Source organism: Orussus abietinus, unplaced genomic scaffold (genome assembly GCF_000612105.2).
Source record: "Orussus abietinus isolate OABI.00-Male unplaced genomic scaffold, Oabi_2.0 scaffold184, whole genome shotgun sequence".
NCBI lineage: Eukaryota > Metazoa > Arthropoda > Insecta > Hymenoptera > Orussidae > Orussus > Orussus abietinus.
The window spans coordinates 1-72,089 of record NW_019394346.1 but is presented as its reverse complement, the minus strand read 5'-3'; the positions used below and the strand labels follow the sequence as shown (position 1 = coordinate 72,089).

General features: G+C 41.3%; 3 protein-coding genes across 5 annotated transcripts in view; all 3 read left to right on the top strand.

The window, feature by feature from the left end:
- The window catches only part of LOC105702333 (RNA polymerase II elongation factor ELL), a gene marked incomplete at its 5' end in the record, with an annotated part of 104,771 nt that extends 70,320 nt beyond the window's left edge, over positions 1–34,451 (top strand). Inside the window, 8 exons of the mRNA XM_023431869.1 lie at positions 22,500–22,624; positions 22,721–22,837; positions 26,387–26,620; positions 27,922–27,992; positions 28,085–28,294; positions 28,424–29,345; positions 29,510–29,687; positions 29,771–34,451. Coding sequence (XP_023287637.1) covers positions 22,500–22,624; positions 22,721–22,837; positions 26,387–26,620; positions 27,922–27,992; positions 28,085–28,294; positions 28,424–29,345; positions 29,510–29,687; positions 29,771–29,998 — 2,085 coding nt within the window. The remainder of the gene's footprint in view (positions 1–22,499; positions 22,625–22,720; positions 22,838–26,386; positions 26,621–27,921; positions 27,993–28,084; positions 28,295–28,423; positions 29,346–29,509; positions 29,688–29,770) is intronic.
- A 21,585-nt stretch (positions 34,452–56,036) lies between these two features.
- LOC111673893 lies at positions 56,037–57,767 on the top strand. The gene is given in 5 exon segments (XM_023431871.1): positions 56,037–56,061; positions 56,223–56,392; positions 56,605–56,755; positions 56,871–56,971; positions 57,188–57,767. Coding segments are annotated over 5 exon segments (702 nt in total). The 3' UTR covers positions 57,443–57,767.
- Positions 57,768–64,590: 6,823 nt separating this feature from the next.
- Positions 64,591–71,784, top strand: LOC105702334 (integrator complex subunit 3). Of its 3 annotated transcripts, none has more exons than XM_012429832.2 (10): positions 64,591–64,869; positions 65,188–65,786; positions 65,896–66,457; positions 66,553–66,748; positions 67,138–67,276; positions 67,416–67,967; positions 68,388–68,481; positions 68,557–68,924; positions 69,003–69,579; positions 69,921–71,784. In XM_012429832.2, exons 1-10 carry the CDS (start codon positions 64,795–64,797, stop codon positions 69,993–69,995), a joined length of 3,237 nt encoding a protein of 1,078 aa, XP_012285255.1. In that variant the 5' UTR covers positions 64,591–64,794; the 3' UTR covers positions 69,996–71,784. The 3 variants fall into 3 exon arrangements, with proteins under 3 accessions (XP_012285255.1, XP_012285254.1, XP_023287638.1); XM_012429831.2 differs by having other exon boundaries at positions 67,114–67,276; XM_023431870.1 differs by having other exon boundaries at positions 67,111–67,276.
- Positions 71,785–72,089: the final 305 nt, after the last annotated feature.

Below are 72,089 nucleotides of genomic sequence, written 5' to 3'. Positions count from 1 at the left end.
GCCACCGAAACGGTCGACGGAAAAATTCAAGCGGCCCAAGCGAAGTGAAATATTAAGAAATGCACACATCTCTGTATTAAATGAACCAATCGGTTTCGTTCATAGCTTAGAAAATGCAGAAAAATCGCCCACTCTCGATGGCCTCGTTAAAGTTGACTTTACTCATTCAAGAGGTTCAAAAAACAACATTCATTGTCCAATTTGACACGCCAGGCTGAACATCGCAGATAATGACTAGGTCTGAGTTTCGTGCCTCTGTATATATATTTGGCGCGAAACTCTACCGAGTTTCTTAATCGGTACGATGCAAAGTCACTTATCCTTCCCTGGAAAGGGAAGCAGATCGCAAGGAACGCCAAAGTAGGGTAACTACTCGTGAAATTCGCCCTACGTCGAGAAAGAGCCTGTAAAAATAGTTTTCTGCCTCCGTGGCGATAAGGGTCAGATACGATGTTCTAACAAAGTAGGTTGCACGGTTCATAAATCCTTCCTCTAATTCGTACGTGTCCTCGTCGAGTCGAAAACGTCTAACCCCTTTCGCGGCCGTTTTCTTAGCGAGCCGGAAGATTCGGCGGCCCCGACCAGAGGACCGGATTTTAATTGGTTCCGAGAACGGATCTAACGGCCGAACGCTGCTCCTTTCTACTTATTACAGAGTTCTGGTAATAAGTCATGCCGCGAGAAGAATAAAACGAGAGGAGAAAGGAGGAACGATCCAGAGGCTCGTCGCCGACCCTCGTAACGGCATGTCCCGCTGGCTGCGTAATCGTAATCCAACGGCGACCTAATTGTAACCTAATGCTAACCTAACCTAACCTAACCTAACCTAACCTAACCTAATGGTAACCTAATCGCGAGCCGGTCGGAGTCGCGCGGAGCGAACGCGGAAGCGGATCGGGAAGAGCGGAGGAGTCCGAAAGTCGACTTTCGTAAGGAAAAAGCGGAGGCGGCGCCGAAGGTTGCCACGAGGTATCCGGCCACTTTCTAACCTAATTCATCGGTGCAGCTATTAGGCAATCTCGCGCCCGATTACTGGGTCTAGGTCCTTTCCAGTCTGGGAATACTAATTCGTCTCTGGTCCGCGCTCGTAAAGACACCTCGCATGCAACGCGCGTGCAAAACCCTCTCTGGATTCACACCGTGACCCGGTACACTACCACCGGCTCGGTACTTTACTTATCTTGGGAAGTTTGCCGACTTACCCGGTAACTTATGTGTAAACTCTCGGTGAGAAACGACGCACTCGCGACTCTTATTTCTCGTTCGGCCGCCCCACTGGCAGGCGGATGCCAAAATACGTGAAATTTTACTTCTGGTAGATGTCCCTTGAGGAAAGGCTCCTTTCCAGGTGGAATCCATGTGAACGTTAGCGCGACACTCCGAGATTAGGTAATCGAAAAAAAAGGGGAAAAAGAGAAAAGTATCGTTCCGCTCGCTCGAGCCTCTCTCCACTTTTACAGAGCCTCTAACAGATACTTTGGGGGTCATTTAGCATTTCGTCACTTTTCGACGTTAGGCCGTTTTTTATTCGACCTGGGTGATAACGGCGAAACTCGTTCCCCTGCTGGTTGCCTATCCCGAGGGTACAGAAATGTTAACTTTCGGATTGGGCAACGAGGAAGGAAAAAAAAGGAATTATTAATCACCGCGCATCAAATTACGTGACCGCGGACAAGATCCTAATCAAAGGTTTGAAAGCTGTTTGAAATCTCGTGATTTTCAATTCAATGCTTTTTTTTATGTGAATTTCTTTATGGCACGGCAGTATTTGTTCACGTGCTGCGAAAGGAATCCTCTGTTTTGGAAAGTGAAACCCTTTCTTAACAGCTAATTACTACTTACGTTCATCATCGTGTCCTAGGGTCAGAACCGTTTGCTCAAGTTATCATTTCTCATCAATTATTGTATACTACACTGATAAGAAAAATTTGTTGACTCAAAGAAATATGCATTGCGACAACAAACCTGCGGTCAAATATGTCCAAAGAAATATGAAATTGAGTAATCGATATTGTTTTATTGAATCAAACAAAGGTGGAATGGTATGTGATATTAGATATTTTGTTCGACTTTTAAGTTGAATTTATGGACCATCATTACTCCTTGCTTAAAGTGGTTTTTCGGTGATCCCTTAAAATATACTTATTCGGTTAAACTATTTTTCTTTGTCAGGGCAAATAGCATATTCTTTTATTCAACCCTACGAACGTTTCATTTACTCCCTCATTTTGTATAATTGATGACATCGACGGATCATGTCTATCAAAAATGTAGGTTATTGAGCCAACCTTTTCTTATTTAAGGCAATCACCCAATGGATTGATCGAACTGCATATTCTAATCAACTACATTAATAAAGTTTAAATCAACTACATAAATTTTCCTTCTCAACAAAACAATTGTTTCTTGCAGTCATCAATGATTCAGGCAACAATACATGCCAACAACATATATTTGTTTCAGGCAACTAATCTTTTTTCTCAGTGTTCGTATGTTATGTGTAGTTGAATCAACCTTTTCTTATTTAAGGCCATCACCCAATGGATTGATCGAACTGCACATTCGAATCCAATCATTAGTTTAAATCAACTACATAAATTTTCCTTCTCAACAAAACAATTGGTTCTTGCAGTCATAAACAATTCAGGCAACAATACATGCCAACAACAAATATTTGTTTCAGTCAACTAAACTTTTTTCTCAGTGTTCGTGTGTTATGTGCAGTGCGTACTGCGTACGGTTAATTATCAAGAGTCACTGTCATATCGCGAGAATTTCCAGGAAATCGCTTCTGTCGACCAAGTACGCTTGTCCGGCATTCCTTAAAGGATCTTTTTGCAAACTGGCGTGCGATTAGCGACGCGAGCCAATCCAGGAATTCTCGCGGTAATTTAACCGCGACGTATCCTTGTTGCATTCTGACAAGTACGAAGAGATATCTACGAAGAGGGGTACCGCGAAAGTTTCGCTTTTGCGACCGATTTCGTCGCTCTCGTTAATTACCACGGTCCGAATAAATGGACTTCTTTGGCCGTCGAGATTCGCATTCGATTTTAATCCTAAGTAATGGACATCCTCAGTGACTTTTAATGCATCCACGACGGCGAGTTCTTCCTCTCGGTGAGAAGCAACCTCGAGCTCTTTTTCCTTGCCCCCACCTTGGGTTCCTTTTCCGGCGACTTTCGAAATAAGACAGTGGCGTCGCAATCCGCCGAATTTCGTGAACCGTGATAAGCCGTCCTCGGCGATATCGAGGCTCGATGCAACGACCACGAAGCTCTCGATAATTGGGTACCCAATTACTCGTTGCCTGGGTAACTCGCCTATTGTTCGGATTCATCGACCGATACCCCTTTCACATTTCGCAGACATATGTCCGCAGACTGGGTACGAGATCGGCAAATCTCGAATGATAAGGGACTCCAATTCCTATGACATTTTTCAACATTACTTCCTACTTATTTTTATTCTTCCCAGGGCAGACACAAGATCGGTGGATTGCAAACGAAAGTGGATTCCAAGTTTTCTGACTCATATATTTTCTTTTTTTTTTTTTTTCTTTTCTTTCTTTACGAAACTTCTTATCCGTTCGTTCGTTGGATGAGCGTGTATGCCTCAAGGTGAAGGCAAAATCAACGCAACTGATAATCTTTCATAGCCTTCAGCAAGTCGAAGAACAGGTGCCGATGTGCAATGTGTCTTCTTGTGAATGGGAATACGTAATTGTCCACTTAACTGTTTAACGACCGTGATAGTGATTGAACGTTATTATACAAATCGTATCATATATTTCTCAAAGTTATGTGACAATATGCAAAGCGGATCAGCCATGTTTCAATATGTTATTAACCCTTTACGAAGGAGGGTCGGCAAATGGCGGGTCAAAAGCCTTTAGAAAGGAAAAGTCTCGTCGGCAAAGGTTTAATTAAAGATCTAATACATTGCGACTCGATTACTTTTGATCCGTATAGAAAATGTTACGGGGTGCAAAAACCGGATCGAAGTATTTAATTTATTCTCTCGACTCGTGATTCTAATATTTTATCTAACGATTCGTATATGGAAGCGTTACATAAAATCATTCAACCGAACGGTAAGTGATTCAAGTTCTGCAGACTTAGCGAATGCTCGCCCTGATTGAATCTACGATTAAGGTCTTCGCCATTAATCGGTTAATCCGACGGATATATTTGGCTCATCCCTGATATCGGTCGGTATTATTTATCCAGTTCGCCTCGAAAAGGCTTCCTGATATACGATCTTCTTATCATCGGACAAAGGGCGTGGACCTCCAGTCTTTACGAACTTTCTTCTTCTCCCTCGTTCTCGATTTCTCGTTATACCACCCAGTGTCTGTCAATCGTTAATTCACTCGTTAATTCAGTTAATTTATTAATCAGAGTCTTTACTTTCCCCCGTAAACGGAATCGCGATCTGTTCGCGAATCGGTAATAAAATAATCGGCTGTGTGAACCTGGAATCCAGTTTGAGGCACAAACGAAATTAACGGGCTTATTGGAATATTCCTGTGACGCAGACGTTTCTGTCATGTTGAGTTTTGTTTCTGGCATTTTTTACAAAACGGTTCAAAAAGCTAAACGAATTTCGAAATCCTGGAAATTTGGATTTTTCGACTCTAATGGGTTCTCTGACGTTAGAACGATTCAGAACCTCTCAGAACGTCAAAAACGTTAAAATGGTCTTTTTAGAAATTTGTTTATCTTTTTTATTAACCCTTTGGCTACTAAGAGCGCCTAAAGGCGCCCGACGTTCGGTCCAATATTGCCTGCACGGTCAGGCGAATTTCGCCCATATGTCGAAATGGCCCCGTGATCAAAGGGTTAACAGTTCTGGTTTTTGTAAAAAAAGAAAATGGCACAAATATCTACATGAGAGAAACATTCAAATAAGCCTGTTAATTTTGTTTGTACCTCAAACTGGATTTCAGGTTCACACAGCCAAAATAATCACGTGGGTATGTATTGAGGGAAATCAACGAGTTTACGGTTATATTGGATGCATGCTATTTGTTTTTTTTTTTATGGTATAAAGTATATGATTATTCATGGACATTAGTTTCCTCATTCACTTTACTCTTTAATGAAATTATCGGAAATTATGGATTACCACGTGTTACTAATCGTCAAACCTTGAACCGTTATCTACGTAAGTAAAGGTCAGAAATGACTTTCGTTGTAAATGATATTTTTAAATATAGGGATATGTGCATTTTGAGTATCACACTTCATACAACTTTTCCTCGTAGAATTATTCAAAAGGACATTAACGCAGTCATGAATAAAGAAACATGGCATATAAGAGAATATTAAGAAAAATACCGCGTTTCGCGATTCTGAGACTTCTTGCCTCGTTTTCATTTAATTCCTGATATTTGCAACCAATGAGTACAGGAGCACTCGAGGATGACGAATTAATTGTATTTTCGAAATAGGAAGATACCTGGAAGTTCGATAAAAACGTGAAGAAATTTGACGAACAGGTTGCTATTTACACGTTGGTTTACTTTATCTCGTTTCAATCTATTTCGTATTTTCATTGGTTGGTTAACAAACATGGTAACGCGTTGGAAGTGTTTTGATTGGTCCGTCAAAAGAGCTGCACGGTAGCACATCTCGTCTTTGCATCATGCTGGCGATACCGCGCACGGTCGGTAAGGCAGAACTCCCCGTTACCTTCGAGAATCGAGTGAGTAGCTCGTTCGCTCGTTAGTTCCAATGGAACCATGACCCGTTTTTATTTGGCGCTCGACATTTTTCTTGCGTCACGCCTGCCGTTCTAGAGTGCCTCTCGCGACGGCCTTTCGAGTCCGACATCTTTGTCTTTCTCTTCTGAATTTTTCCTTTCTCTTTTGAGAAAAACGAAGACAGAACCGATCAGGGCCTCGAGCGCGTTCGGTCAAACGAACTCTTCGATTCTGTCTTTTTAACTAGGCGTGCTCGCACTGACCAACTGATATCGTAAATGCAGTTTCCTGCAGGATAAGATAATACGCGCTTAAGGGGACTCGAAGCTAATTTCCTTACGAGTTTATCGACGCCTTAATTTCTCCTTATTTTTGGACATTAATTGACGGATGTAGATATCAGAAATATGATAAATGCATCCGAGGTTTCAATGTACGTTTATTTGTCAGATACGTAAAGCGTCGTTGCGATTCGAGTACACTAATCTGACAAATGAGAATGCCACCTTGTTTTTCCAGATGATAAATAGAAACGAGGAAAAGTACATCAGGGATCAAATTGATTATATCGTGATTAAATTGAATAACTCTCTCGATATGTTACTCCTCCAATCTACATATTTCTTGGTAAGAAACATTTTCTTACACTAACTAAAAAAAGAAAAGTATCGCGAAACTAAGTTATAAANCAAAAAGTCAAAATATTTATAAAGCTTTTCTCCAAACTGGGTGCACCGAATTATCTGAAACTTTAACACGTGATTATAGAGGCCCCAAGGAAGAACGCGCTGCTTGTGAAATTTCATTTTTTACAAAAATGATTTTTATTTAGCCTAGACTAAAACCAAAATCACTTTTTTTTTTTTTCATGAATAATGAAATTTCACGAGCATCGCGTTCTTCCTTAAGTCCTCCATAATCACGTGTTAAATCTTCCAACAATTCGGTGGACCGAATTTGGAGAAAAGTTCTCTAAATATTTTTACGTTTGATATATGTAGAATGACCCTTTCATATCACTTCAAGCTCCTGTACGGTTTCATAGACTCTGAGTATATTTCGGTGAAGGAAAAAAATCAGATAAGCAATTCCGCTCGTGGATCGTCCGAAGGTTAGACCGCATAAAAAAGGCGATCGAAACATCGAGGATTCCTGTGCAACATTAGCGTTGCATTAGTGTGGTAAAATCGGCTCTCGCATTAAACTGCCTCGAGATGTGTCGGTGGAAGGCAAACGAGACGGGACACTGTCGGTGTGCAGGTAAATGACGTAACTCGGTACGTACGGGTTTTGACAATTTTCCAAATAACTCCGCCGCGTTAGGCCTGATGACTTTCACAGATTAAGACATTCCTTGACGTAATCTCGACGACCCGAATGTACCGCCTCGGCGGACTCCCTTTCCAACGTATCTCGACGGCGATTGGTCGATACCGAGGCGCTGCACCCAATCGCACGCGATACGCACTGCAGAAAGGAATGCATCGCCAGTCATCGCGTATCGTGGAAATACATCCAACACCGAGAAAGAGATCTCGTTTATTCGTTCAGCGAACGACCGCGTTGTCCATTTATTTTACGGCGCACAATTCCGTCCACCGCGACGTGGTTTTAGTACGTATTTCTTTTTTTTTTCCCCATTGAGATTTTAGTCCTTCTTTTGCCTAGAGATAGAAATTCACTAGAGGCGTGAAGGTTGCACGAAATACACCCGACTAATTCTCAAGTTTATGCAATTGAAGCGGAGTTTAAGTATTTCGTTCGAATGAAGTCTGAAGAGATTTCATTCGTTCGGGCGAAGTATTTCTTTTTTTTTTGTTTTTTTCCCTCATTGAGATTTTAGTCCTTCTTTTGCCTAGAGATAGAAATTCACTAGAGGCGTGAAGGTTGTACGAAATAAACCCGACTAATTCTCAAGTTTATGCGATTATAGCGGAGTTTAGGTTTTTCGTTTGAATGAAGTCTGAAGAGATTTCATTCGTTCGGGCGAAGTATTTCTTTTTTTTTTGTTTTTTTCCCCCATTGAGATTTTAGTCCTTCTTTTCCCTAGAGATAGAAATTCACTAGAGGCGTGAAGGTTGCACGAAATACACCCGACTAATTCTCAAGTTTATGCGATTGGAGCGGAGTTTAGGTATTTCGTTCGAATGAAGTCTGAAAAGATTTCATTCGTTCGGGCGAATGGCATTTGAATTAATTATCCGGTACTGTCATAAATTATTTAATTGGTAGACCATGACAGCGCCATTATGGCGATTTAAATATCATCCCGGTGGATGGACGTCATTTCGTTAGATGGCATTTGAATTAAGAGAAGGTCGTTCGAATCGAGGAAAGTTCCTAGAAGAACTTGTCAGGTCTAAGTGACTAATCCAAAATTACAACAGTTGTACTAAATTGTGGGAGCTGTCGATTCGATTGAACGATTAACTCCCGATGTTCCGATGCCCTGTACCGAGTTAATGCGTAAATTAGTATTTCATTCGGGTGAAATTCTTCATTCCGATTGTATAAACCTAAAAATATCTACACTTTGTTCCTAGATTTGATATTGGCAGGGGTAAAATAGAAAAAAAACGTGTAAAAACTAGCATCAAATCAAGAAACGCGGTAGCGCCTTAGACAATTTCATAGAAACTGTCAGGATACTAGGAGCCTTCGGATTCAATTTTTATGACTAATTTAAAGTTAGAACCTGTACACAAACCGAGTATTAACCAGGTGCGTATAGATAACTTTTCACCTATTATTGATTATTTAAACACTTAATTTTTTGTGGTGGAGGTGCTACCTTCTTGAGTGCCTAGCAACCCCACAGGAAAATTCAATTTTTTTTTTTCTAAAAACCGAGCTAGCACAAAATTTGCGAATGCAGCACATAATTGGCACATAAAGAGCACAAAATGTTAAGATATAGAAATTTGAATTTTGTAAAGGTGGGGGTGTCAGCTATACGCACCTATACTAACCCCTACACGAGTCAACGATGCATTTCGAGTACATTGAGCCCATGAACGTATGATGTATAAGCCTCGCACCCTGATTTAACTTCTAGACATCAGTGCTTAAACAAAGGGACTCTATTCTCGCTCTTTCTTTCCCTTTTTACCTCGAAAGATTGCGAAGCACAGGATGGCGACAGTCTGTCCAATGGCAAATGAGAAAGAATGAAAAAGGAAGGATAGCCCCTTTCGTTCCTTTTTGCTACCTTTAAAAGACATCAATTAAATGATGCTATATGTGCCCATAATTATGAAAGTGGTCTAAGTCATATATTTTTTGTTTCGAAATTACATTTAATTAATTTCGTTTGAAATAATATGGCGTGAAATAACTGATAAACTCATTTTTTTTTTTAATTTTGACTTAGACCACTTTCATAATTATGGGCACATATATCCTAAATTCATGATCACCTACGAATTACGAGAATTCAATGATAAATGCGCGGTCACGCGGGCATCTACGCATGCAAGTACGCATGTACTCCCTAGGAGACACGTGTAACATAAAACAGGTACATCCATACACGATGTTAAATACCCATGCGGGTGACCTTGTGCCAAATGCCATTTCATCCTTATAGCCAGGGACGCCCAGGGTACTCTCGATTCGCAAGACCTATCGGCACGATCATCCTCGAACGAATTACAGGTCCAGGGAAACGGCGCACCTGCCACTTTTCGAGCCGTTCCCTTTCTTCGTCCATTTATCGAGAGGTATCAATACCCACGGGCGGCTATTTCACCTCCTCGGTAATTATTATTCTCTCCTTTCTCCGAGAGAATTCCCCAGGAAGAACGCACAATGGCGGACATGAATGCCTCCCCTGCAGATACGGCATCGCCTGTGCAGGATGGGAGGGCATTGATGTCTCCCAGTGTACAATGGCGGACATAAATGCCTCCCCTGCAGATACGGCATCGCCTGTGCAGGATGGGAGGGCATTGATGTCTCCCAGTGCACATCCTCATCCAAGATCCCGTAGAGAGAAGGTTGACTCATCGATCGGCCTGCATTCACCTGATCGCCCTATCGGAGCCTATCTAAACCGTCGTTACTCGCTCCATTTTTATTCCCACATATTTTTGCCCATTTCCCTGCGTTCTCTTAAAGCGCGCTCGGATCCTGGTAGGTCGCCGCCATGACGTCCCGACCACCTTTCACTACTTCGCTTTTTTTCATTTTTCCTACGTGTATCCAGATATATACGCGACGCCGTTTATTCCCCCGTCCGACCATTCATTTCTCAAGTACTTTTCTGTTACGTTCCCTTTGATCCGTAGATCCTGATCCCACGCGTATCCCACCCAGGTCCGACCAGGATGCACCGGATAACGCCTCGGGGAAGTCGTCCGGATCCCATCGCCCTCGCTAGATAAAGACGGCCATCATTTTTCCCGAGGATTCTCCTTAGTTTCGCCTTTCGCCTCGCTTCTTTCCCATTCGGCTCGTCCTCTTGGGGCACATTCGGAGTCCTGGCAAATCGGAGACCGGAGGTCCTCGTTAAATCCCGTCCTCTCGTGCGCCCGGGAGATCCGCGGCTCTGGGGACGGCCTAGGAGGAGGTCCTCTATCGACTTTCGAGCCCTCTCGCGGTCTCGAAGGGAAAAGAGAAAAGGGAAGGAGAGGGCCCGCGGTGAAAGGATTCTCATTTCTCTCTCGGGCGGTGATTTCGTGAGATCGGTATCCGAGTACCCGAGTACGTCCGAGTACATCGACGAGGCGCGCTTACGCGATGCTCGGCTTCGAGGCGGACAGTGAAAGCTGGCCTCTCTCGAGTCCGGCTTGGACTCCTTCGTGGATCAAGATTAACGATTCCCGCGGCAGAAGCCTGCCTTACCGATCCCTCGCTACCATAAACCATAAACCACCTGGAATCGAGATGGACGCGGAGGCGGACGCGGCCCGCAATGGGTCTCGGGTCGCGGGCTACTTGAACTTCGACACTCGCTTAATTCGACTCGTTGGCCCTTACATGGCGAGACGATCAAGTACCTAACTATAAATGGACCTGAGCTCGAAATATCGTTTTAAAAAATATTCCCATTAATACGCAACCGTCCGTTCCATTCGATTAAATCATTTTCTTCCACTGCGTATTACACATTTTTTCAATGAATTAAAAAATGTCCAATGGCTGTAAATTGAAGGGTCATGGGGATTATTTTCTGTTATCGGCCCGCAAATATTGTTTATAGTTTCTGTCTATTTTTAACTCGGTTTTGGGAGTCTCGAAGGCGGGAAATTCGATTTTCACGTTACTTCTGTTGCTCAATAATGTTAAACGATTAGGAAAGAAACTAACGGAACGAAATTTAAAAAAGTCTGGGAAACACGAAGAGGAACCGAAGCGTCTAATAAGAATGTCTCGTACAATGAATATTCTAAATTGCAACGTGTCGCATACATTTTTTCACTAACTTATTTCTCCCTTGTATTTAGAGGAAGATAAGACACAAACTGCTGACTCGAAATCGTATTAATGAGCGCTTAATTTAATGAGGCTGACGGTGCCCCTAACTCTTTGAGGCACGGTGGTATTAAAGGTGTTCCATCTTTTTAATGCGTGAATATGCACGGCGGTTTAAAAAGAAATAAAATTTCTGTGCAACATGAGCCTCTTTATTTTCTATAATTCAGTGCCTCAAAGGGTTAATACGTGTTTCATTGCAATGAGAGATTAAAAGACCTCGTTTAACGTCGTCACTCCGGAGGGAAAACATCCCTGACTGCGGACGGATAAGTATCGAAGGAAGGAACAAACGAGCGCCATGTAAAGGGGAAGGTAGAGATTACTTCTGTTGCCCAACAATGTTCAACAATTATGAAAGAAACTAACGAAACGAAATCAAAAAAAGTCTAGACCACGCGAAAGGGAACCGAAGCATCATCTCTTGAGAGTGTCTCGTGCAATGAACATCCTACTTTGCGACGTATCGCATAAACTTTTTTCCTAACTTATTTCTCCCTTGTACTTAGAGGGGGATAAGACTCAATTTGCTGACTCGAAATCTTATTAATGAGCGCTTAACTTAATGAGGCTAACGGTGCCCTTAATACGTGTTTCAATTCAATGAGAGATTAAAAGACCTCGTTTAACGTCATCACTCCGGAGGGAAAACATCCCTGACTGCGGACGGATAAGTATCGAAGGAAGGAACAAACGAGCGTCATGTAAAGGGAAAGGTTTAAATCCCATGGCCCGTGAGAAGCGGCCCGCTTCCGACGACCTTACCGTGGCCCTAAAATCGAAACCTGAAAAGAAAAGATTCGCCATTGTGCGTTTACCAAGGTGCAGCCGGCGTGGCGGTTCTGGCCTCTAGGAATGCGCCCTCGTAAGCGGGTGCGCGTCCGTGTGCACACTCGCTCGCGTTTCCGTGCACCGGATACCTGTGTGCACGCGTGCACACACCTGCGCCGCGGATGCGTGCTCGTCGAGCGACCAGAAGCTCAGCTGTTCCGAGCACAGTGGATCGAAATAATGCCCGACCAATAAGGATGGGTCGGGGACGTAAAAGCCGGGTGGCGAGACGAGTCAGGTTAGGTTATGTTAGGTTAGGTTAGGTTAGGTTGGGTTAGGTTAGGTTAGGTTAGGTTACCCCGGGTTAGGTCGGGCCAGGATGAAGCTGCGACGAGGACGCTACGAGAGATCGATATAACCGAGCTTTGTTGCGCGGAATCCTGCACCGTTTCCAGATTTCGACCCCTCTTTCATATTTAGGATGCGATTTCGCCGCATCCCTTGCCCGCGTGATTTATCTGGGAAATGGAACCGTTAAATGCCTCGAACACAAGGCCGTTGGTTTTTTGCCTGGGACCTCGACGAGCTCTTGTTGAGGAGTAATAGTCGGAGAACGTGATTTCAATGAGAAATAAAAGAAAAAAATGGACTATTTCAATCGGATGGGGTTTTTATTCCCCGCTTGTGCCGCGTTTCCTATCATTTTTCGAAAGGGTAATGTAATTACGGCCAATCGCTTTCCATTCTGGGAGAGATACGAGACAGGGAATTAAATCCCCGAAGAGAAATGGCGCTCGCGGTATTTCACATTTTAAGGTGATATGAAAGTGTGATATATATACGCAGCCAAAGAGTCAACATATTTATACAACTTTTCTCCAAGCTGGGTGCACCGACTTATCTGAAACTTTAACACGTGATTACGGAGGCTCTAAGGAAGAACGCGCTGCCCGTGAAATTTCATTTTTCGAAAGAAATTTTGCATTTATCTCGGACAAGAACGAGAAAAAGATCTCTTTTTTTTTTTCTTTCGAGAAATCAAATTTCACGGTCAGCGCGTTCTTCCTCGAAGCCTCCGTAATCACGTGTCAAAGTTTCAGATTATTCGGTGCACCCAGTTTGGAGGAAAGCTTGATAAATATTTGGACTTTTTGCTACGTATATATCACGCTTTCATATCACCTTAACTCTCGGTTTATATTGGATTTATGCTCGTTTTCGAAAAAGAAAACAGAGTACCTGGAATGGAAAGTGAGTAAACGCTCGCGGATGCCGATCCCGGGCGTTTATATCCCTGTGAAAGGAAATATTTAATTGTACGAAACAAACGAGCCCCGAAGTGAATCATTTAAAATCATCCGTCCCCCGCCCAACGATCCATAATACTCGTTCGACCTTATTTCGCAATTTTACCGCAGTTTGCGCAAAGCCCTACCCTGGAAACCGACCATTTACATTACTTGACAATCTGGATTCAATTTCACGGCCTACAAACAACGAATTCCTTTCCTAAACATCCTTCTTATCGCGTTCGATAAATGCACTATAAATAATTCCTCTAGAATGTATTTCGTCTCTGCGAAGTAGGTATTTTCGGCACACGAGTCGCGTCAATTAATTCGGCTTACTCGGTTAGGCAACTTTTCGGGTGGACATCGAGATGTTACAAGTGTCTCTCTCATTGCGAAATAATGAGACATTCGAAAGAGTCGGGGGATGTCAGCTGGGTCGACGACCCGCGAGAGCACCTCTCTCGAGGAAAGAGCTCAGGAAAAGTGCGGGAAAACTGGGGATATCTCCTCGCGCTTGGGGAAAGGCATCCGCGGTCATTCCAGCCTCCTATCGATCTCACGGATCGCTCCTAGATCGCTCCTAGATCGCTCGGAGATCGCCTCCTGGATCGTCCGTTCTCGATTCGAGAAACTCGCCATTACGTCATGGGACCGCCACGTATATCGGAATTAATCGAACGGTGTAATGCGCGGCCGTAGGGCAAAACGCGTTTCACAATGTCTCGCGGATACGCAAACGTCCTTCCGCGGTGAAATTTCAATGATCGACTCCAATCATCCCTTCGCGAAACTTTCATATCGATTTTCCTCAAGACCTGAAGGAAATCATTCGAAGACAAAATGATCGGAGGTCGATGGACCTGTTCCAAGGATCACGGCGAGAAGACGCGAGCATTGTTTAACCCTTTCGTTACCTTGGACGAGATATCTCGCGAACCGATACTGGCCGATCAACGCTTTTGACGAGATATCTCGCGACCCGATACTGGCCGATTAACGCTTTTGACGAGATATCTCGCGACCCGGTAGTAGCCGATCAACGCTTTTGACGAGATATCTCGCGACCCGGTAGTAGCCAGTCAACGCTTTTGACGAGATATCTCGCGATCCGGTAGTAGCGGATTAACGCTTTTGACGATAATCTAGCTTCCTAGCACTAATATTTTGACATTCTAGACAAATTATTTTGGGTTCTGAAACGTAGAAAGTAAATCAAAATAATTTCATTAAATTAATAAAAACTGTATTTATTTCTTCCGTTTAGCTATACAAATAGAATTAGTTATAAAATATATTCATCTAGAATGTCAAAATATTGGTGCTAGAAAGCTAGATTATCGTCAAAAACGTTAATCCGCTACTACCGGGTCGCGAGATATCTCGTCAAAAGCGTTGATCGGCTACTACCGGGTCGCGAGATATCTCGTCAAAAGCGTTAATCGGCCAGTATTTGGTCGCGAGATATCTCGTCCAAGGTAACGAAAGGGTTAAAAGGCGTGATAATTGCCTAAACAACTGATACAGCTAGACCAAGACTGTCCCTGCGAACAGTGGATGCATATAAAGCTGGAATTGCCACTTTAGCACAATTCAATAAAATTTGTTGCAAAATTTATTGCTAATTCATTGCCATTTTATTGCACGAGAAAATAATTCTTTGCTCTTATACTTCTCCGAAAAATGGTGGCGGTGTCAGCTTTATATAAAGCTAGCACTGCCATAATAAAAAATAATTATTAAGTAGATGTTCATCGATGAATTATATATCAGAATTTATTGCTAATTAATTGCTCGCAGAGAAACTAAATTTCAATTTTTTTTGCTCACCTCTAAAGGGGTGAATCGCCACCCCTAGTGATGATCGCAGGACAGAAACATGAAAAACATGGGAGAATCGAACTATTTGTTCGCGTGGGAATTAATCGCTAATTAATGTAGGTTTGAAAATTTTCAATCAATTTTCATTGATCGGCGGAAGAGCCTGTACCGAAATTGGTCACGTTGTCTTCCCACGTGTCATTTTTCTTTAAATGATTATTGACAATGAGCTTTGCTACCATATGCGGTAATATACCGCTCGCCGATGAAAAGTATGACCCCTAAAAGTCACAGTTATGCACTTCTTATAATCATATATATCATTAGCATAACGAGCGGAACCTATTACCACGTCTCGGGGGGTTTTAAATATTTTTAAAAATTGAAAATGGATCATTGTCTCTTTACATTGCTCTAAATAATATACATTCCTGATTTGCAGGATTTTTATTTTTAGATGTAGCGATTTTTTTTTTTTTGCAGAGTAGGACATTCGCATTTTGTCTACGAGCTTGAAAACCAATTTGTGTGGTCATTTAATCCAAACAAATATATTTTTCGTGAAATATTTAACATTTTATTGTCAGGAAATATTTTGCTAATTTCATATTCGGAAAAAAAAGGTCTCCCAGTTTTTTGGGCTAATCAATTGAACTTGTTTCTACGTCGAATGAGGATCTCCTTCATTCGAATAATTAAAAGAAGGATTGAAGAGAGGATTCTCTGAGAGGCATAGAGGACCTTTCCAGGTCGACAACAAGCCTATAAGCCTATATAATCCTATATACGTAGACAACAATTCTATATACGTAGACAATCCTATAATACAGTTTGGGTTGCAGGATTCATTTCTTCTTACCCTTAGTCATCGCATTTCCATGGGGATTACTCATCTCTGGCGGTGGTCTTTCTTTTCCTCCTGGTTGACAGCGTCGTCTTTTAACGTCGTGATTAAAAAAAGGAAAAAAAAATAACCACTTCCTGACGAATGACTCACGTGGGAACGGAACCTTGATCCGCTCAAAACTACCGTCAACTTGTATATACAATTTTCTTTTAGAAACATTCAGAAATAATTCCGTCGAAAATGTCAACGTCTCGCTTCGAAACAATGACCGCACTCTAATTTAATGTACATATTAAACGTATTATGTTAATGCACGTTGAAAATTAAAATATTAAATGAATACGTTAAACGTATATCCATATTGTACCTATAGACGAACTAATTACGTGCCTCCGTGTCTACTTTATCTCTGTTTAATTGCAACTTCAAAGGTCAACCGGGAATTAATTATTTCATTTAAACAATTTGCATCTCCGCGACTGATAGAGGATTAGTAGAAAGAAATAAAAATTTCTCGTTAAGGAGACATTTTACGTGCGTCTTTGTTATATTCCTTTTTGTTCGAGTTCGCCCTAGGAAGCGACAATATAACCCGTCCATTTATCGCCTTCGCAGTAAGTGTAAAGGTAACGAGGCAAAGCGCTTCCATTAAGTATTTTTGGAACAGAAGACAGTTGTGAGGCTCACATGTCTAATGTGGGTTTTCTCGCTTCGTGAAGCTACTCTGTCTCTAGCTTGCTCGCCTTCAGCGAGAAGGATATCATTGTGTCAACCACGTGGAGAGTTTAGATCACGCCATTAAAGTAGCTCGTAAAGAGATTTCATATTCACTCCGGCAAATGCTGAAAATGTGTGATCATAGGAAGAAATTTTGATGATAAAGTGCCTTAAAATGACCATTTCAATCTTAACCTCTGCGTAAGGCTCATTGCCGGGTTCTTAAGGTGATGTGAAAGTGGCGTCGAAGAGGTTATGTTTATAACACTTTTCTCCCAACTCGGTTTACCAAATAGTTTGAAACGTTACAACGTAAATAGGGAGACTATAAGGAAGGTCTTGAAACTCATGAAATTTCAATTCTTTTAAAATTTCTTTATAGGTATTTTAAAAATAGTTTATAAAAAATGAAATTTCGCGAGTTTCAGGACCTACCTTAGGGTCTCCAGATTCACGATTTAAAGTATGAAACGATTTGAGACACCTAGTTCTATGAAAAGTTTTATGAACGATTGAGCTTTCGGATGCCACTTTCACATCCCCTTAATACCTCCGTGTAGTCTTTCACTTTTTTAACGTAACTTAAATCGCTTCGTAAGTCACCCCAAGAGTCAACCTGCCTTATTTGCACGAGAACATTTTCACGGCGAAATAAATTCATTATGCGAATTGGAGATTTAAGGGGGGCTTAAGAAGATTTGCACATCTCGTGTCCCGAAAGGAGATAATTTAACGATTTCGTTAAATCGCATTTCGTAATTGGTACAGTTGTCGCGGATCCGAGCCAGAAGGCGACCTAAGTGGCTTAACTAACTGCATTTATCAAGGTTTACGTGTGTTGCTCCGTAAGAGATTATTCGAGGCTCGAGCACGGAGTATTCCCTAGTAGTCATTGAGTACAAATCTCGATACTAGAGAGTACTCACTCTCGAGTAGGGTGAAGGATTCATTCAGCCGTATTTATCGTGAGCGACTCTCGCTGATTATTCGACGTTTCGAACACTGTGTGCTCACCTTACACTCGGCATCGACTGTCTGCTACTTGTTCGACAGTAAAAATACTTTCAAGGCGATTTGGACGGCTCGGTCGACCGTGCATTTGTCAACGTCGAAAGCCAACCACTGATTACGCTCGTTGTTCGACTGTTTAATTCATCTCCAGCTTCGTTTACCGACTTCTTAACTAGACGGGTCTCCGTTAATGAACGGCTGCGAAATCTTATCCTTTCGGACGAGTTCCAAACAACTTTGTTAATACGCTGTTAAAAATATCTGTTCGACATATGGTATACATATAGTCGAAGTTCTCTACAAGGTATAGTATTTCAAAATTATGTATTCAATTGTGCTCGGGATTTTATTATACAAATATAGGAATTTCTGGTGGCATATATGTTAACTTTCGATCACGTGCAGGTACTCAAGTGTACATATTTTGAAAAAAGCGTGATGTACATTTAATAACATTTCTATCGATCTTTTCCTCGGCTTGCCGTTTCGTTCAAAATTTCGAATACTCTTGTACTGATTCTCACATAAAAGTAGTATTCCCCGAAATATAGAGTGCATTTGTATTCGGAGGTGTCGAAATATCGAAACCTTTCCGACAAAATCATACATTTTATTCCCATCCAAAACCCGAGAATATAATCAGGTAATTAATTCTCCCCCGGGACGTTTTAATCGCAGATGTTTAATTTTAAAAATTCTTTCATTATCCCGAAGTCCACTCCTGAGTTGATAATCAAAAGATGAACCACCCCGCGTAATCGCATCAGAAAAGCAAGCGCAACTTTTGGGCTGTGTTAACCTGGAATCCAGTTTGAGGCACAAACAAAACAAATAGGCTTATTTGAATGTGTTTGCCATGTTGAGTTTTGTTTGTGCCATTTCATTTTACAAAAACCAGAGCTGTTAACCCTATGAACAGGGAGCCATTTCGACATATGGGCGAAATTCGCCTGACCGTGCAGGCAATATTGGACCAAACGTAAGGCGCCTTTAGGCGCTCTTAATAGCCAGAGTTAAAAAAAAAAGATAAACAAATTCCGAAAATGACCATTTTAACGTTTTCGACGTTCTGAGAGGTTCTGAATTGTTCTAACGTCAGAGAACCCATTACAGTCGAAAAATCCAAATTTCCACGATTTCGGAATTTGTTTATCTCTTTAAACCGCTTTGATTTTTATCAAACAAAATTCCACAAACAAAACTCAACATGACACAAACATCTACATCACAGGAACATTCCAATAAGCCTGTTCATTTCATTTGTGCCTCAAACTGGATTCCAGGTTCACACAGCCCAACTTTTGAGGGAGTTTCGTGTCTGGATATCTCGAGGTCTATCGTCCGCAGGACTCTTCGCGAACGTAGTTATCATCTTTATTTTTATTTCCAAAGACGAGAGGCAGAATTCGAGAATTCCGAATCGGCCTGCATCTCGTCTCGAGCCGACTTATTATTCTTCGCGCGCATTTATCGCCGACCGAACGCAGAAACGACGATAACACCTCGTTATAAATACCCTGTATCCGTCGTATCCCCGACTTGAGTACACGGATACGTGGACATTCGCGGGAATTATCATAGTAATCATTCGGTGCACCGAGGAAGCGCATTATCGTTACTCGTTATCGCAAGCGCGACGTCGGGCTCTCACTGGAAGTGCATCGCGCATCCCGTAGGTGCATTACGAGAGGTGCACAGGTCGCGACACCCGAGATATCAGACTGCACCCACACCGTGCTCATGTACGGATTTATGTACCCTGTATATAAAACCCACAAGTGCACTCAATGCGCGTAAAAGCTCACCTTTTCTTCTTGCTTCGGCCACGAATGTTATCGGAGTCGCGTACGTAGGTTATTAATCGTGAGTTTATCACGCCTCGTCGTTACCGACATTAACCGAGGTTACGCCGGATCATCTTTTCGATACATTTCATTCGATCACCCGAATATGTTGTTGCATGTGCAAGATGAAATGTTAACTCTTTAAAAGCGTAAAAGCTCACCTTGTCTTCTTACTTCGGCCACGAATGTTATCGGAGTCGCGTACGTAGGTTATTAATCGTGAGTTTATCACGCCTCGTCATTACCGACATTAACCGAGGTTACGCCGGATAATCTTTTCGATACATTTCATTCGATCACCCGTATATGTTGTTGCATGTGCAAGATGAAATGTTAACTCTTTAAAAGCGTAAAAGCTCACATTTTCTTCTTGTTTCGGCCACGAATGTTATCGGAGTCGCGTACGTAGGTTATTAATCGTGAGTTTATCACGCCTCGTCGTTACCGACATTAACCGAGGTTACGCCGGATCATCTTTTCGATACATTTCATTCGATCACCCGAATATGTTGTTGCATGTGCAAGATGAAATGTTAACTCTTTAAAAGCGTAAAAGCTCACCTTCTCTTCTTGCTTTGGCGACGAATGTTATCGGAGTCGCGTATGTAGGTTATTAATCGCGAATTTATCACGCCTCGTCATTACCAACATTAACCAAGGTTACGCCGGATCATCTTTTCGATACATTTCATTCGATCACTCTTATATGTTGTTGCATGTGCAAGATGAAATGTTAACTCTTTTGCCTGTGTCATTCAAGAAATTACATAGGAAAGAAAGAATATCAAGACCGAGAGAACACTTTTTCAAGGTTGCGCTTTAACCCTTTCATTACCTTGGTCGAGATATCTCGCGACCAAATACTGGCCGATCAACGCTTTTGACGAGATATCTCGCGACCCNACTATCGGGTCGCGAGATATCTCGTCCAAGGTAACGAAATGGTTAAAATCCCGAGATTGCCGATGAATCTTTTAATAAGACGCTAATTGTCTTCATAATGCATAAGATGACGAGTTCAATTACTTGCCACGGAATATCTTTTCAATGAATTGTTAACGGGATATCGTGATTGCACATCCATGAGTGAGTCGTGCTACGCAAAGTTATGTTGCCCAATTTATTGCGATATTTCTTTCCATCGGGGAAGTATTATGTAGCAAGTTATTAAATGCCTTTCTTTATCAATAAGAGGAGTGATGAAATGATGTAAAAAAATGCCAATAGGGTAGGGTAGGGCTTACGACTTGCAAACGTGAAAATTTTAATAAAATAGACAGATATTTTCAAACTTACTTGGACGCTTTGTTCTCACTTGTATTTCAACCATCTTTCGGAACTAAGCACAATACCGGCCAGCGATCAAAACACGACTGAAGTTAACTACTAATCTCAGATGGTTTGTTTTGAAAATACGTATGGGCGCTTTTCCGGGCCACTCACCCCACCCTACCGTACCCTTAACCTCTTGCCTTACGATTTAAATTCCAATAGCGCGTGCCATAAACAACAAAAGTGTCGGTCATACATCGGGCCATTTCACGGTTTGGCCGAACGTTCAAAGTGTCACGTGTCTCTCGTACGTTTTGTTTACGTTCGGCCCGATTGACATACCACGTCTCTCACACGTTTTGTTCACGTTTGACCCAATTGACATACCACGTCCCTCACACGATATTGTAAGTAAAAGGGTTAAGGGGATGTGAAAGTGGCATCCGAAAGCTCAATCGTTCATAAAACTTTTCTCCGAACTGGGTGTCTCAACTCGTTTCATACTTTGAAACGTAAATATGGATACCCTAAGGTAGATCCTGAAACTCGCGAAATTTCATTTTTTATAAACAATTTTTACAATACTTATAAACAAATCTAAAAGGAATTGAAATTTCATGAGTTTCAGGACCTTCTTTATAGCCTCCCTATTCACGTTGTAACGTTTCAAACTATTCGGTAAACCAAGTTGGGAGAAAAGTTTTATAAACAAATCCTCTTCGACGTCACTTTCGCATCACCTTAAAAGTTTGAAAAACATCTTCAGAATAATTGTTCTTTAAATCAGGTCTCTTATGATAAAATAATATTCTTTCTAAACATTTTTCTATAATTAAAAGTAAGAAATACATTTTCAGTGATCAAATTGAACGAAACACTTTGTACGTGTGTCTGAAGAAAACACGCCTAGGTATAAGGGCATGAGTACGCGTATTTTGCATTTCTTACATTTTATGGGTTTGAGATTCATGACGAAAGAAAGGAACCATCATTTATAACGTGAAGTTACGACAATTATTTAAGCTATCTCGTTCCATATGGTGACGAAGAGGTGGAGCAAAAATTAATATAAACTTTGGTAATCGCGCATGCAGCCTTATGTGCATTACAACGATAAGTGATTAGTTTCTGACACTCGAGATATGATACTATATCGATAGCATTGTACACGTGAACATTGAGATACGAGGTACGGACGTCAGCACGTATCCGCCTATTCTCACCTGATCCCACGTTGTCACCCACAAAGAAATCCATGCAACACGCATGTGCACCCTGATAAGCAATTTGTCTTCTTTTAATCACGAAAATAATTCCCTTTCACGGGCATAGAGATCTAAGTTGGAGAATTATTATTAATTATTCTTAGTAATTTTTTTGCGAAATGCTTATATGCGTTTGGTAATGTTTTCTGGCATGACAATACTAACATACAAACATGAATATAAACAGTCATTGACTGTAAAATTAATTGAGAAAATAACCCATAATGACAAAAACGTTTAGGTAAGCTGTGTTAATTCTAAAATATAAACATGAACGTCCATAGCAATTAGCCATAAGAAAAAAAGTACTACCATGTATATGAAAATATCTCTATATATGAGACAGATAATTTCGTGTTAATAATATAGAAATGATGGATAATGTCGTCGTTGTGATACTGGAAATACCAATAAAATGTAACAATACTACAGCTAATAGATGTTTTCTGGTGAGTTTGCCTAACACCGTAATTTTTTTCGTTTCAGCAACTGTCCTTTCCATCCACCCAGTCCAGCCATGGATCCGCAGGATTCACCTTTAGTCTCTCGGGAAACCAGGATGTCGAGGGTCCTCAGGGTGCCTTCGAATGCGTGCAACAAACCGGGCCTAAGTACGTCTCTAAAGCATTTTTATACTCTTCAAAGTGCTACTCCCCACAGTACTCGTTTTTTAACGAGGCTTTATCATTCCACTTCTTTCAATGTAGGAGTCTCGAAAGCCTGGGGACGTTGCCGTGCAAAATGCGGATTCGTGCCAACGACGACGTCTACGAGACGACCAGGCATCGGATGGCGGTCGCCGAAGAGAACAACAAGAACAAATGGTAAGAATCTTTCCAATCCTTCATTTCCATAAAAAATCATTGGGTTTTACATTTTTGAAAAGCAGGTTCTTTACCCACGGTAGTATCAGCTCGCTGCTTGGAAATTTAAGGTGAAGCGAAACCCCCTTCAAATCAGTCGATTCGTATACAACACTTTTTTTTAAGGGTAAAAGACCAAACTGTCCGAAAGTTTGACACGTCACTCCTGATCATCTAAGAATTGTTCTGACACATTGAAAATTTGGATTTTTGAAAAAAATGTTATAACTTAGCCCAGACAAGAACCAAAATGGCGTCGAGCTCTCATATTTCGATCAATATACAATTATTGAAGGCTCTGATATGAGAATCGAAAGGGTCAGGACAATTTTACGACAATTTAGAACACTCTGGTAATCCATAAACTCGCATTTGAACGGAATAAAGGCAAAAAAAGTGTTGTATGCGCTTCTATGCTAAAACGATGGGAATACGAGGTCTCGGAGTGAAAATTGAATTGACCTGGAAATCACAGATGGCGCAGGGGGTCCCTCTGCAGTCAATTAGGGCCCCAGAAAGCACGAATCCAGAGGATTTCTGGAGTTTTACTTCGATTTCTTTATATTTATTGTACTAAAACGACAGGTGGAGTATGCCATTTGGTACAATACCCAATACAATTCGACCCAGCTGTCAATATAAAAACGAACATCGGCAACGTAGGCGTTTAGAAAAATCTTCTTTATCGAGGTCGATCAAGTTCCTCGACGTGTTTCACTTCACCTTAAAGCAAACGAAAACGTGAAACGCTGTAGAGGGATGTCACGTTATGGCGTCCGACGCTGCCAATATTGAGTCGAAGTGGGGAGGGAGGGGGTACGAACCGCTATGGTCTCCCCCCTCCTCGCAAACTGTGAGGGAAGCAGGGTTGAGGTGTTTCACGTTTTCGTTTCCTCTTCAGTTCGTTTCTACTCGTGGAGGGAGGTTAACAGCAAAGTGAGACTGGCGGGTTTCGTATTCTCGTTTTTCTCATTGCCACTACAGTTACTCCTACTAGTACATCCTGATCCATTTACTGGTATGTTGTATACATTCGTCGCGTTTGGCAGCTGAAATTACGCTGCTGTAATGGCGTAAAGCGCTGCAATCACGCCGACAAAAATGTGTCGCCGCTCCTGGCGTTGAAAGTGAAAATTCTACCGGTTAGGGTAGGAAAGGAAATACTACTATGATTTAACGGATAGAGAATTAAGACTGCAGTAATTACAACGATTTATTTAAGTGCGCAACGGAAGTATAACGTTATGCTATACTTTCAAATTTTTCAAATCCTTAAAATTTATTACATGAAGCTAATCACTCGCTTCATTTTACGTGCTTAATATAATACATATTTACGGTATAATGAAATAGGTTATGAGTAGTATGGTACAAGTATACTACATGCACTACATATTCTCTTTTTGTCCTACATTTATATTATACTACTGGAGGCGGGGATAGATATTAACCTCTTAAGGTGATACGAAAGTGTGATATATACATACCAAAAGTGAAAATATTTACAAAACTTTTCTCAAAATTACGTGCACCGAATTATCTAAAACTTTAACACGTGATTATGGAGGCTCTAAGGAAGAACGCGCTGCTCGTGAAATTTCATTTTTTCGGAAGAAATTTTGCATTTATCTCGAATGAGAACCAAGACAATATCTTTTTTCAAAAAATGAAATTTCACGGACAGCGCGTTCTTCGTTAGAGCCTCCATAATCACGAGTTAAAGTTTAAGATAATTCGGTGCACCCAGTTTGGAGAAAAGTTTTATAAACGTTTCGACTTTTTGGTACGTGTATGTCACACTTTCATGTCACCTTAAGGTACAAATTAGCTCGGAAAAATCCAGGCCAAATCAGTAGGGGACGCTCGTCGAACGCGTCAAAGTGATTCGCGGAGATTTTCGGAAAATGAGTCGAAATGGTAGAAAAAGATGCTCGCAGAACGGGAACATTTGTTTCATTCGAAATTTTGAGTCTACGAGGAGAACTCGTGATATTCATGTCAAACGATGGACGAATCTAAATCGCCGGCTTATTGAGGAACAGGTGGCAAAAATGGCCGCGTGTGTTTCGGCGTGCGGAAGACTCAGCGCGTGGACGCCATTCCTGTCCCTTGCTCAGTGCGCCGCCTATACAGCTTTTCCGACACTAAACTACTCGTAACCTATTTCATGATGCCGTAAATATGTATTAACGCATTCGCGACCGGCACATTTTTTTCGTTTCAAATACTGAGTACCGGCGAAAATAATGAAATTCTGAAACTGGTTGCCGCAAANATCGAGGTCAAATGTAATACGGGGCAATTGTAACAGACGTTATAAATTATTATCTTTACACTTGGAAAAATGTCTCACGAGAATGGAAGCTATCAGTTAACGCTATGAATGTCTCACAGTAATTACATGTCTGTTAGACCAATTGTTCCGTTGTTATCGACACGGTAAAACGGTATAGGTGAATAATATTTTCATGGATTTTATATTTTTGGTCCGTACTACATTGAAAGGGGTTGAAACTGATTTACACATGCCACGGCATTACATCTATAGTATGTTTAGTGCATTTAAAGTTACAAATAACTCCAAGTAGTTATAATTGTATCAGCCATTAGTCAAAATACATAGGGAACAGTTCTAATCAGTTAAATTGACTTCAATCATCTACATTGTCACAAAAACATTCGAAATAATTTATTAATAATTTATTTTCGACATACCTTCTCAACGGAACATGCTCTGTACATGTAATAAATCTATAAACAGAATGGAAAATGAAATAGAATAGATGTAAAAATCGCGTACAAGTTATTAACTAATGAATTCCATCATGTCGACCAAAGTTGTGCTTCTCCATATAGTAATCATATTCTATCTAGGAAACAACAAAAACCGTATTGATCCGACAAAATCATTTTCCGCGTGTTGTCTTATCCATTCGTGCTCTCACTCGACAAACATTTAAACCTCTCTTACATCGTGTCTCTAATTACCGAACGTCCGCAATGCGCATTAAACTTGAACGATATTTACAAGCGCGTCTCTTACGACCGCCGTCGTACAAGGAGGGCAAATTCAAAGTCATTAAGAGCATCGAAATTAACATCAGCTCGTTCTCGAGGAACAAACTTGCACGATTAACCGCGTTCAATTAAGAAAAAGTGGTCCCATTCTCGGCGAGAGGCCATACCTAGTTCAGTCATTAATGCCCCATTCCCTGGTCTCTAATAAAAAATAAATCGTTACTCCTGGAATGCAAGAAATTCCGCTCCAATTGACCCGGTATTCAGGAAACACCGTTCTCCTCGCGAATCCGCGAATTCCAAGCGTTACGCTCAGTCTTGACTGATATTTACATGCACCAAAGTGGCGTTATCACCCTTTTGCCCTCCGGATAGTCTTGGCTCGACCTTCTCGAGGAACGCAAACATTTAATGAAAACAAGTCTCCCTCGTTTGAGCAGATTAGCTCCCCTTGCGGATAATTAAGTTTACCTTACCTTATTGCTCTTACAGTACGAGGGTGATCAAGGCGAACGGGCCGGATATCGGTCGCAAGGTCAAGGTGAAAGGAACCGGAAGAACGATACCGCCCCCGGCGAACAACAGGCACCGGGAGTCGGCCGTCATCCCTGTGACCGGAAGCCAGTCCTCCAGGCTGTCGTCTTACAAGCCCATCTCCGGAAGTTCGACGGCAAGTCGGCCCCAACCGGAGAAAAAGATGTCGGACATCATGCGTAGGCCGCTTAAGTAAGTTTTCTTCGAAGCAGGTACAGAGGATAAATACAAGGGTTAGAACTTGCCGGAGAAGATTTTTCTGGGCTACATTAACACATTCGCGAACGCGAATTCGCGTCTTTTCAAGTTCTATTCCTGGTTGCCGCTGACGTGAATTCACGTCATTTTAAAGTCTATTCCTGATTGCCGCTTACGTGAATCACGTCCATGACGATACACGATGCAAGTTTGCGGCAACCAGTTTCAGAATTTCATTATTTTCGCCGGTACTCAGTATTTGAAACGGAAAAAAATGTGCAGGTCGCGAATGTGTTAAGGTGATATGAGAGAGTCAGCCTATATATTTCTGGGAAGTCAAATCGTCGGGGAAAGTACTCTCCGAATTGGGTGTACCGATTCGTTTGAAATTTTACCACTGGAATATGGAAGCGCTAAAGTAGATTCTGAAACTCATGAAATTTCATTTTTCACCAAAAATTAATTTTTTTTATCATGGATTAGAACTAATGTGGCGTGGCCCGTGCACGTTTTCGATGTTTTACACTTTTTGGAGGCTTAGAATAGAAAATAAAAATGTTCAGGACGAATGTCGGCAACGTAGGTATTTAGAAAATTCTTCTTTAAACTTGCCGCGGCTACGGTCACTAGTAGCGTACCTCATTACGGGAGCTCTCGTGTTTCGATCAGTATACAATTATTGAAGGCTCTAATACGAGAAATGAAAGTGTCAGGACAATTGTACGACAACTTAGAACACTTTGGTAATCGAGAAACTCCCATTTGAACGGGATAAAGGCAAAAAAAGTGTCTATACGTTACTATGCAAAAGCGATGGTAATACGAGGTCTCGAATTGAAAATTTAGTTGACACGGAATCACAGATGGCGCAGGGGGGTCCCTCCGCAGTCAATTAGGTCCTGAGAAAGCATGAATCCAGGTGATTTCTGGAGTCTTACTTCGATTTCTTTATAATTATTGTACGAAAACGACAGGTGGAGTATGCCATTTGGTGCAATAGCCAATATAATTCTACACGGCTGTCAATATAAAAACGAACGTCGGCAACGTAGATATTTAGAGAATTCTTTTTTACCGACGTCGATCGACTGTGTTTCACTTCACCTTAACGGTGCTCGTCGTAATGCAGGATATTTGCTATCGAAAGGAATATATCATCGACCTCGGCCTTGAGTTTGCTAAAGGAAGTCCTTACAAAACTTCTTTCGCGTGCACAGGCTTCGGAGCCTTCCGTGAGGCCTCGAGTCGAATCGCCGGAACAAAGTGGTAACATGTTTCCTTTATTTGTACAACAGAGAGCGGCTTATACATTTACTCGCCTTGAGGCCATACAAGAAGCCTGAGCTGTACGATCGCATCAACAGAGGTAAGACGGAACGATATCCTGTCCTCGAAGGTTTACCCTCAACAGCTTCCGGATGCATTACGCGAGCTTGACCCTTCCTCCTTGACTTTCAGAGGGTATTAAGGAACGCGAGCGCAGCATCATGACGACGATGCTGAAGCAGGTGGCCTTTATGCGCGACAACACCTATCACCTTCATCGGCACGTGTGGAACGACGTGCAGGAGGATTGGCCCTTCTACACGGAGCAGGAGAAGGCTATGTTGAAGAGGCGGAAACCGCAAAACTTAACTCCTCCTGGATCCAGCGACGGAGGCTCCAGCGGTACGTAGGAGTTAAAGCGTTATCAAAAGAAAGTTAAATACACCCTACAGGGGTGTATAGCGATTCGGTACCAACCTGTACGAGCACCGATGGTCGGGGAATTAACGAAAACCCGATGTTACGCTTTAGGTAGCGGACAGTCGCCGAATTCGACCCACCCGGGATCACCACCGGCAATTACGGCTCCTCCACCGAGTCTGATGAGTTCGAAGAGACCGGGATACTACCAGGGCAACGACGGCCTGCCAACGAAGAGACCCAGGATATCCCACTACCGAAAACCCGAGCCCAGCTCGCTGGCAAACACGGCGACAGCGGTCGTTGATAGCGGAAGGACGGCCGGTGGTGGTGTCGGTGGGGGCGGTGGTGGTGGCGGTGGTGGCGGTGGTGGCGGAGGCCATGGTGGTACGCACGCCACCAGTGCCGGTGGTGGCGGTGGTGCCGTAGCCGGTGTAGGTGGTGTAGGTGGTGGTGGTGGGAGCGGTGGTGGGGACAACAACGGCTGGGACCAAAGGCAACAACAACGCGAGCGCGGCGAGTACCGGGCCGAAAGAACAACGAACAGTGACGTGCTGCGCACCGGGTACGGTGGATTCGGGCCCAGCAAGTGTCCCACCTCTAACAGTGACAGTGAGGAGAACAACGTTAACTCGCTTCACGGGAACCCGGCCAATGCCAGCTACCACTCGCACGGTAGCCTTAGCTCCCATAGTAACTCCGGTGCCGGGTACCACGGTCACGGGGCTGTCAATAATAACAAGGTGATCGGTGGTGAGGCCAGTGGCAGTGCCCTAGTGAACTTCGTCAGGTCGGGATGCACGACCAACTCGACCGGATTCAACGGCAGCCCTAACAGGAGGGATCGCGACGACCGACCGAGAACCGACTCCAGAGACCATCGGACCCCCTCCCGGACGAACTCCTACAACGACCTGCCGACCATTGGATCCTCCTCCGGATACGGCACCTCTAACTCCTACGAACGCACCTCGCCCATCAACGAGGAGGCCTGCTCCAAGGCCTCGGAAACGGAATACCCCGACTACCTCACGTTAGTCACCATACCATTGTCTTTCGTCCGCCGTATACCGTCTCTTAGTTTTCAGGCCGATCGGTGGAAAGGTCGTCGCGAGTATTGTTTCCGTGCACTCGGTTCGGTCGCATCGTTCTCCTAACCGTTCGCCGATTAATGAATTCGTCCATCCTTGACCGTAGGTACTACACGACGATAAGCAGCTCGGAACAGAGGAGGCGTTACAAGGCTGAGTTCAACGCGGACTACGAGGAGTACCGAAGGTTGCACACCGAGGTGGCCAGGGTGTCCAAGCACTTCGCGCAGCTGGAGGAGTTGAGGAAACACGAGCTGAATAATGGACACTTCGAGGAGTCGGAGGTAAGCAGATCGTTCCGAAGGGAACCTTCCTAGCTCGTTCGAGAGCATCGAGTTAAACCTTGACCTCTCTCCTTCGTTTCCAGGCAATATCGCAGCAAATTATCAAAGAGTACAAACAGACGAAAAGCGATCCAGTTCACCAGGAGACGAAGAAGAGGTTTCACTATCTTCACGAGAAGCTGAGCCATATAAAGCGATTGGTCCTAGAATACGACACCCAGAACGGCATCGTGAGCGGCAGCTCGAGCAATATCAACGTCAACATCGGCGCCGGCGCTGGCGCCGACGACGGTGACAACCTGCGGTACTGACACAAGCCCAAACAGCCGCCTCTCGTCCTTTGCCTCTTCACGGTTGTCAATACGCTGCTCTCGGCGTTGCTGCAGAATCTGCATTTCCTCGGGAAACTCCAATGTTAACTTTTGATGGTTGAAATCGTTCCTGGATCGGCATCGCCCAGATTAGCCGGCGCCAAGGGCGGCAACGGTCTGCAGTTCCGACTCGAGCCCGAACAGCCGTCTCTCGTCATTTGTCCTCTGCAGGTCATGGATACGCTGCTCCTCCCGACGTAGTCACGGAATCTACCCCTCTTGAAGAATTTCAACTTCCTGGGAAACTGCACCGTTAACTTCGATGGCTGAATTCGTTCCCGGTTTGAAATCGTCCGATTTAACGTCATCAACGACGCCGGCAGGTCCGAAGTATCGACGAAAGCCAGAAAGTCTCTCTTCCATTGACAGTCTCCTCGCCGTTGTCAATACGGTCTCGTCGATGCTGCAGAGTCCGCGGTTTCTTGGATAACGGCTAATGGTAATTTCGGATTTTGAAATCGTTCCCGAGACGGCAATGTTAGCGGTGGTTCGAGCACCAAGTACACCCAGCACTGGCGACGAGGAATGGTCTTCCGGTACCCGACCTCAAGACTTAACAGCCCCTCCTTGTGGTTGTCACCGCGCTAAGGTACCTGCGTTTCTTCAGGAGACTTCAACGTTCGCTTTGACCGTTCTTCCGTGGCGGGAAGATAAACGAGTATCCATGGCAGGTGGAATTGGTGAAAGACATCGGTGAAGACGAAGAAAACCAGGCATCGAAACGAGGCCGCCGGTGCTCCGTTCTCCAACCTGGAAGACAAGGAGAGACCTAGAGAACGGACCACTAGGTTGTCGGATGCTCCGTCATTTAGAAAAGCCCAAGGGAACGTTGGCTAGGTATACAATAAACGCGAGGATGACGCAGGTTACCCAAACTACCGAAAATGGAAATCGGCTAGAGAAGTAGATCGGAGACTCGTCGATCGATTTCGAAACCTGGGATGGAGCGTGAAATAAGTTAATAGGGTAAACCTGGGGCGAACGTTGCGTGAATCGCCGGCGAAGTGCTCGATCTTGGCGAACTTGCTGATGACAATCGGAGAATGTACCGGAGACGTTTGGGGAACGCGCGGAGGAGGTCTGGGGAACGCCAAGAGGGAGACACTCCACTTCACGGAGACACGGTTACGAGGGAAGCGGAACCGAAAGCTAAGTAGCGTCCAAGACTGTCCAGTGAAGCAAACAAGTAGCGAACTAGATAAGTAAAATAGAGGAAGCACGCACGTCCAAGTGTTGTCCAAGTTAAGTAGTTAACGCGCAAGAGCGAGAGGGTCCAAGATAACAAACCGTAGGGTTATACCACGCAAGTCCTGGGGCATTTTCGTCGTGTCGAACTTAACGGGCACTTAATCGGCGTAGACTTTGAGGGACGTAGGCCCGAGGTTCGACGGGACGTCGCAGTCCTTTCCGAGGCCAAGAGTCCAGGAAGAGATCGTCCGTGTCATATCAGAGGAGAAGTCCAATCGAGGCCGGAAGTCCGCGGAAGAGACCGGCACTGGTACTTCATTGGCGTACACGAGGTCAACTCGTTGCTTCGTCATTTTGATTTCGTTCGAGACCCTCGCCCTGGAGGAAACCTTCCCGTTGGTCCTGGTGTCGAAATTGGTCAAACCGATGATCGAGTCCAGGTGAGCCGAGCAAAGGCGAGATGAACGACCTTCGTCTTGGCGAAATCCATCGAAAGATATTCACTTAGCGGGAACTTTGTTTACGTTTTGTTTTGTTTTCTTTCTTTTTTTATTTACCCAGTCAAACGCAATTCCTGTTGAATTAAAATGAAAAAATAGGAATCACGTCGAGGCGCGGAATATTCATGAATCACGAAACAAGTTTCGGGTAAACCACGAAAAAAAACTTATTTAGAGAAGGCTGCTTTCGGGCACCTCTCATAGAAGTGGGTTGCCATGGGAAAAAAAAAACAAAAACAGTGGTTTCGGGGGGGAAATTCGTAGCCGGAGTTTATTAGTTGCTTTAATTTTGAGGAAAAAAGAAAAGTAACCACTATTCGTTTCATGGGGATTGTCCTAGCGTAATTCGTTAATGTACTCTTTTAATCTCATATGACAACCTGCTCCAATTTCGAGAGTAACTTTCTATGGATTTTTATAGGAGTCTTTTTTCTTTTTCTTTTTTTGAAGAATATGTATGACAACCTAAGAGAATCATAAGAGAACACAGGAAAGAATATTTTGGAAGGCAGCTCGTAGTACTCTCGCGATACGACATTGCCTGTGAATTGCTAAATGACGATAAACGAGGAACGAACTAAAAAATGGAGCTCTCGTGCGCGAAGGTCTCGAACTCGTCTCGGGGTTGGTGACGATCATGCGAGTTCGGCCGAGTTACGAATAAACAATGTGATCGTGTCCAGATTGTGTATATCGAGTAATATAAATATTTTAATAATTTTAACGACATAGCTAGTAACGAAACAATATTATTAACTATAGTAACCAGTTCGTCGTGAACTCGTGGTGGTTTTTACGAGAACCCGTAGAAAGAGAAAAAGGAGGGTACCAGGCATATTGGTTTTTAACGAGAGTGATATATCGGTCGTTGGACAAGGCGATGACGTTGACGTTGACGACGACGACGGCGAACCGCGACGTTCCGCGACATTATTACCGATACTACTACAGTTTTTATTATTATTCTATCACTATTAATAATATTATTATTATCGTACTGCTATTATAGCTGTTCGGGTAACGGATGATTCGATGTAGCGGAAGGACCTGACCTGCCCCACGGAACGTCCCAGAATTTCCGGAGGACCTTGAAAAATGTCCTCCGCCGTATTTACGTTTTTTAGAGTCGAAGAATATATCACGAATCTCTTAATGAGATACAACATTGAAGAAGTATCCCGGCTAATTTCGTATTCATAATTGGAAGTTAATTTCAAGGAATTCCTGGTTATGGACGCTCCGTGGCGATTGCCTTGGGACGAGGAAGTACGACTAAATTGAATAAGATATTTTGAGGCGGGAGGTGGCAAAAAGGTCGATGTAAAGAACATGAACTTGTTTCGGTCTCTCGTTAAATTTGAGTACTCGTTCCTACGTCGAATCAGTGCGCAATTACGCTGCATGCAATGCCGCGATGCGAAAACGGACCCCGCGGAGGAAGGAGATTTTGTACTCGTTGCGCACAATTCGATTCCCTGTCATGAGCGTAATCAACGTTGTTTATCGTAGGGAATTAGCACCCATGACGATGTATTGTTAAGGATTCACAACGAACTACCATCCGGAGCGTGTTGTATTTTTAGGGGTCGAATAGAAGTATGTAGTTACTCGCATCGTCTGCAGGGTAATTGCGCCATCACGCATTGCCTGTAATTACGTTAAAAAAGAATTCGCCGAAAGCGTCCAATTTATCAATAAAGGTTCGATCGGGTCCAGTCGGCCCCGAGTTTCCGTGGGCCGAGACAATGGACCTCTTTGGACCCCCACGAGAGCTAATTACTATCACGAAAACGGGACAAACTGTTAATTATCGCGTGTTACTCAAATCCTAGCACGTGTTATCGCATAAGGATTTACGTTAATTTTTCTCATATGTTTTCCATTAATTTCTATTAGAGCGTGTTAGGCGTTTGTTAGGTATTCCTCTTTCGTGGCAGTGCCCGCCGATCTCGAGCGATGGTCCATAAGACCTCGCTCGAGATATACAGTAGGCTCTACAGGTCTACGTGCGATGTTCCGAAAGGGCTCGTTAAGTTTATGGATTTGCAAGTTGCCACGTTAAGTATTTAGTTTCGATTAATTTACTAGGTATTTCAATTGACGGCAGTAATGGTGTTCCGGCGATGAAGACGCGCGTGTATATCTGTGTATAAAGAAAAAAAAAGAAGAAGATTCAAGTGCTGGACGTACACCAGAGATCCCGTATTCTCTGATACCGGTATTCTTTCGTCGACTGGCTTATCTAATCGTTGAGTTTTATTTTAGAGAAATTTTCCATTGGCTCGTAGGTATGAATGGTGTATCTCCTTTTTGTATTTAGTCCCGTTTAGAGCTACTGTCCTCGAAGTCTCGGTGAAACATCGCACGTAGGCTAAGCATTAGTCAATAAAAGAGATTCGAGGAGCCGACTATCGTGGAACGTATGGCACAGTGATATTCCTGCTAAACGGTACAGTCCATACGCAGTCTGTACTCGGACATTAACGACGTGCAGCACGTATATAGCATTGTACATAGAGTTATAAAGTCAAGCGAATTGTAAAGAAAACGAAGTTAAGGATACGTATTTAGAAGCCTTAAGAGTAATCGAGTAACAAAGCCGGGTGATTTAACTAATATATTATTTTCGTTGCTTGTGGGTGTATAATGTTAATTCGACTAATCTTCTCCGTTATGACGTACCCTAATAAAACGTTTCTACGATATCTCCTGGCCTATTCTTTGTTTTCTCTCTTTCTCATTCCGCGTGTATCTCCGTATTGTCTCCGTCGACTTCCGAATCCGTATCTACTGGCCGAGAGATCGCAAGCATTTCTATTCGAGGGAAAGGATCTTTTGGAGAATGAGATCCCTCGGTGCCGATTAATCTTGACCTAAGTCACGCGGAAAACACTGTGCCATACTCGTCGTTCCTTGACTGGCGAATCTACGAAGGCCCATCACGATCAAATCGAAAGATTCATAGTTACCACGTTGCGTACCAGTCATACTCTTTACTTCTTCCAAGAGCGTACCTTTATGAGCGTCTGAGTGGCTAATGGTTTCCACTTTTTGCGCAAATCTACCATTACATCGTATAGGAGAGGGTTCGACAGACAAGACGAAATGAATTGTGCCTAGGAGAGAAAAGGTCCCGAAAGTGTAGCTCCGTTCTGTGGCACCGCGGATGAAGGGCATAAGTCAGACTATTACTTTTCTTGGTTTCGCCTATATTATCCACATATGTATACTATATGGATTAGAGAAATTAATTCTATAGCATGAGGAAAGAATTTATTCCTACCCCTGGAGAGCAACGTATATCGCGTGAAATGCCTTAAACTCGAGAAACGTTGGTACGTCGTATGTCGTTTGGAATTTAGTGCGAGTAATTTAACTCCCCGAGACGGCGGAGAGGGCGTTTCTTACAAAGTACTTTGTGCAATGCATGATTTTCTCCCGATTGAATTTCACTCGCGGGACAATCCCGATCGGCTCGATTTCGTTTGGCTTTATCGGCGCCCGTGGAAAAAATTTGATAAACGAGACTTGTCCCCTTTCAATGTGGCGCGACAGAAATTTCGGTCAAGACGGTTCCTGTACGGTGGCGAAAAGCGGCGTCGAGGGTAATAAGTGGGATAAAGGAATACTAGGTGTAACTCTTAAGTCGACGACACAAGTGCGCTTCCCGTGTACATACGTAGACAAGATATCGCCATTCTTCCATTGAGAATGATTTTAAACGGTGATAGAAAGAAAAGACTTGTACGTGCATCTGGGAGAGGAGAAAAGTACGGAGCACAAAGTACCTCGACAATGTAGCAATGAATCGCCTCGGAGAATTGCGCAAGTGCCAGTCATCGGCCGGTGTACTTGAAAGTTTAAGCGAAGCTTTGGTTCGATTCCAGCCAATCGCGAAAGCCGATTGTAAGGCCGCCGCGTTATTTCTCGCTTTTTACTTCCCCGTTTTTTTTATCTCCCCGTTTCACTTGTCACGCCATTTATCACCAATTCAGGGACTTTAATGGGCGAATTAATACCCCAGATATTTCATAATTTACGGTTCCTTTCGGAGACACAAATTGTTCCAGATGGACGAAATCTCATACAAAATAAGCTCTTCCACCTTGCATCCGTTATTAATCCGCGTTGTCTTTGTCATTAAATGACATCGTGTCCTCCCTAATTTTACAATTTCCATCTGAATCTTCGGAGCTAAAGTTTCTGTTAAATTTATTCTTCGCCAGCAAGACCACTACATCTATCTTCTTTTTATGGCCATCTTAATTATTTGCCTGGCATGTTATTTTCTTTAAAGAATGTCTCGAGGTAGCGCGTAATTGAAACAGTAATTTCTTGTATACGAGGGCATGAATCATTTAGCAACGTTCCAGGTACCTTCCAGACTTCCTGGACATTCTTAAAAAGCTTATAAAGAATTTTCTCCCTGCTTTCTACCATTTTTATTGGCGTTTCGCTTTTCTTCTTTATTTTTTTTCATTTCCTTGCACTTTGCCCGCAACATTTCCGAGGCGAAGCATTGCTCTTTTTCGCGTTACGTTCGGCAGGCAGCATTTTTCGCGAAGATTCGCCGATAGCACAGGGGATCGTGATCTGATCTTGATTAAAGAAAAAAAAAATCTAAATCGGCGATTGTTCTTCGATCGTGTGATTCGTTCCCTCGTGTTGGAGCGAGCGCCCTGGTTGAATCGCGCGAACGAGCGAATTACCGAATTAGAAGCACGACAATGGAGGGAATCCGCTTTTCGCATTTACTAAAGAAATCTGACTCGTCTGTCAAATGCCACGTGTCACTGCGGCCAAGAAAACCCACGTGGGGAACGAGTGACGTTGGCGTTCTTCCTCCCTCGGTCCTGAATTTGCATAACCCAGCAATCGTTCCATCTCCTTTCCCGCTTCTTTCGCCCCGAGAAAGAAAAAACACCGTTAAAGCACATTAATTTCTCTTGATTTCATATTTCATTCGACCCATATCAGTCACGTTTTGCTCCAGCTCCACCCAATCAAATCGTTTCTAATCTATGCCTTCAACAATCCAATTACCAGTTGACAAATGAATACTGTCTTTTGCAATTAGCAATCTACCGCTATACTATAAATACTAGAAACAGTAAATTACCAGTCCCAATTCAGACAATATTAATTTGGGTATTATCTTGTCGGAAATGGATTTGAAGTTGGAGAAGTTGAGCTCGAATGAAATTTTGAAATCGGTTCGAAGAGTTGGTCGATTAGGTGTCTTGTTCGATTAGTAAATGTACTGTCCCCTCCGTTCTTTTCGAAATGGAAAATCAAGTGCCAATCGTAGCGATGCGAGAACGATGATACGATTATTAATATTATTACCATTTAAAAAGTATATATAGGCATACGTTAAAAAAAAAACAATGGATTACATATGTTATAGCGCGTACGTAGGTGTAACTTGCAAGAGGTCGCGAGGTCAGGTCAAAATATACTCGAAATGTTGGAATTTGGATGGCTGGGGAGAGATTGCGATTTTTTTTTTCTTGTCTTCTCGGAGATTTTCGCAATACTTTTGGCTCATCCTCAAGACCCCTTCGAAGGAGGACGGTTGAGGCTCGAATTATTCTAAAATTTCGATGTCGCTCACCGAGCACGAACTGTCAACATTTGTATTTTTAAATGATATACGGCCTCGATTTTCTGTAGGAAAAATAAAACTACGCAGCAATCGGAAAATAGCACGAATAAATTGTTATTACCGAATGGGATACAATTGAAAGAAATGCTTGTTTGACCCAACTAAATATCTGATAATAAAATATCGAAATAACAATTATTAGGCTAACAATTTAGCCTACTTATACTTGATAACTTGATAACAAATTAATAGTAGATAATGCCCTAAAATATTCATTTGACTTAAATAAATAAGTCTCGGCAACGTGTCTTTTTACATTTGACTCTAACAAATGTTGATTTGAAAATTGACTTTTTAAGGGAAAAATTCAATTTAAATAAAAAATGTGTTTAGGTCATATAGGATCTATCAGTTTTCAGATGATTACTTGATCATCCAAGTAATCATTTATCTCAGGTTGTGGTAGGTAAATTTGTACAAAAGTCAATTAGATCGTCATATCTGCTACAAATGAAGTCCTTTTTTATTTTACTCCAGGAAAACTCAGACGTGTTCAGTTTTTAAATTTCAATTTGCCAACATGCCAACTCACTCGAGGCAAATATATATTTTTTTCTTTTGAAAAATATTTACTTTGAATGAAGTATCTTACAAAATTTCGTGTCTAATCAAGAGAAGCTTTCACCTTAAAAATTGATTTCTGTTAACTTTTTGCAAACGATGTATCATACAGACTACACTAATGAATCGAGTGCATTTGGGCGGTGTTATTAATTCACTAATCAGAAAAAATGAACTGAGGTCGTAATCAACTCCATCCTTCGAATCTCAAGAGCACCGTCCTTCTCCGAATGATTACGAATCGCCGTTCGTCCATACATCTCCATCTTTCGTCCAGATAACCGAAAATGCCATAACCAATTCCATCGCATATTGAATTTGTTACAAACGTGCTAATTATATCGATTCGAAGTGAACGCTGTGTCTCGGCGTCCACCCGATGCGAGCGATTAGCATCAACTACACAAGATCGAGTGCAATTGGATTACAACCATCCGAACCGATTATTGCATGTTCCAGTTCTGATCTCCTAACAATTAGATTCCGCATGAACTATCTCGCCGGTTAAATTCATCCTAATTCATTTCGACGACCAAAGCAATTTCTATCGATTTAACTCTCTATGGGCCGAATTTTTGTTTTAAATAAAAAAAAATTGGGAGAACGAAAAATCAGCAATTAGGAACCTATATATGCAAATGAAAAAAAATTTTTCATTTAAAATGTGATCTGAAAGTTACACGGACCCATAGAGGGTTAATTAACACTTGACAAAAATCAACACAGAGCGGATCCTCGCCTAAGGCACGAAGAACCGAAAATTCGGCAAATATACTTTATTATAGTGCATATATGCTGCATTTCGATTCCATTTTATCAATTCCGTACTCTACGGTTTTCTTTCCACGGAAACCCGTGTAACCCTTTGAGGCACGTAATTTTACAAGATAAAAAGCCCCACGTTGAACAGAAATTTAATTTCTTTTTAAATCGAACAAAGTTGGTTCATTTTTATTAATAAAGGAACAGCATAATATAAAAACATAGGAAAATAATAATTCAATTAAGTTTGTTGTTGTAGGGTGGGACACAAATAGCCTCACCGTGCATATTCACGCATTAACCCTTTCGTCACCTTGACGAGATATCTCGCGACCCAATACTGGCCGATTAATGCTTTTGACGAGATATCTCGCGATCTGGTAGTAGCGGATTAACGCTTTTGACGATAATCTAGTTAATCCGCTACTACCGGATCGCGAGATATCTCGTCGAAAGCGTTGACCGGCTACTACCGGGTCGCGAGATATCTCGTCAAAAGCGTTGATCGGCCAGTATTGGGTCGCGAGATATCTCGTCCAAGGTAACGAAAGGGTTAAAAAGGTGGGAGCCTTGTAATACCACCGTGCCTCAAAGAGTTAAAAAACCTTTCATCGATCAAGCCAATTACGCATTCTGGAATTTATACCTATCCCCTAGAAACGGCGCGAGGTTTCTAGATATTCAGGAAAAATATCCCGTGGCCCGTGGGAAATGTATGAAATTAAATTAGGTTGAATTGTAATATATTACAAGGGAGGTTCACGTTCGGCACAAATTCGAAATCCCGAGGCAGGGCCTCGGAGTATCCGGACGTGGTTACCCAGGGTCCAGCCGAGGGTTTCTCGCCAAACCGAGGCCTTCGCCATTACCGATACGATAATTCCTATAATTCCCCCCTATTGCAGCCATTACCCCGTCATTTCCGTTTCTACCACTTGTCCCCGTACCACGACTTGTGCCCCGAGCGTTGCCTTCGGCTCGAATAGCTACCGCGTAACTACCGCTACCACTACCGACAACCCCGCGACGGAAGGAAAGCAAGCCCGTTATATTGTAATACTATACTTTTGACTGTGATGCTATGTTATATGTGTGTAATGTGTATGTATATATTTCCGTTCGACGAACGATTTGCATTCTGGGCCGTGGTAATAACCCGAGGACGGAGTGCGCTCGAAGGGAAGGCGCGCCGCCGGTTCCCGATCGGATGTATACGTGTATACATGTATCAATATGTGTTGTACGTATGTATCGATAATATATTTTATTCTCTGTGCTCGGCAGAGCAGACAGAGGGAGCCGGGGCCTCTTCCCCGCACTTCGCCTCGACCAATCGGATCGCTACAGTCCGAGACAAGGACGTATTCCCCCTGAGCGCGTCGAGTGTCACTCAGAGCGCGGCGCCTCGGCGCGTCGAGGATAAAAAACCAATTTGAACTGTGGCGGAAGTGACGCACAGGGTTCAGCCGTGAATCTAGGATGTATAGACCCCGACACCCAATCACTCCCTTGATACTTTTTGTGACGGCAGCTAAAATAAGACCCTTTCTTTCTTGCCGTGAGATAGGCTGTCGCCATATTGCTCTGCGCAGCTTTTTTACGGAAAATCACAAGGGAAGAGTGAGAAAGAGTACGTCCTTTGTTTTTTGTCTCTCAATGTCTCCCCTTTCGCGGTGAAATCGGGATGCGATGTTCGTATATCCTATACTGTTAAAAATGGACATTTGGGTTGGTTGGTTGGAAATAAAAAGAAACCTCGGTAACGTCTCGAGCCAAATACATTTGAGCGAGAATATGGCACGCATGTAGTCGAAGTTTCTTCAAGATGCAATACTTTGAAATTTCGGATTCACTCATGTTCGGGATTTTAGTATACGCGTGTATGAATTTCAGAAAGCGTGGATATTAAATTTCTATTTCTTTTCTGTACTGATTTTCGATCATGGACACATACGCGATTGTACATCCTTTGAGAAAAGCGCTTTGTAGAACGTTTATTAACATTTGTGCCGATTTTTTCTCTCCCCTTACCAGTGCCCTTAAAGTGTTCGAAATGTCCAATGCTTTTGCTCGACTTTCTTTTACAACCCGTGATTAAAAATTCAGTATACAATTGTCCCGTTTTCCTTATAAGTGCCAGAATTGTTGGTTTCAGTATACACAAATTTGCATTAGAAAGCGTTCGAAATAGCCAAACAATGTTTAGCCGTATACGACCATCGTTTAGACGCAATTCTGATTTTCCATCCTCGACGCGCCGACGCGCCGCACTCCGTGTGACCCCCGACGCGCCCGGAGGGACTGCGACCGTAACTGACCTACCGCCGTGCAGCCCCGAGGGGAGAGTCCGCGCTTTGACAGTTGTCAAACCCGACCCCGACGCGGAAGACTCGGCGACGTATCCCGTGGTCCTCGTTTCTAGACTGGCTAATGAGGAAGCTTTAGCGACTCTTCTTTTGCGAGATACCCTCGAACAGAACCGTCACGACAATGTCCATTCTTCGAGATAGAGGAAGGAGGCGAAAAAGCGCCACCCCGTTCCCTGTTGCTTTCCGCCGTTTCTCCCAAAGGACACCCCAGGACGCCTCCAAGAGTTCGTTACTTTTCATTAACCCTTAAGGTGATACAAAAGTGAGACATACATACCAAAAAGTCAAAAGATTGATAAAACCTTTCTCCAAACTGGGTGCACCAAATTATCTAAAACTTTAACACCTGATTATAGAGGCCCTAAGGAAGAACCCGCTGCCCGTGAAATTTAATTTTTCGAAAAAAAATATATATATATCTTTTTTGGTTCTTCTCCGAGATAAGTACAAAATGCTTTGCAAAAAAAGAAATTTCACGAGCAGCGCGTTATTCCTTAGGGCCACCATAACCACGTGTTGAAATTTCTGATTATTCGGTGCACCCAATTTGGAGAAAAGTCTTATAAGTATTTTGACTTTTTGTTATGTCTCATATCATACTTTCATATCACCTTAAGTACGGTACCATCAATGGACTGGTTCAATGTCTGGATCGCCGAGGCGAGATTATACCCAAGTGATCAGCGAAAGCGGTAATTTTTTGCGCCGAGCGAAACAATGTGCATGTCTCGATGATCGAGGAGCAATAAGGGTTTACTTTCGTTCCTCATTACGTCCGAAGACGACTGTCACTTTTCCTGCCCTTTGTTTCTGCGACACGTGGGGATAAGCTTCGTGCCCAGCTAAGGGGGCAATCGAGAGGTCGGAATAACTTCTGAGTTTGTTGGACTACATTTGGACGTATAGATCGACGAGGATGGTGATGGAGCCTCGGAAAGAGATTTTCATTCTGGTCCCGAAGTTTAAAGGTTAAGGGGATATGAACGTGGCATCCGAAAGGCCGATCGTTCATGAAACTTTTCTACAAACTGGGTGTACCGAATCGTTTCAAAATTTCCAACATGAATGTGGAGGCTCTAAAGTAGATCCTGAAACTCATGAAATTTCATTTTTTACAAAAAAATGTTGAAACATCTATAAAGAAATTTTTTAAAAATTTCAAATCTTATGGGTGTCAGGACCTTTCTTATAGCTTCCATATTCACATTGTCAAGTTTGAAACGCTACACTCAGTTCGGAAAAGAGTTTCGTAAACGAGACCTCTTCACGCCACTTTCACATCACCTTAACCCTTTAAATGCGTAGTCATTTCGACATATGGGCGAAATTCGTCTGACCGTGCAGGCAATATTGGACCAAACGTCGGGCGCCTTTGGGCGCTCTTAGGAGCCAAAGGGTTAAAGGGACTTGTAACCCCTTGGCGAGGGCTTAGGAGAGGAAAATCGGTGTCCGATGCGACGGAGAAACGGAAAGAACACGAAACGAGAGGTCGCGTTGTCTTTCCAGGCTTTGTTAGGCTCGCGCCCTTTGATACGAGATTCGAGGGCCGAAAAACATGAAGACGACGCGTAAACATCGTAACATGGGACATGTAAGGTGTACATGTAAAGCGTCGCGCGGGGATAGTTGTTCACTATTTTTTAAGTGCGATACACTTGGATGCCTGGTGCGAGGGTGGGCCTTAAATATGCCTGCGAGGCCAAGAGACAAAAAATCAAGATTAAGGTAGAGGCGTTATATATATACATATATGTGCATATATATGTATGTATGTATGTATGTATACCCGACTCTTTTATCGATGACGACTGCATTGCTCCCCTGACAAAGGCTCGTATATTCATTATATAGTTGTACTTGCAGTTATTACCTATATTATATTCATTAATTCTAGGAAAATAAAGAGGATTATATTATTAACGAGCGAAACAGATATATCGGGCGAGAATGATTACGTCCAGGCGAGACCTTACCGGGGAAAAATTAACGAAAAGCTGAAAAAACGTCGCACGTCGACGAGAGGCTTCCGGTAACTAATTTACGTTACGAGAGGATCCAGGGAATAATTTCTTAATGAACCATTCTTTCAGTTTTTAACGATATTGCGGATTTGTTGACAGTTTTGTTATCCCTTGATATAACTATATATTCGTACTCGTTTTCGGAAAGAATGGGAATTTTATGACGGCAATGGTTCCTGTCCAAATGTCCGCAACCAAAATTGTCAAATTCGCGAAAAACTGATCGATATCAACTTGGAGCAGAGAAAATTTCGCGCATAACTCGCGTCTTAACTTAGGCATAAAAAGCTTTCACGACTCGTAATCCTAAATTCGTAGAGTTAAGGTGATATGAAAGTGTCATATCCATACCAAGAAGTTAAAATATTTATAAAACTTTTCTAGAAATTGGGTACGCTGAATCATTTGAAACTTCATCACGAGATTATGGAGGCCCCGAGGAAGAACGCGTTACTCGTGGAATTTCATTTTTCACAAAAAAAAATATATGATCTTGGTACTAGTCTAGGCTAAATAAAAAAGAATAAACTTTTTCTTTGAAAAATGAAATTTCACGTCCTTCATTAGGGCCTTCCTAATTACCTGTTGAACTTTCAAATGATTCCATGCACTCAGTTTGGAGCAAAAGTTATATAAATATTTTCACATTTAGCAAAAGCATCATACATGATCATATATAGCAAAATCTCATATATAGCATCATATATAGCAAAAGCATCACTTTAAGATGATATGAAAGCGTCATTCTATGTATATAAAACGTCAAAATATTTCTAAAACTTTTCTCCAAATTGGTTACACCGAATCATTCGAAACATCAGCACGTGAATATGAGGGAAGAACGTGATGTTCATGAAATGTCATTTTTCCCCCCAAAAAAATACGATCTTGATTCTAGTCTAGGCTAAATAAAAAAGAATAAACTTTTTGTTGGAAAAATGAAATTTCATGTTCTTCCTTAGGGCCTTCCTAATTACCTGTTGAACTTTCAAATGATTCAATGCACTCAGTTTGGAGCAAAAGTTATATAAATATTTTCACATTTGCGCAGTATTGAATTTTCGTTGTTCAGTGTCATCAGTGTTGTATTTTCACAGTGTTGAATTTTCAAATGATTCAATGCACTCAGTTTGGAGCAAAAGTTATATAAATATTTTCACATTTTAATATGTAGAATGAGCCTTTCATATCACCACTTAAATACGCGAATGGAATTCAAAAGCATCCTCGATCTCAAGCATCAAAATTAATGGACAATTAGGGAAGCCTCCGTCGATGTGCCGCTCTTCCTGGCCGCCGTTCTTTTTCTCGTCTCTGTCGGAAGCAAGGACTCGTAGCCAGTCGAGAGTGCGACGGTTTTCCACGGGAAACCGTCTGCGAGGATGATTAACTTCTAACTGGCTCGGGCTCAGGAGGACCCTCGTGGTTTGTGCATACACAGGGCGCGAGATAGGAAGATCCTCCTTCCCTAGTAGCATAGAATAATTTCTAAATATTTCTTCGTAATCTTTGCTAAATATCTCAAGCGACAGATTTTTCAAGATTTCTCGTAAATTTCATTCGAAGATATTTGAAATATTTGTTGAAAATCTCAATGACATATATAGTTTCAATAATTTATAAACATAGAGAAATTATATCTTTTAACTTATCAACACAATAAAAATACATTTTTTACTTCGCGACTATTATCGGACACTTCATTTGGTATCAAAAAGCACGAGAAATTTTTCTAATATTTTCGTCCCGGTATTTCATAATTTAAGCAAAACGTGTGATTTTGATTTTAAATATTTTCAAAACGTTTATAATGTATACGGCAGATAATATTTAAAAAATACTTGTATTAAAATGAAACGAAATGTTTTCTTATATCTGGTTGAAAAATATTATGAAAACACGTGGAGCTAATATTATATAAATGTTCGGCAAATATTTCAAATGTCTGCTAAATATTTACAGAATGTACGATATTCGTTAAATATATAGAAAATATAAGACAAATATTTTGTGCTACTATAGAGGAAAAGGACGAAAGAAAGGGAGAGAAAGAGAGCTGAAAAAAAGGATCGAGTGGTATAAAAGTTGTCGGCGAGGTTTGGGTCGCTGCTAGGCAGCTCGCAAGGCGAAAGAGAGACGAGAGCGAGACGAAGCGACCGGCCGAAGTGAAAGTGCAAGCGAGAAGATGCATAGTTACCGCGTACATGTATTCTAATATACAGGGGGCTCGCCGTGAAATTTATTCCCGGGCACGAGCCCCCTTGCATGGCCATCCCCGGTATACGCTCGCGCAAGCCTTTTCATTCTCGACCATGTTTCTATGCGTTTCTGCCTTACGCGCTTCTGTTTTATTCGAGAATTTGCATATTACGAGGAAGCAAACAAAAATACAAAAAAAAAAGAAAATAATACTGTGAGAGAGGGAGAAAAAGAGGGATAGAGAGCGAGAGAAGAGGGTCACACGAGGGTGTATGTATAAATGATACTTTAAGCGAGGAAAGAAGAAAGAGCACTTTACAAGCTACATTTAAACGGCTGCGAGTAACATTACAGACGTGGGTTGTGCATAGAGATACGTAAAGCCTCGAACAGGACTCGTCTAGATCAGGGTCGAAGGGATTCTTTTCTTTAAACCGTTTTTCTTACCCTAATTTGTACAAATTACGATGGGGTCGGTCCATCACCTTCGATCGAATTCTCCGAGCGAATTGGCCCTTTGGATGAAACGTTACCTTTGTAGAAATCTTTTCTCCAGGATGGAAACGACGTACCGGGAAGACTCTTTTTCGGAATTAAGGTGAAGTGAAACATCCTTCAAATCAGTCGATTCGAATACAACACTTTTTTTTTAAGGATATTAGACCAAACAGTTCGAAACTTTGACACATCACTCCTGATCATCTATGAATTGTCCTGATACATTGAAAATTTGGATTTTTTAACAAAGTTTTTTAACTCAGTCCAGACCGGAACCAAAATGGCGTCGAGCCCTCATATTTCAATGGATATACAATTATCGAAGGCTCTAACATGAGAATCGAAAGGGTCAGGACAATTTTACGACAATTTAGAACACTCTGGTAATCGATAAACTCGCATTTTAACGGGATAAAGGCAAAAAAAGTGTTGTATGCGCTTCTTTGCTAAAACGATGGTAAAACGAGGTCTCGGAGTGAAAATTTAATTGACCTGGAAATCACAGATGGCGCAGAGGGTCCCTCCGCAGTCAATTAGGGCCCCAGAAGGCATGAATCCAGAGGATTTCTGGAGTTTTACTTCGATTTCTTTATAATTATTGTACGAAAACGACAGGTGGAATATGCCATGTGGTACTATACACAATATAATTCGACCCAGCTGTCAATATAAAAACGGACGTCGGCAGCGTAGGCATTTAGAAAAATCTTCTTTATCGACGTCGATCAAGTTCCTCGACTTGTTTCACTTCACCTTAAGCCCTCGAATACCGAGTACGCTCCTCCACGCTGCATCGTCCCTGTGTCCGATTGGGCAATGCAAGCGTTACGCTAAACTTGTACCGGATTAACACCTCTCGAGCACTGCTCGAGGAGTGTCCAAATCGTGTTTACATCCTGGAACGCGAGGAAGCTCTCATTTCGCAAGTCGGCTTCGCAACTCGCCGATTGGCCAACGAAATTTCCGCGGAATCCCCAAGAAACGCGAAACAGCCATCGCTTTGGCGCTTTACCGAAGTCCTTCGGGAAAAAATTCTATCGATCGGTCACCTGGAAAATTTCCATCTCATCTATAACTTCATATTATCTTTCATTTTTCGATTTTTTAATCGACTGATTGAATTCGGTTTTTATTTTGTACTTGATCGAGGGTTTCGTGACCTCCACCTTCGGGCTCTCCCAAAAATCCGTGAGAAATTTCGGGGCCACCAGGCAAAATTGACCCCCGTTTGCGAAATGACCGTTCGATTTTTTTTTTCAAGAATTAACGGAGATCAAAGAAGGATGAAAAGGTTAAAAATGTAGGGCGAAAAGGATCGTCCCTTGGGTGTACGAATCTCTCGATAGCTGATCTGCTCGAGTCTCGGCGTTCAGTTCGGTTCGGCAGCTCGCGCAGTCGTCGCGGATTGTGCGAAATTATTCAATATTTATTCATACGACTTGCCAGATTCATTGCACCAATATACAATGAGTGGATACAGAGGTACGATTTGAGGAGGGTTGCGGATAGATTGCGGATTATTTGCAGATGAGTTGCCGACAGCTACTGAGAAGTTTCATGAGATATCGATGTATATATTTTAAGTTTGTATTATAACTCTCTCCCCCACTTAATTTGTATGAAATGAAGATATCATTAAAATGATGAACGAAAGCAAAAGTTTCTTCTGTTCCTTCGTAGTATACTCAATCCCTTCTACCGTTTGATCCTTGCACCGTTTTTTCCGCAATAAACAAATAAGCAAACAAAATATCAAGGAAGAGTTAATCGCAACTGCAATTTCTTTTATGAAGATATTCTTATGCATACTCCTCATACGGAATTACTATACCCTATTGGGATTATATATCTTTTTTTTCTAAATTATATTAGTCAGAGTATACCGTAAACACATTTATTTCGAATATCGGATTTTTCTCTTTGTACGTCACGCTATTCCTTAAAAACGGCTTTTATTAATCAACGTTTAGACCCTTGAATCCACTGCACCACTGCAACTATGATGTATAACAAATTCGAGAATTAATCGAACCACTGAAACTTTCATTTTTTTTTTTTTTAAGTATAATTCTTGAAATTTATAAAACCGTCCGAAACCTGGCATCCATTAAATTGGTAATTCACATTTAAAGCGCTCCTTACTGTAAGGGATAATTTAAAAAAAAAAATTAAATTTCAATGAAAATTGCATAATTTAAATGTCAGATTTACCACATCTAAGAAGACGTAAGAATGCTGGGATATAGCCTGAAATCATTATCAATTGCGATCCATATTTAATCATACATCCTACAGCTATGACGGTAAGTACGGGTGTCAATTAAAAATGTTAAATATTTACCGATCCACGACAACTAGGTCAATGTACATTCGTTGCCTTTAAACGTTTATTTCATGAAGGCCGCATGCATCGTTTCTTTCCACGGATAACTTCTTCTTCTATTCGTCATCCACCTGAAATTTATTTTCCAAAAATTGAATTTCTCGAAACTATCGAAGACTAGATATGTACTTAAAATAACCTAATTGTTCTCCATTCGATAGCTGAAAATTAATTCTGACAATAAGCTCCGTAAAAGACTACAACACAGGGTGCCGCATTAAACTTTTCTTTAACGTTGCCACGTCAGCCTTTTGAACTAAATGCCTTTAGAATACGTAATCATAGGTGTCTATGAAGAAACCCGATTGAAATTTATCCGGATAACTTTATCCAGCTGATGCCTAGCGACCACACCGTCGAAATGTGAAGAAACCGAGTATAAGAAGTACAATGGCGGACATGAATGCCTCCCTTGCAGATACGGCATCGCCTGTGCAGGATGGGAGGGCATTGATATCTCCCGGTGTACAACAGACTTTTAATGCTTCGTTCACCTGATTTTCTTACCCGTACTAAAACGGGTCTACTCGCCACACGCAGACAGTAATTCGACGAACTATATGTATAAACCTAGAAATATATAATTATAAACCTAGAAACTCGTTTCATAAAATGTTTCGTCGAGCCAGACAGTATAACATATTACTCGTTGGGCACAGATGCAAAGAGCGACGTGAATCCAGTTAAATCACAATGTATTCGTGTTTATGTCTCCCTTGCAGATACGACATCGCCTGTGCAGGATGGGAAGGCATTGATGTCTCCCGGTGTACAACAGACTTTTAATGCTTCGTTCACCTGATTTTCTTACCCGTACTAAAACGAGTCTACTCGTTACACGCAGACAGTAGCTCGACGAACTATATGTATAAACCTAGAATATATAATTATAAACCTAGAAACTCGTTCCATAAAATGTTTAGTCGAGCCAGGCAGTATAACATGTTACTCGTTGAGCACATATGCAAAGAGCGATGTGAATCCAGTTAAATCACAATGTATTCGTGTTTATGTCTCCCCTGCAGATACGACATCCCCTGTGCAGGTTGGGAGGGCATTGATGTCTCCCGGTGTACAACAGACTTTCAATGCTTCGTTCACCTGATTTTCATACCCGTACTAAAACGAGTCTACTCGCCACACGCAGACAGTAGCTCGACGAACTATATGTATAAACCTAGAAATATATAATTATAAACCTAGAAACTCGTTTCATAAAATGTTTCGTCGAGCCAGGCAGTATAACATGTTACTCGTTGGGCACTGATGGGGTAGTTTACCCCTTCAAACTGGTGCGATAAAAAAAAAGCCCAAGTGAATTTTTGTATGCATGCCACGATGACCATTACTCGGGGAAGAACATCAAACCCCGACGAATACAATGAAGGTTCGCATTGCCTCCATCTATGGAACAGAAATGACCATTACCCGGAGAAGAAAATCAAACCTCGACGAATAAAATGTAGGTTCTTGCTCGCCACCCTTGCTCTCGAGCCCGAGGACGTTCCGTCGCGACGCTGTCGCGATCGGGAACAACGCCACCAAGGGATCGGACACCCCCGCAAGCCTTCTGCCAATCGGCGGTCCGTTCGAAACCGAGACGATTTCCGATTGGCCAAGGAGTCTTCGAACGAGCCCATCGAGAAAGGAACGCGGACTCGGGATCCGGAAATACAAGTTAGTCAACCAACAGATCGACAGTGCGTAATACGCGCGCCATCGTGCAACTTCTGTTTAGAGAGCTTTCTCTTCAGACGAGGATTTTTTGACATTATTTCGAAGAACATTCGAATATAAATATAAGCGAAGGAGCAGTAGTACTGGGCTCTAATCATTGGGCGGAAATCCAACATAAGGAAGGAAGTAGAAGAACCTCGATCGACGAAGGCGTCCCAACCTACACCCCGGTATCCGCGAGACCCACCCCCGGGACGTAGAGGAGCATTATCCGTAGTTTCGCTATCATTTTCTAATTATTCATAATCATCCCAATAATCAGTATTTCTCTTAATTTGCGTTTATTTCGTTTCCCTCTGTTTATTCTCTCCCTTTCCCTGAACGACTGTGTGTTAGGGTGTTCCAGGATGACGCGACCGCGACCACTATCATCCCGGATAACAGGAAGGAGAATAATATAGAGAGTATTGCTCGAAAAACAGCTCGGTAAGTACTCTTAGTTGATAATATATGTTTAATAGGCCTCGGAGCGTATGCAATATGTAGTAGAGAAGTTGTTTATTTTATTAATTTAGGGGATACGTTGCTTTTCATGGCTCTTTGTTATAGAGGTACTAAGCGAACTGAATAGGATTATTTATTTCTAAGCGTGAAATTATTAAAGTGATAAGCCCCTGGACATGTAAGAAATTGTTTGGAAATGTTTTTTAGCCTTCTGAAAGAGAAATCCAGATCCATATTTTCTTAGTGTTCGAACCCTGGAATGTAATGAATAATGGCTGTTCGGATCCTAGTACATTCGACTTTTTCATACTTCTCGCGACAAATAATAAATTATTCAATATGTCTATGTACATAGCTTGTGCTTTGGAAACTAGAAATCCTAATCTTTTCGTTCATTTAAGTCATTGGTACCTCATATCGGTCTTTATATGCTAGATCTTTATCGGAATCACTTTCAGTATTATCATATTTCCTATAATAGTTTTATTTACAGACAACCGATTTTTCGTAAACAATCATATCGTTTGTTGCAATTTAGACTTGCTGTGGCTACAGTACCTCCCCACGGGACACCACTCCATACGGACATTCAAACCTTCCGGTGTAGGTACAACGTATATTATTGGGCTCATACAAGGTCGCTACTTTTCTCGACACTTTTTTTTTTTTTAGATCTTTTCCTGGTCCAAGCTTCATCATCTATTCAATGCTTTTCATTCGCAGTATCGTAATCCTTTCGGAATGGAAAAGCCTAACATAGCTATTGAAATAGTCAATAGAGCTATCAGAAGAGGATGCTGTGTGATAAAGGGATTACTAATAAAGGTTAATTAACATTTTTAACAGCTGCCTTAGATTAAACGTGTCATAAATAATGGAAAATTAAAAATATTTCTATATATCCCCATTTTGATAAGTTACAGTATTTCATGTAAAAAATGTAATATCTAAACCATTATACTTCCAATAAAAAAATCATGTCGGATAACAAGCTGTAAACTTTTGTTTCTTACCGTCAATGTAGGTTTGCTATTAAAGACATAATCTGCCATTACAACACTAACACCAAGGATAAGGCCAATACCAGCACCCAGCCAAGGAATTTGCTGGTCCGCTAAAAGAATGAGAAAAAGTATTTATATTTATATTTACGTCTCTATTCTGAGAATCATGAATCTCAGTAAAGTTCAGTGAAGCACGTAATGGTCACTAGCAACTAGGGAATGTCAATTTTGTACCTCGTCTATCCTTGAAAAGTTCTCTTGATACTGTACACACGACATCTTCTATGCCATCAAAATAATCTATTGAACTCTGTATTTTGCAATAGGAATCGATTGTTTCGGAGAATTGGAAGGTTTCAAACTTAATTCTAGCTTTTAGCTCATATCCCTGAGAACAAAAATAATTCTATATTAGTGCTGATCAATAAAGACAGGATTTTAAAATAAATAATATTCATAATCAAAGAAAATAATAATTTGAAAACGCATGAAATGATGAATTCGTACATTAATTTACTAATTTCAATTCGAATTCATCTTAGATATGTCTGAATATAATAATATTTCAACATTTAGCAATTTAAGATAATGTTACGTTACTAGGGAATAGTCCGGTCACATTTTGATAAGCATGAGAGCATCCTGCATAGCAAGGTAAAATTGCCCTACACTTATGAAAGCGTGGCATCTACTGCTAATGAGTAAAAAGTTTTTTGGATCCAACTTGATTGCGATTATGTCTTGAATTTTATTTTCCAATTTCTTTGTGCCTGAAAAAAAGGTAATTTAGCAGATATTATGACAATATAAACCAAGCATAATAGCTTTATTGAGTTAAATTTATCAGTGTTTTCATATCAACATATGCTCAACTAAAAATTATATGGAAAATCTTTCTTGTGAAAAGGAATGTATTATGCAAGTAACATACTATAAAGTAGATTTCGTCTGTACATCCTTTGGTTAAGAAATTGCCATGGGTGATATCTTATATCAAATAAAAGTTCATTGAACGTTTTTCTGGCGTTAGATTTTTGTAATATTTATATTTAAATCTAAATCCCGCTATTCTTATGCCACAAGAGGGCAATAAAGGTGCTAATGACAGCGATATAGTTGACAGCGTGCCATAAACCGATTCTAATTAACTATTTCTATTACAGCTTCACGGTAAAAAAATACGCATTCGTGTCTAATCAAGTATTCAATACTAAAAAAACCTCCACAGCTGTAAAATTCAAAAACTTTGCAGCGGTATATGACATATCAATGGAAGCTTTGCAGCGGCCAACTTACCACGGCTTTACGGTCTGTTACCACCATCTTACCGAGTCCGGAATCAATGTGCGAAGTATTATTATCTGATAACTCGTTTTATAATTTTCATTTTCAACACTACATTTTACAGGTAGTTCCAAGAATGCCGCGGTTAGCAGTTTCTCGAACGCGGCTGTCAACAAAGCAGTCAATGAATTCAGGAATCCCTATAGTGGTCTAGAAGGGTAGGTACATTGACGCTCAAGTATTAGTATGTTAGCCAACGGATGGCGGCGCTGTAATCACTTCTCCATCCCTCTTAAAGCCCGTGTCCACGATCAAAGAACTCTGTCAAAGTGTTTTGTTAAACCTTTTCTTTCTCTTCAACTCCTTAAAATGGTACTGCTACACGTCGTGAAGTTATGATGTTGCCACATAATTTAGCTAATCCTTTTTTCTGATAAAAATGAAATCAGTCTGAAATTTTTTGTCCGCCATTTTGAATTTTGAAATTATACTATTTGACTTGGCTTCAGCGATATCAAAAACATCAAGATACCTTTTTTCTATAAAAATCCAATCATTTTAAAGCTGGGATGGGTATAGTTCCTTCTCGTTCCGCGCGTGACGGTGTCGCAGTTGGCCGCCAAAAATTATATCTATCATGTCTATACGAAAAAGCAGTCTGTGGCTGGGGCGACGACAATGGTGTTAATACTTTGACGGCCGCACCTTTGATAAGAAGCTTTGCACTTGTCGCCGGTATATATTGATGAAAACTACTGCCTGCCGCGGGCACCTTTTACAAGCTTTATTAAAAGTAATCAATGAGGCAGACATAATTATTATTTAAAAAGTTCAAATCCTGTTATCTATCTGCCGATCTAGATAGACGATTTTGTTCTGAATGGGCTTGTTTTGTAGATAAAAATCTAAACAATACACTGAAAAAGTCTGAAGAAAATGGTAAGAAAAGTGCATTTATGGAAGTAATACCTTAATCCCTTTAAATGAAGTCTTTTAATGTTTAAGAAATTTTAGAAAAAGCCCGAGACAATGAAATTAGATCCAACAAATGACAATGCGAATATTTATTTTCCGAGATAAGCAATAAAAACAAATATTACAATAAATAAATGCGAACTGATAACCGTGAATCAAGCGAAGCCACAAGATTCAGGCTAACAATGGCCAGAAATTTGTTACATAAACGTGATACCAGCCGACACCGCTAGCAAATTGAAGTCACATAAATGTGACTCCGGCTGTCAAAGCATTAACAGAACCACGATTCTGAGAGTGCTAAAAACCTTTAAGATGTTGTATCCTCACGTAGGTACTAGCGATCGAAGTCGGGTAAATTTTAAAAAGTTCCTGACTTTTTGCTCGATTTTTTTTAGCTGAGCAGACGTTCATTTCTTTTTCTATAGTAATGGAGACAGTAGATTCCCATTTCCCACACTCCTGAAATCTCGACCCTTGGCGTATAGAACTCTGTAGCGTCTCGCTCGAGCTCAAGCGCGCGTTTCTCTCAGTACGCGATGCTGTGGGTTTCTTGCTCAAAAATGTATTTGGCTCGAAACTCTACCAAGTTTCTTGATACCAATGTTACAAAATAGATTGTGCCGATAACAATTGCCAAGGGGCTGCATCTGCTAACAGCATATTACAGGCAAATTTTCAAATCGCCTATAAACACTAACAGTAATAATAGGGTTAATGATAATTACCTGTAAGTTCAAAACTTGCGCCCCCAAGCAATAAATGTTTCGCGTTGCATACGATGATGATGTCGCGCAGATCCGTGGCATCCTTTGACGGGGCGAAATAAGTCGCAGTGCGTCTGCGTAAAAATCCATCTAGCGAGTCATCCGTCGATGCGCTGCGCCTCGTCTCTAATATGCGATGGTCCATATAAAATCTATGAAATCGATTCCGTGCGGATTTCATAGATTTTATATACATTATGGCATATTGTGACGGTATATTGTGATGCGCTGCGGCTCGCCTTGGTTTTAACGTGCGCGAGCCTTTATACAACAGCGGCTCGTGACTTTTCGGTAAGGTGGTGCCAAAATCTAAAAGTCTTAAGGCAAACTTAAAAGATGGATTGTCTTGTTCATTCTGTGAAATGCTTCGGCACCGTAATATACAGTTTATAACAATGTAAACGTGACACACATCTACCTCGATTTCTGTCTTACGCTATTTGATCTCACCGGCAATTTACGAACTCGCCGATGTAGTGGATTAGATCCGATACAATATTAGAAGCGCCATCTTGGCATGATCCCCTCCCCGGTATCAACATATTATATAAGCCCATGTTCTGGTGCAAGATCGACCGTCGTTTTGTTACTGGCATTTATTGTTTATTGCATGCCTAGTAAATATATACTACTTAGGCTTCGTTTAGGTCTTAAAATTACAAAGTAAGTAACCGCAGCTATTTTAAGAAGTAATTTAACCGTTTTAGTGCCGGACAACGATATATCGTCGTTTTACAAGTGTTAACGACTTCGGCCGGTACTAAAAGGGTTAAATGGCTATTTTTTTATGATAGGCCCATGGATCCTTGTCCCCTTACAGGGAGCCGACCCTGGGTTAATATACGGTGAAATGAATTGAAAATATTGTTTAACAAGCTAAATTATGCAACAGCGTTATAACTTCACGACGTGTAGTAGTACCATTTTAAGGGATTGAAGAGAAAGAAAAAGGTTTAACAAAACACTCTGACAGAGTTCTTTGATCGTGGACACGGGCTTTAAGAGGGATGGAGAAGTGATTACAGCGCCGCCATCCGTTAGCTAACATACTAATACTTGAGCATCAATGTACCTACCCTTCTAGACTACTATAGGGATTCCTGAATTCATTGACTGCTTTGTTGACAGCCGCGCTCAAGAAACTGCTAACCGCGGCATTCTTGGAACTACCTGTAAAATGTAGTGTTGAAAATGAAAATTATAAAACGAGTTATCAGATAATAATACTTCGCCATTGATTCCGGACTCGGTAAGATGGTGGTAACAGACCGTAAAGCCGTGGTAAGTTGGCCGCTGCAAAGCTTCCATTGATATGTCATATACCGCTGCAAAGTTTTTGAATTTTACAGCTGTGGAGGTTTTTTTAGTATTGAATACTTGATTAGACACGAATGCGTATTTTTTTACCGTGAAGCTGTAATAGAAATAGTTAATTAGAATCGGTTTATGGCACGCTGTAAACTATATCGCTGTCATTAGCACCTTTATTGCCCTCTTGTGGCATAAGAATAGCGGGATTTAGATATAAATATAAATATTATAAAAATCCAACGCCAGAAAAACGTTCAATACATTTTTATTTTACATAAGATATTGCCCATGGCAATTTCTTAACCGAAGGATGTACAGACGAAATCTACTTTATAGTACGTTACTTGTATAATACATTCTCATTTGCAATAAATATTTCTCATATCTTTTTTAGCTGAGCATATGTTGATATGAAAACACTGATAAATTTAACTCAATAAAGCTATTATGCTTGGTTTATATTGTCATAATATCTGCTAAATTACCTTTTTTTCAGGCACAAAGAAATTGGAAAATAAAATTCAAGACATAATCGCAATCAAGTTGGATCCAAAAAACTTTTTACTCATTAGCAGTAGATGCCACGCTTTCATAAGTGTAGGGCAATTTTACCTTGCTATGCAGGATGCTCTCATGCTTATCAAAATGTGACCGGACTATTCCCTAGTAACGTAACATTATCTTAAATTGCTAAATGTTGAAATATTATTATATTCAGACATATCTAAGATGAATTCGAATTGAAATTAGTAAATTAATGTACGAATTCATCATTTCATGCGTTTTCAAATTATTATTTTCTTTGATTATGAATATTATTTATTTTAAAATCCTGTCTTTATTGATCAGCACTAATATAGAATTATTTTTGTTCTCAGGGATATGAGCTAAAAGCTAGAATTAAGTTTGAAACCTTCCAATTCTCCGAAACAATCGATTCCTATTGCAAAGTACAGAGTTTCGAATATCATAGCGACATAAGAGATGCCATATGTACAGCTACCAGAGAACTTTTCAAGGATAGACGAGGTGCAAAATTGACATTCCCTACTTGCTAGTGACCATTACATGCTTCAGTGAACTTTACTGAGATTCATGATTCTCGGAATAGAGAAGTAATGCAGCCTTTTCCTCATTCTTTCAGCGGACCAGCAAATTCCTTGATTGGGTGCTGGTATTGGCATTATCCTTGGCGTTAGTGTTGTAATGGAAAATTATGTCTTTAGTAGCAAACCTACATTAACGGTAAGAAACAAAAGTTTACAGCTTGTTATCCGATGTGATTTTTTTATTGGAAGTATAATGGTTTAGATATTAAATTTTTTGCATGAAATACTGTAACTTATCAAAATGGGGATATATAGAAATATTTTTAATTTTCCATTATTTATGACACGTTTAATCTAAGGTGGCTGTGGAAAATGTTAATTAACCTTTATTAGTAATCCTTTTATCACACAGCATCCTCTTCTGATGGCTCTATTGACTATTTCAATAGCAATGTTAGGCTTTTCCATTGCGAAAGGATTCCGATACTTTGTAAAATGTCAAAGAAAAGCATTAATGAAACCTGTACCAGAAATAGAGATAGAAAGATTAATTAATGAAAATTATGACGAAGCTGTGAATGAATACCATGGGATAGATGATGAACCTCGGACCAGGAAAAGATCGAAAAAGAAAACTTGTCGTCGAGAAATATGGCTACGTTGTTAGACGAGACCTAGAATTTATTTTGTAAGTACACCGGCAGGTTTGAATGCTGTCCCTACGGATTGGTGTCGCCAGTGGTGAGTTACGGTACTAACGGCCGTAGCAGTGGCAAGTTTAAATTGCAACGAACGATATGATTGTTTACGAAAAATCGGTCGTCTGCAAATAAAGCTATTATGGTAAATATAATAAAAGTGAATTTTTCCCAAAATCCCAAGTCAAGACATTTAAATTACGTGTTCAATTGCGAAGGTACAACGGTTCATAAACTTTCTAGTGATTCCGTTAGTAGACTACTAAAAAGCACAATCAATTTTAATTTTAAAATGAATCGGTTAAATACTCATTCAGTTAAATAACGTAAAATTTCCATTACTTCCACTCGCGGAGATGGAAACTAATGTATGTATATACATTCTGTTTTATGACGCATATTTCTTAGCGGTTGAGTAACGAAATGAAAATGTAAAGAATCCTACTATATAAATTTTAACGAGAGTTATAATTCTGTTGGTTTCTTTTCACGAACAAATGTTCATGATGGCATGATGCACGAACGAATTTTCGTAACAATTGCCGTAAAGGACTGAGATATTTGAACGTCGAAAATGTCCAAAATGACGACTATATTAATGTGTTTAACCTTAGAACTACCGGTGGATTTTTTTTTTTATAGGATGGGCCATTTAAGACGAGTCATTTCGACTGGTCTTGGTAGTTCTAGTGTTAAGGGGATAAGATATGGAAGTAGGTGTTAGCCTCTCGAAAAATAAGCCTTGATAAGCCATAACAAGCGTCCTCATCGACGTGTTTAATCAGTGTCTCGCTGATAAAAACTAAAGCGATTTCCTAAAAAAAAAAAATAATAATAATACTGCCGTAGGTTTTTAAGGGATTAAACAAGAAGGAAAGAAAACATTTCGTCTCATTTCTATATCCAAAACGTTCTTACGTACAAACTGTCCCACCTAACTTGAACATCTTAAGGTGAAGTGAAACACGTCGAGGAACTTGATCGACGTCGATAAAGAAGATTATTATAAATGCCTACGTCGCCGACGTTCATTTTTATATTGACAGCTGTGTCGAATTATGTTGGATATTGTACCAAAAGGCATACTCCACCTGTCGTTTTCGTACAATAATTATAAAGAAATCGAAGTAAAACTCCAGAAATCCTCTGGATTCATGCCTCCTGGGGCCTTAATTGACTGCGGAGGGACCCTCTGCGCCATCTGTGATTTTCAGGTCAATTAAATTTTCACTCCGAGACCTCGTATTCCCATCGTTTTAGCAAAGAAGCGCATACAACACTTTTTTTGCCTTTATCCCGTTCAAATGCGAGTTTATCGATTACCAGTGTTCTAAATTGTCGTAAAATTGTCCTGACCCTTTCGATTCTCATATTAGAGCCTTCGATAATTGTATATCCATTGAAATATGAGGGCTCGACGCCATTTTGGTTCTGGTCTGGACTGAGTTAAAAAATTTTGTTAAAAAATCCAAATTCTGAATGTGTCAGGACAATTCTTAGATGATCAGGAGTGATGTGTCAAAGTTTCGGACAGTTTGGTCCAATATCCTTAAAAAAAAGTGTTGTATTCGAATCGACTGATTTGAAGGATGTTTCACTTCACCTTAAGGGTTAGTTTTGTAAATGCTTAGTTGCGTAGTTGGTACTGGAGACTCCCGGCGATCCCGGCGACGGACAGCCGTACCCCACCGAGACCGCCGGGCGGATCCCTTTGAGAGGGTTTCACTTCACCTTAATCCTAGAAGAAACTGACCATAACTTATTAACACGTTAAGGACCACTCACCAGTTTTCTCGTGTTTCGCGCTCCATCTGTTACGGACCGCTCACGAGTTGCCCGTGCGGTCCTGGGCGTATGTCTTATAGATTCCTTAGCGGTCCTTAACCCTTTCGTTACCTTGGGCGAGATATCTCGCGACCCAATACTGGCCGATTAACGCTTTTGACGAGATATCTCGCGACCCGATACTGGCCGATCAACGCTTTTGACGAGATATCTCGCGACTCGGTAGTAGCTGTATTTATTTGTTCCTTTTAGCTATACGAATTGAATTAGTTATAAAATATATTCATCTAGAATGTCAAAATATTGGTACTAGAAAGCTTGATTATCGTCAAAAGCGTTAATCCGCTACTACCGGATCGCGAGATATCTCGTCAAAAGCGTTGATCGGCCAGTATCGGGTCGCGAGATATCTCGTCAAACGCGTTAATCGACCAGTATTGGGTCGCGAGATATCTCGTCCAAGGTAACGAAAGGGTTAATGTGTTAAAGAGTGAAGGAGAGCGAATGAAGACCCCCACCCTTTTCGTCACGTGGTGCGAGCACGTGGAGAGGCTCAGAGAGTGACAATCTAGACTGGAGAGCGAATGCGTGGGAGAAACCAGAGATTCGCGAGCCCTATAGGCGCGGGTTCTTCGGAGCGGCGAGGTAAATCCTTTTCCAACACTCGAACCCATTCTTGGTCGCTTGGATTACCTGCATTTCATCCATCTGGTCCATGGACCTAAGAATATGGACGGAACCCGAAGTCCCATCTTAGACCAGAGGAGCAAGCCTGTGCGTAAGAAAGGGAGAGGTAGGACAGCCATATTATTGTTTCATCTTTCAGCCTCCTAATTGGTCACCTGTATCATTTTTCCTGTTTGCTCTAACTTATTTCTTTTTGCCATTCCCGCACGTAAAATATAATTTTTAACCTTCTTTATGCTTCAAGTGGCATATTATATCATCACTGTTTATCATCCACTGTTTATCCGTTCTTTCCTCGCTACTCTTAAAGTAACAACTTGCTTGAGAGCGGAAAAAAATGTTTTCAATATTTTATAACGTTCCATGAAAAATGTTATAAATTCAGCACACAAGTTGTAAGGCCCATTTAAAGCCTGCTTCAATATAAATAAGGAAGAAGATTAGAAAGAAATATAAATTACTCAATAATTATAACAACAAGAACGACAATAATAATAAATAACTTAACTTTTTCGCCACGGTACTTTTTTTCTATTCGTTACTATGCAGTTACGACGCCGTTAATGTTAACCAGTCAAAACACCGTCGGTGTACAACAAATTTAGCCAAATACATTTATCTTTATTCAATTAATTGCAAAAATAGCTCAATTGCTCCCATCCAATGAAAAGCTCAAATCAGCTATTTTTGCCAAATATAGTAGAACATTCCATGAAAATCTTAGGTAAAATCTTTTTGTCAAATGTCACAGTACATTTCAGGTTTCACGTATGTCGTATGTATAAGATTTTCGAGTGAGAATGTAACAATGTATTGTTGCTTCCAAGTAATATAACTGCTACAAACTATGTTTAGTGGGTTTCATTAAGTTCTGTATAGCACGATATTTTGCACTTTCATATATTAATATATTTGTTTATCTAATTGTGGAAAAAATATGTATGCTTAGATTCCGTTCGTATTGCTTTCCATGTTCGGAAATAAAGGTAATGAAAATTATACGTCACCTAATTTAATAAGTATTAAACTGGCAAAGGATTAATTAATCTTTTGAACATGCAGCTACTATTTATACTTTAATTCAAAGAATTTACGAACCGAATCACGAAGATGTCCATGAACTTTTGCAAGTTCATACCTTCAACATATAATTTAAACGTTTTGGCCTGCGATTGAGAAAAAATCACATTGCAGAATGCATTTTTATTATTCATTCCAAAATAGCTTCATTTACACGTATCTGATTCTTGGTGAACGGTCAATGACTACATTTTTACGAATCAAATTGTTCGTTGCAATTCAAATTTCACGCTGCTGTGGCCGTTAGTACCGAACTTTGACCACTGGCAGTATACGCAAGAAAGACATTGAAGATTATCAGTATACTATCTATTCAAGTCATTCATTGTCCACAATACATGATCTTTGCATTTTTCATTTTTTACCCAACAGGCTAATTTTACTCTTTCACTATATGTATGAATTAATTACTACGTTCTGTTGAAAAATATAAAGGAACCAGCTTTTAAATCACGAGAAAGTAATGCCATATTATTCAGATAGTATTTAATGACATTGCAACGGCGATTAATATTCATTTGCGAATCAACATTTGATTGTAATTGATGCTCAAAAACCGATTTTGTTTAACTATATTATAATCGGACCAATTTTTAATTTGTTACTGCAAGTTATAAACAAAAATGAAAAGGTTCCAATCAATTTTTAAATTACCAAGAATGAATTTGTACTCTATTTCTTTCTAGCATTTTGTTGAGTACAACCTTACTTAGGTTGTTTAGACCTGGAATAATATTTGCACTATGTTGCAATCTGTACACTATGCATAGATGACGTTAAAAACACTTCTTTTTTTACCTTTATGACGTAGTTTAACATGATTAACATTTGCATTCATCATTTCCTAGATTCCTTCTCTGTTATTATATTACCATTACGTAAACTATGTTAACAGTGAAAAACTGAACAGAGCTCAAGTCACAAGACTTTGATGTAATCCACTAAAGATGAAGACATTCGCATTAACATAAGGACAAAAGAAAATTATTTCTAAAGTACATAGCCAAATTCTAGCCCACTATTCCCTGTTAGTTTCTTATCACATATCTAAGATCAAAATATAGAATTTTCATCAATTTTAAACATTTCTGATGATACATTGTTATTTGTTCAATTTCAGAAGAGTATGCAGACCTAAAGAATACTTTAAAACTACATTCTAAGATATACACGTGCTTTTTCATTTACACCCTTGCATCTTATAACTATTAACTACTACTATTTTTGGGACCAGTCTAATAGTTGATACATCAAAGTCTCATGGAATATTATCTCGATTCTTACTATAGTCATTCTATTTCTATATTTAGTTCAATGATAACTACTAATATATAGTTGGAGGTTTCTTCTCGCAACATATCGACCTAATGCTGATCAACGACAAAGTAAATCAATTGGATAAATTAATTACATAATTACTACATATTTAATGCATATATTTGCATCTGTTTATACTTGCTTACGGTTGCTTGAAAATTAATTTAAAAAATGCATCAAGAAACTGTTCATATGACATGACATTAATTCATTAATTACCGACCACTTTGTAGAGTTAAAAACTCCTTAAATTATAGCCTTTCTATTTATGTTCTCGCTGCAATACTTGACTGCTTTTTCTTGAAATGTATATTGCCCGCAGTGATGTTTACGTTAATAGAAATTGCAAGAAGAAAATATTTATCGATATCTTGTTTAATCAGTTTGAAATGCATAAGACATCACTGGGAAATGGGTAAGAAATGAATGCTGGCTCTGTATGCATTGTTTTACATCATAACCATTATTTTCCTATTTAATCCTGCATTTACATTCCCATATGATGCATTTTGGAACTACTTAAAACATAGATTACAAGTTAACGTATGAGACAATCATGAATTATTTATTGCCGAAATCTCCTTTTTGTCTTTTTATAAAATGATTATTATCCCCAGGAAGGGAAGACTGAAAAATCGCAATTTATACCCTACCATGTAATATATCTTATTTTTAATAGAATTATAATAAAATTATCAAGCAAACATATCCTTTATCAATTTCCCGTTAAAATCACATATGTCATGTTTTCACTTCGAAATAGGATCATTAAACGTAACATCACGGAGTACAGAATCAAGAATTTTTAATTAAATTTTCAAGTACTGGGGCGTGCGATATATTTCAATTACGTCAGCGCGCCGAAGTTCAGTTACTTAGTAATTTGAAAATCTTTCTTCGCTCTCTCGAGCGAGACCGTGTTGGCATAAGTTTGAACCTTTGAATTTTTAACGGTTCAACGACTCGGTGACCGAGTTCGCTTCTCTAGGGAGCTGCGGTCGCAAGCGCGATAGCGCTCAACTTTACGCTCACTTTCAGGCCTAATTAGCCGCGACAAAAGGGAACAGAATCCTAACCTCTGGCAACCTCCTGACGGTCCATTGGTCTTTCGCTATCTTAAGAGGTCGAGTTTCTCGTCCCCGTTATACCTGCCAGGGTATCGTCGCTAAGCTGACAAATCGCGAAACATTAGAATTGGTTATGATTTTCTCCTGCAGGAGCGTTAAATCCGGGAGGAGGAGGTATAACAAAGTGCGTTCTTGCCACGCGTGCAAGAGACAAAAAGAGTGAGGAAACGAAGTGCGGTTTGGATACTTAGAGAAAGGAGGCCAAGAATAACTAAATGCTGATTAAACTCCCAGGAACATCGCTCCGAGCCACGCGCTTATGGAGGTTATGTTATCAGGAATTAAGTCCCCTTCGAATTCTTTGGCCTGTCTATAGGAGCTGAAACACGCCTCGGGGTTTAAAAGAAATATTCATTACAGGATTTTAAATTCTTCAGTTGATTTATACGATTCAACGAAAATTGACTATTAGAGCGGCGGATGCGCGCACTCTAAGGGGTTATGTCGTCGCGCACAGACGTCGAGAACGATACGACTTTGCACAGAGGCGAATCGCCAGCACGTAATGTTACCAGGGGACAGAGAGGTTACGTTACTTTTAGCTTGCTCCACCAGCAGCTCTTGGAATTGGGAAAGATCCGAAAAGACCGACGTCAGAAGAGGCCGTCGACAGCCAAGTGCACCGGGAAACAGCAGGGCACCGATGTGATTAGGTGGTGGCGGGTGACCGCGTTCAAGATGGCGACGCGCATGCGCCGCGCACTATTTTCTTCGAGTCGCGTTTCTCGATAAGTTCGGTTTAGCGCATGGTTAGCTGATTCTCTACTCCGGCTATCCCTACTTCACGTGCCAGGTTCACACTTTGTCTCCGTCGCCCTCGCTCTAACTCGGAGTTTCTTTCTCTAGTCGTCTGCCTTTGTCGCACCTCTTGTTAGAAGGCGTACGAGAAAGATGGCACATTAACCGCCGGAGGAGTGGAGTGGGGTGGGAGGTTGGGTACGAGTCCAGCTAACCTAGCGCGGAATAGATCTCTGGTTCTCCCTACCGCAGAGATGTGGCGCCACCGGCGAGCGGGCTGGTAGACGCCGATTGGTCCCCGGTCTCGGAGTGGGGGTCCAAGGGGCGTAGGAGCCGCGTCACGAAGCGAGAACGAGAAACGGAGCGATGTATCAATGCGCAATCGCACCGGAACGTTTCTCGAGTCGAGGTCCAAGCGCGGAATAAACAGAGTCGAGAGACTAGAGAGAGAGAGAGAACGACGCGAGCAGAGAGGCGATCATGATGCTCGGTGGAAACGGCAAGCGGCCAGGGGCACAGGGCTGAGGGCTGAGGGCTCGCAAGAGCTCGTTTAGCGCGTTCCACACGCGTCGCGCGAAGGTTCAGCGATGGAACAGGTTAAACCGCCTTCCTCGAGACTACTCAGCACGTCCTGCATCGAGAACAAGGACGAGTTGGAAGAGGTAACATAAATATTTGAAATACTCGCTGGATACGTATCGAATGTGATGTCCGCCATTGTTGCGACGGACGAACGGCAGCCAGGGGCGCCACTGCCGTGTGACATCGCTATTCGCGCTAAATTTGAAATTATTCGCGATGTATCAATTGTCATGAGCTTAGTGTTCAGAAAAATCAGGACTTTTATACGTTAGAAATGATCGTCTTTATGTTCCAGCTGTTGCGATCTTTTGATGACATTTAGATTTGCTTCTTTGTGCGCGATGTGTATTGAAATGTTACTATATTTGCAAATGCAACGATCGTTTACTTCTTTGTAGAAATTCGAGAGATGTTACACGGTGCTTCAGAACCTGACTGCAGGACTGTCGGAAAAGGAAGCTCACGATACCTTGAATAATGCCGTATGCAAGGACAAGACGCACGAAGAAGTTTCACTGGGATTACTGGTGGTCATCCTCACCGATCCACAGGAAGCCGCTAAAAGTTATAGGGACTTAACATTGATTACCCGAGATGGCCTTGCTATTGTGTTAGGTCATCTTAATCAACTGGTACTCGAAAGGTACCTGAGGTTGCACGACGTGGCCAGGAGTCAACTACTTTGGCTGCTCAGAGAAATGATAAGGACCAGTGTTGGCAACGTCGATAACCTGTGTTTAACTTTGCTGAGGCATGCAGCTGGTGGTGATATTTCCCAGAGGAATTTGTTCCTCGTCGACGCCTTGTTAGATATATTTCAGGAGAACAGACCATGGTTGGACAAGTTTCCTTTTCTGGTTGCTTCTATCGTGTACACGTACTTACGACTGATAGAGGATCACAGTGCACCGCATCTGTCCACGCTCCGGCAAAAGGAAGTAGCTTTCATGGTATCCTTAATACGAGAGAGAATAGTCGACTGTTTAGTTATTGGCAGGTGAGCAAGTGAACATTTAGAGTAATTATTGTTCGTGTTAGCGCGATGATTACATTTAACGTGTTTAGTGTCAAAGTTTTCAAACTGAAACGTGCACCACTTATTTCAGGGACTTAGTACGCTTGCTCCAAAACATAGCAAGAATTCCAGAGTTCGAAGCACTTTGGAAGGATATTCTTCTCAACCCAAAGTCTCTCTGCCCTACGTTCACCGGAGTGCTCCAATTATTACAGACGAGAACTTCTCGGAGGTTTCTCCAATCGAGACTCACTCCGGACATGGAGAGGAAACTCGTGTTCCTAACCAGTCAAGTGCGCTTCGGTAACCATAAAAGGTACCAAGATTGGTTCCAGAGACAGTACCTAGCAACTCCCGAGTCTCAGTCTCTAAGATGCGACCTCATACGCTTCATCGTTGGAGTGATACATCCAACGAACGAACTTCTCTGTTCGGATATTATACCACGATGGGCTGTGATAGGCTGGCTGTTCACCACGTGTACGTCGACCGTGGCTGCTAGTAATGCCAAACTAGCCCTATTTTATGATTGGCTTTTTTTTGAACCCGAGAAGGATAACATCATGAACATCGAACCAGCGATTCTTGTGATGCACAACTCTATGAGATCACACCCTGCAGTCACTGCCACTCTTTTAGACTTTCTTTGCAGGGTAAGCTAAATTTTCGTTTAATTCTACAACTATTCCATCTCAAAGAACGATTTTATTTATAATGTATTTGTAATTTGCAATTGTTTCTCTAATAGATAATACCTAATTTCTACCCGGCCCTGACGGAGAAAGTTCGAAACGGTATTTTTTCTTCTCTGAGACAAATTCTAGAAAAGAGAGTCTTAGCCACTCTGTATCCTCTATTTGACAGTCCCAAACTAGACAGAGAATTGAGATGTAAAATACGAGAGACGTTCAAAGAGTTTTGCTTACCACCCAACTCGGATCCTGGTAAGTTAGGATATAAATTCTTTTAAAGCATGCCAACAGGAATTAGTAATACACATAATTTTCTGCTGCACTAAAAAATGGCTTGATTAGATCTGAACGGTTATATCAAAATACAGTCGAAACGGATTATGTCTTTAGAAAGAACAGTAGATTCGATCGAAAGGATTTTCGTTTTAGCTTGGCACTTTCTCTCCTCATTTTTAACTACTAACATCAAATGGTTACATTATCATGGCATTTACGTCGCAACATGTAATCTCCTCAGTGTTCCCCCTATATTCTCGCAGCACACGATAGAAATCTCATCATCTCTTGGCACATTCAATGCTTACTAACTTTGGTTTTTGCATGATGTCTTTAAGCAGGTAATAAGCTTCCGATATATTCAGGTAAAATGGAAGATCTTAATAAAGACATCGGTCCAGGGCTCATGTTGGAGAATACAGGGAACTCAGCGATAGAAAACAACCACGTGGGTCAAGAACAAGAACCAGCATTTAGCGACGAAGAAGAGGAAACTCCATTAAGGTACACTTTCAATCATTGCCACGTCGTTGAATGAGAATCCATCAAATTGGACGTGTGTCGTGTACGCATGCGTGCGGGTATGTGTAAGCTCTATTCATCATTCAAATGGTTTCGTTAACGACTTCTCATAACGTTTCAGGATAGTAACTAAAACTGAAGAAGAAGAGGATGACGAGGAAGATGTTCCGTTAGCCACGGTGAAGTTGAAAAATGAACAAAGGAACTCGAATTGTGTTGTAAAGAAAGAGGAAGTTACTTCACAGCTGAATTTCATGCTCGAGCCCGAAGAGTTGCGAACTGCAATGGAGAGTCTTCATCTCGAATCCGACAACGAGGCTAGATGTCAAACGATGGAAAGGATAGTGCAGATGGTCGTCGAAGACGAGATAGACGCGGAAACAATACCGGCCTTGGCTTCCTGCATTTCCACTATTCTTTCCCCGCAAATCACTGCGCAGATATTTCCCTCGGACAACCTAAATGAAGAGGCACTCGCCGACAGCATCAGCACGCCTATCTTCGTCATGTTCCGAAATCAGTTTCAATTATGTAAGGAAGAAGACAACAGGAGAAAGCTGTTAGCACGGGTACTCGCTGAATTGCAATCTATTCAACCACGAATAGGCTACTTGCTTCTATACTTCTTAAAAGTTTGGGGAAGAGAAGAACAGAAAAGAGAAGGGGAACCAAGGTCAGTGAAGCCGTAAAGATACTAATTTACTTTAGTTATAATTGTTAACAAATGAATTATAATTTATTACAACAAAAATGGGTGCGCTTAAGCTCTCATTTGCGATTTCGATTTTGTCGCCGGACTAGTCGCTTGTCTGATACTTGTACGAAATAACGAAATACGCGGTAATCTGATTGGTGGGGGGGCAGTCTACCCCCGACCTTATATTCTTTAACTTCACAATGAATACTATATTGTAAATGTAATCCGCTACTAATAATTAGAAAATTATTTAGTTACAACACTGCTGCTTATAATTCAAGATGTATATTGTTTGGAAAAGTGTTTTCAATGCAAATGTGCCTGATGCTATTGAAAGTGAAACGTGTCATACTTAAAGAGCTAGCATCTTTCATGAACCTTTTTTATTCTTTCTAGTAATATTTTAAACGACGTAAAAGCATCGGTGTACAAAGACGTTTGCACGCAGCGAGAAAAAAAATTGGACGCGTGTCTCGTGCAGGATTTAAAGGTATATTCGGTTCTATTCTGTTTAATTCCCAGATATCAAATAGTATGACATATAACAAAAGGATCTTAATTTCAGCTTTGTCACGAGGATGATATCTTCATGTTATGCTACCTGGTACCTGACGTCTACACGGAATTTCAAAATATAGCCTTGGGTAACGTACAGCTCTTGCACCTTGTCGTGTCAACGGTGGATGCGTGTCAATTGCAAGAATTGGTCTGCCAAATAATGCAAGGCCACTTGAAGATGCTAAAGAAGGAGTCTTTCACCGCTCTCTTAACTGCCAGTCTTAATTGGGAGACTTTCGAGCAATACTGCTTCTGGCAGCTAATCTTCGCTCACGACTTCCCAATCGATTACGTGTTACCAGTTCTGCCGAAGCTGCAATTTCGTGACCACGCAGAAGCTCTCACCTCGATACTTTTCATGCTTAAACAGGAGAAGTCAGTATTTCTTGCTAACCCCGCTACCGATGCTACCCAAAGATCGTGTTTCTTTTACACAGTTTTTCATATTTCCAGGCCCACCCCGGAACTCTTGAAGCAATTACTCGCTCGACAGAGCGCGGACGGTGATATGTTCGTAGTTGCGGCATTACGGTATTGGTGTCGCGACTACGAGGAGAAACTCGCTGAACTTCTGGCAAACTTGTTAAGTGCCCGTTATCCTGCAACTAGTCCGAACAAGCGGAAGCGAACCGGGGCGAAACACAACCAAACCGGACCACCCTCTGGGGAACAAGTCCTCGGACATTTGGACCAGCTGCGCCAGCACTGTAACTCGACGACGGAGTTGCAATTGTATCACTCGGAAGTGATGCAGCGGGCGTTGCAACAGGCCCAGGCGGCGAGTAGCGATTCCCTAAGGAAAAGTTACGGCGACCTCTTCGCCCTGGCCGAGGTAAACGAGGAGAACGAACCTCCGCCACCACCGCCGTCGACAACTGCGAGGAAACACGCGGCTGCATCCGCTGCGGGAGGTGGCGGAGCTGGGAAAGGAGGCCACAGGAAAGCTGGAGCTAACACGAGGGAGAGGTCTACTACGAAGAGGCCACCTCCACGGGATAGGAACACGGAGAGTAGCGACCAAAGTAGCGAGGTGGGTATTTTTGTTATGCCTATCGAAGATGAACTAACGTTACACATATTGAAAATCATTTCAACGTTCAATATGTCTATTTCTCCGCGTAGAAGACGTATAAGTAACTTTCGTTTGTAAGACTTGTTCTCGTATGAATATTTGAAATGAATTTGGCCCAAATCGAGAAATACTTATTTATCATAACTGGTTCTTCATCGGTCATTGTCACCGTTGACATTTGTAATTATTTACGTCGTTGGCGTTATTTTTATGCATGCCTTTGAGAATTCCTGCTTGACGTATTACTTTCGTGATCGAATAATGTTACAATGAAATTGAATGTAACGATGATATCGTAGGAGGAAGAGATCGTAAAACCAAAGCAAGCGAAGAAGAGAAAAAAGATAAATCCCGTCGACTCGGACAGCGACTGACCACCCAGTGTCTTCATACGTCACATGGACCACGTCACGTGTGTGCAGCAAATTAAGCTAGCCTTAAGGATACTAAGATAATATAATATAATATAAAGATTAGGTACACGCAAATGCGAATATAGATAGGTGACGAGCTGTAAATGAAACGCGAGAAATTCGCGGGGTGAAAGATAACTCCTCTCGGCAACAGGTGTTCTAACAAATCTGTGACGTTTACGGGTGTAAGCCTTTCGTTAATGTTTAGCCTTGTTCTAACTACAGTCGTTTTAACGACGGACAATTTAATAACACGTTTTGCGAGAGAATGCACGCGGAAAGTGTAGGGATTGATCGAGAGTCAGATTGCGATCCAAGCAACCGCTGTGTTTAAGTTTCAACCAATGATCAATTTCTCTTTTTTTTTCTCCCTCCGACTTTCAGCGGTGAACGGGGAAACGCGTTAACGTCTCGACGCGTTATTAACGAATCCGAATCCTCGTTATGTTGCCATACCTGTAAATATAGTATCTACGAATGATAGCTAATTTTTATTAGAACTAAGTACTTTCCGCTGCAGGAGTATCGTGATGCTTCGCGGTGAAAAGCGTGCAGTTTTACAACCAAATGTATTCCGTTTGTTACGTCAGCTTAGGGGAGCACAATCATTTAGTAATTTTATGAGCCTTATTGTTTAACTCGGCAGCGAGTCGTCCACGTCGGACCGATAAATATGTATGTTTACCTGTCTTACCGACATTTTAGGGACTCTCCCTTTGAACCATTCGACATCTAGGGTCAGAGTCGAATTTGACGGAGTTGCTTGAATGCTAACAATAACTTTTTCATTTTATTAAAACACTCTCTTCGGAATGAGATAATCTCGGTCCGATGGACCACTCGTCGTTTGCGGAGGACCTTCTCTGTAATCTAAGTCGACTAATGAGCGTCACTAGCTACACTCAGAATGTACATTTCCTGTAAAATCAATTGCATTAGATTAGGTAGTTGAGTTATGTATTTTCTAGACTGTACATACGGGAAAAGAGACGAAAGAGGACATACGTTTAGTCGGTCTTACGTATGGGAGTCGCTCTGATATCGCGTGAAATCGATTTTATGATGATCGATTGGAGAGGCAGAAAGAGACGCGGATCAGCGATGGGAAGAGTGTCATTTAATCACGATTGCAATTGAGGATGTAACTCCTAATTCTTGTAATATTTTTGAACCGTTTTCTGTGAGTAAATCAATTAGCAGATGTGTAGTTTGAATGAGATTTATTCACGAAAGCATTGAAAATAATAGGAGAACTATGGTATGATTACTTAATTATGATTGTTATTAAATTGCAATTTTTTACATATCCGAGGTATAGTGCGTACCATTCGTACGTACTATGGAGCTGATGACGCGAATGTCGCATGTGAACGCAAACGGTATGAATGGCTGAGTCGTCGATCGGGCGCGGCGTTTTACGAATAAGCTGTACAATTTATTCATAAATTTTGCGTACGAACGATTGGTAATAGCAGGGCCAGCGTTATTACGGACTTTTCTACGTGTAAATAGGTGTCGAGTTTAATCGAAGGGAATGTTTAAAACGAACGCCAGTGGCTTAGCTTGAACTTGAGCCGGTTGTGCGGAAAACAAAGTGTAAACATTTAATGTTTTTAACGATCTTGTACACACGAAATACATGTAAATACATTCGTAGGATAATCGTAATGCGGATATAAACATTTAATGTTTTTAACGATCTTGTACACACGGATAAACGTAAATGTAAATACATAGAGATTACCGAAAATTGGGAGAAACACCGCACACCTTCTCGCTTCAGACCTCTTTTCGCATTTTTGTGCGAAATGTAAGTGAGGAGATAAAAGAATTGACATCTTTTTACAAGTACTTTTATTCTTATTTCAATGGGGTACAGGATGCTTTAAATGCCATCGTTCTAATCGAGGGGGGTTACTCGACGATGCCAAGTATTAAACAAGAGCTTGGACACGAACCTTTTTTATCCTATTTATCAGTCGATTTGTGAACCGTCGGCGTGGCTACAGTTCTAAATCCAGTAAGTTACGTCAGAAACGAAGAGAAATTCCCGGT

Coding starts and splice junctions, on each gene's coding strand:
- LOC105702334 (XM_023431870.1), top strand. CDS start 64,795: ATGGAACAGGTTAAACCGCCTTCCTCGAGACTACTCAGCACGTCCTGC. Junction 67,277..67,415: donor GAAGAGGAAACTCCATTAAG/GTACACTTTCAA, acceptor ATAACGTTTCAG/GATAGTAACTAAAACTGAAG. Junction 68,482..68,556: donor GTCTCGTGCAGGATTTAAAG/GTATATTCGGTT, acceptor TCTTAATTTCAG/CTTTGTCACGAGGATGATAT.